This window comes from Panthera onca, chromosome D3 (assembly GCF_046562875.1).
Source record: "Panthera onca isolate mPanOnc1 chromosome D3, mPanOnc1 haplotype 2, whole genome shotgun sequence".
In the NCBI taxonomy this organism is placed as follows: Eukaryota; Metazoa; Chordata; class Mammalia; order Carnivora; family Felidae; genus Panthera; species Panthera onca.
Window position 1 is genome coordinate 88,415,420 of NC_138350.1, and position 72,089 is coordinate 88,487,508.

General features: G+C 44.3%; 1 protein-coding gene across 2 annotated transcripts; it reads right to left on the bottom strand.

The window, feature by feature from the left end:
* Window positions 1-26,208: 26,208 nt before the first annotated feature.
* On the bottom strand, window positions 26,209-52,362 carry LOC144613787 (uncharacterized). Of its 2 annotated transcripts, XM_078435145.1 has the most exons (5): window positions 52,176-52,362; window positions 46,382-46,551; window positions 35,369-35,549; window positions 34,266-34,322; window positions 26,209-31,325 (listed from the first exon to the last, which is right to left on the bottom strand). In XM_078435145.1, exons 1-5 carry the CDS (start codon window positions 52,240-52,242, stop codon window positions 31,273-31,275), a joined length of 528 nt encoding a protein of 175 aa, XP_078291271.1. In that variant the 5' UTR covers window positions 52,243-52,362; the 3' UTR covers window positions 26,209-31,272. The 2 variants fall into 2 exon arrangements, 1 of the variants encoding a protein (XP_078291271.1); XR_013551180.2 differs by lacking the exons at window positions 26,209-31,325; window positions 46,382-46,551 and having other exon boundaries at window positions 33,601-35,549.
* Window positions 52,363-72,089: the final 19,727 nt, after the last annotated feature.

The window sequence follows — 72,089 nt, forward strand, 5'->3', positions numbered from 1 at the left end:
CACACTGTTTTGTAATACTTTTTTAGACCATTATTGCTTCCCACTAAAGTTTTTCTGGAATTTTTTTTTGTATCCTAGGCAAATATTAACAGTAAGTTCAAATCAACCCCTCCCCCTCTCTTTCTCTACACACACGCACACATACACACACACACGTGCACATACATTTTCAAGCTACTCTTCAGCTGTACAGAAGTAACATGACTATTTTTTCAATTTTTTTAATGTTTATGTATTCTTGAGAGAGACAGAGTGTGAGCTGGGGAGGGGCAGAGAGAGAGGGGGACACAGAATCCCAAGCAGTCTCCAGGCTCTGAGCTGTCAGCACAGAGCCTGACGTGGGGCTCGAACTCATGAACCACAAGATCATGACCTGAGCTGAAGTCAGACACTCAACTGACTAAGCCACCCAGGTGCCCCTAACATGATTATTTTTGTTTGCTGCACAAGTAAAGGTAAAACATCCTCACCATTCCTACAAATATTGGTAATATGCTAATGTGCATAAAATCAGAGTTAAGCTCTTTCCCCAGAATCCTACTCTTTAGGGAGGGCAGGGAGAAAGGGGCACAGGAGAGATCAGAATGTGTCTGTCCCTAAGAATATACACACCCCCTTGATGCAGTGGGAGGCACACAGAGTGAGGATGCCCCTTACCAAGCTCTGTGTGCCAGGACCTGTGCACGAACTGAGGATGCCTGTACTGAGCCTAGCTCCAGGAACTGGGCATCTGACACAGCCTGAACAATTAAACTGAGTTTTGGGGTGCTTGGGTGGCTCAGTCGGTTGAGCGCCCGACTCTTGATTTTGGCTCAGGCCATGATCCCAGGGTGGTAGGATTGAGTCCCACGTCAGTCTCCACACTGAGTGTGGAGACTGCTTGAAGTTCTCTCTCTCTGTCCCTCTGCCCCTTTCCCCCATTCACATTCTCTCTCTCTAAAAGAAATAATAATAAAAACTTAAAATAAACTGAGTTTCATGACCCTGCACATGACCAGGTCTCTACTCTTTGCTCTTTATTAAGGGAAAAATGATATGCAATGATCATTTGATCATGTCAACTTCAGTATTTGAAGTACTTATGTAGACAAAGTTTGTCTTACATATTCACATTCTAAATGTATGCTATTTGTGGATTCAAAAATATAATCACATTATTGCAGTTTTTGCCAAGTTTTTGCAGACTGGTGACCTGTTGGTCTTTCTCTGTTTTTTGTACATGTTTGTTTAGCCAGAACCTCAGGTGGTTGTTTTTAAATTAATTTAATTTGCATGCTCTTAGGCAAATTATGCATTTGGTAGTCTCTGGCTGTCCTCACTGGGCCCTGTGGCCTGATAGGGAATGTTGATGGCCAAGAATTTAGGTTCCAATTTATGTCCTTACCAAACCCCTACAGACACAGGAAACTGTGGCCCCATCTAGTTATAAGAACATCTTTTCAACAAATCATAGATCCTGAGGAATGTTTCATTTATGCCATTGTAATCCATTTTTCACCATTTACACCTTCAAAACTCTACTGCAATTTCTAAGTCTATAAACCTTACTTAGCAAAAATTATAGTTTTAAGGATCCTAGGATTTAATTCCAGGACTTAAATTTAAAAACCGGTAGAAGTAGATTATTATTTAGAAACGTATAATGAAGCTTAATGTTCATATTAAAATCTTCTTTAATAGAAATGAGGCATTAGGTATTAGGTACGTTCTTTTAGGAATTATAACAAAAAAATACATTAACCAATTTAGAATTTTCTTCATTGTTTTGCCCATTTTGGATGTTTAGACTTATAACTGTTCTATTTTCTTTGCCTCTGTTTAAAGTCACCAATTCAACCAATGTTCATCTACAGAGAATGTGAATTATAAGAGAATATTAAACACTTATTAATAAGATCGTGACACTCCTGAAATTATACCATTTTATATTATAGTTATTTAAAGTAGGCAGGCTTTGCTTCTCTTTTCACCTAGGAGTGAAAAATGTCTGCCTCCCATATGTATTTTGATCTCAAAAGGGAAGGTTGGGTCCCCAACAGCAAGACTGAACGTCCATCTGGATTCTGGCTGAGCACTCTGGTTTACATCAAATTAACTAATTAACGTCAACAAAATCGAATTCGGTTGTGAGCACCCAGAAGAAGGTGGCAGTAGATTGCAGCCACTGAAGCCAGAGTCAGAAAAGTAAGACAGGCCAGGGGATGGAGAAGAGAAGAAACACCGGTAGGAGGGGTGTTGGGCAGAGATTAGTAAAAACCAGAGCCTGGAGTGCTTAACAGGCCGAGCCACGTGCAAGGGAAGGGAGGCCACAATCAACCTGGCCAGTAACAAGCACTTCCGGAACAATACCATGCGCCTTTTAGGTGCCAGAGACTCAGCAGTGCTTTTAAGCCTTTTCTAGTTAAAACCAATCAGCTCTTAAATAAAAGGGGGACACGTGATCCGGCAGCAGTGAAAAGGCAGCCCTCCAGAGATGAGGTGTCACAAGATCTAAAGGTAAAGCACAGTGAGTGACCAAATTCCTGCCCAACAACCCAAGCGCAAGTTAGGCTCAAGACCCAGGAAGATGTGATTTAATCAGAACACGTGCCCACACGAAATCAGGGGTCACTTATCCCGGAAAGGGGCAGAGAGGGTTGATAAAGCATCTTCTCTGGGGTCCAGGGACTTCACGGGGCCACGTTGCTGCTGGCTGGGGGAGGCATCTCCACCCACAAGGTCTAGTTGACCTCAGAACAAGGCTAGCGTGGGGCAGGAAGACCTTGGTAGCAGCTCTCACAAAGTAGGGGTAAGAAGAAAAGAGAAGAAAAGAAAGACAAAACCAAACTATATACACAGGAAATTTGTCAACAGGGTAAAGGGAAAGGTGTCCCATTTACCTGAAAGGTCAAGACTTATTGTTAGAAGTGATCCATGGTGCCAAAGCTTTCCTCTGAGGACAGCTGTCTTGGAAAGCATCCCAAACAACCAAGCTTGAACTGTGAGCCAGTGAGGCCCAGGGGTTTAAATAAGGTTGAGTCTTTACTTATTCTGCAATCAAGAAGTCAAGGAAGCCTCGTGGGAAAGGATGCTAAACAGAGTTTAGAAGAACAAATGACTCCTCACCTATGTCAGAAGGTATTAGCACTCATGCTGGCTCTCCCTGTTTCATTTCCTGGCGTAGAATGTTCCAGAGAGATGCTTGGAGCCCAGACACAGAGTGAGGCTTCCCTGCAGCGCGGTTCACATGGTGCACCTGTACACGTTGGTGGCGGGGCAGCCAAAGACCCGCCAACCTCAGGAACTCAGGACACAGTTCATGTTTGCAGGTGGAGAAACCCCAAGATCTGCTTAGCCTGTAAGGATCATACCACCATTTACAATCTGCCGGGCAGGGGAAATGCAGCCCCTGAAGGGCACACTTGGGGCTCACTTAGAAAAGGGACTCACTGGGGCACCTGGGTGGCTCGGTCGGTTAAGCATCCGACTTCGGCTCAGGTCATGATCTCGCGGTCCGTGGGTTCGAGCCCCGCGTCGGGCTCTGTGCTGACAGCTCAGAGCCTGGAGCCTGTTTCAGATTCTGTGTCTCCCTCTCTCTAACCCTCCCCCATTCATGCTCTGTCTCTCTCTGTCTTGAAAATAAATAGACGTTAAAAAAAAAATTAAAAAAAAAAAAAAGAAAAGGGACTCACTAAGTGAATTGTCTCACAAACACCTAAACATTGTTCCCATGGCTTTTAAGGGACTAAAACTCTGAAGGACCTGCGACCTGCATGATTTAGATACCACAGACCTCCTCTATTTTGTTGGAACTGTGGATAAAATAGAATCCGGGGCGCAGACATTTCTAGCATCTTCAAAAATTCAAGTTAATACGGAAAACGCACTTGTGGGGACAACCAGCGGCATTCATCTGACAACGGCACACGTTTTTCTACATAAAGATCTTTATCAAAAAAATTTTCCAAGAAACGTTTTTCCCCTTTCCTTTCTCATAAGTTTTGATGCCCAGCCTGTCTTTTCATGTTTTCATCCGAAACGAAACAAAACAAAACAAAACAAAACACTGCGGTGTATGAAAGATGTGTGCATACGCACTGTCTGCTTTTGACAATGTGACACGGCCAGCAAATCAGACTTGCTCCGACTCATCATTTCACAGTGTTGGTCTCCCGGCACCACGCCTGCAACATGACACAGCAGTGGCTGTGCCTTAACCGACTGGAGCCATTCTCGAAAGACGCCTCGGATGCCTTCCCTGATTTCAACCTCACCGTGCTTTTTTGATGATACGCTCACTGCCGTATGGCGTAAACTAGTCAGTGTTTTCCAACAAATGAACAATAATATTCCACTGGGCTGGGTCTTAGAAGGGACTTGAGTTTTTACTTTTTCAAACTGCACCCCAAATCTTCAAAGGAACAGTATATTTCATTCATCGAACGCATATTTACCGATCACCTGCTCTAAGCAGCGATGATACAGCTCTGAAGAAACAGAGGTCTGTGGGTTATTGAACCTAAATCCTGTGGGGGGAGAAGCATACCGTAAACATGTAAACAAGAAGACAGGTGTTCCGAAACAGTACATGACAGCGTGTACCATTGATGGGGATGGGAGGATTCAGCGAGGATACCAGGAATGCCTCTCTCTGTGGGCAGCATTGGAGCCAAGACCAGAACTAAAGGAAACAACCGTGGGAAATCATGCAGAGCATGACTGTGAACAGAGCAGCCAGGAGGAAAGGGGAAGTGTGAAAAAGTTTGGAAAAGTCAGGGAACAGGGTGAAGAAGGTGTGGCTTGAACACACTGAGCACAGGGAATCATAAAATGAGATGAAACTAGAGACCAAAGGTTGTAAAACCATAAAGACTTTGGATTATTTTTGCTCTTTCAATTATCTTTGAAAAAGAGAGATTTCCTTATTACAATATCAAATGCTCACATAGATGCTGTTCTAAGGACCTTCATATGGTTTTATCTTTCTTCAGAATAATTATCACTCTTTGGAATTACAGCAGATCTTTATTCATTTCCTTGACCATTTCCTGCATCAGTAAGCAAACGCCATTAAAGCCAATGTTTTGTCTATCTAGACCACGGCTTCATCAACAATGTCCGTATCAGTGCTTGCCACATAGTAGACGTTCAGTAAACATTTCAGGAAAACAATAAGTAAAGGGATAAAGACCTGAGAAGGGACAGTTAGGAGATGAAACTCCTGTCTGTTGTGAGTCCATCGAGCATGAGATATTTTCTCAAAGAGGTACATGAGATGTCAGGTGAACAGCTTGCTGTACAAGGTCCTGAGAAATCGGGACCAGAGAAATAAATTTGGAATGATTCACATACAGACAGCCATAGGACTTACTGAGATAGTTCAAACAATTGAAAAAAAATAATTCTGGTAATACTAACAATAATAGTATTATTTATCAAGTGCTTGTGACATGTCAGACACTTGGCTAGCAAGGCAAAACTCTTCTCTTGGCTTGGACTGGAGCTCACTTCTCATTTTGCTTTTTATTCCTTAAACCACACCTTGCAAGCACTAAAGGATCAACCTTTTAAAAATAATTGGAATGGAAAACTTCCAAAATAATTAGCTCCCTCCTAAAGGAAATGAAAGCTTTGACTCCTTCAGAGCATAGAAAGAACTGTACCTTTTAATGTCATAGTAAGTAAAATAATGAGCCTGAGTGTGCCTTCGAGCAAAAATGGACACCAGCAGAATGCATTCAACACTGTCCCATTCTGGTTCGGAGGCCACCATGATGCATTACATGAAAATTTGGCTTCACGAAGACTTTTAATGCCCTTTGTCCCCCCTCAACGCTCTTCCATTCATATATGAAGATCTGGGTGAAAGTCTTCTCCTGTGAGTTATATATTTTTGTCTTTCCCTTCTGAGTACAAAACAATTTTACTGCTATTTCCCACAATTCTGAGAAGGAGGAACACGGACACAATTCTGATAAACTTGGGGAAGTACTTGATCAATGCCCAAGGCTGTTCAATAAATGAAGGGAATTAAGAAATTAAAAACTCTCTCTATATGCTCTTTACAATTGTACTGCTGGTTTTTACAAGAATCCAGTAAGCTATATAAACTTTATACTCATTTATTACTACTCAATACTGTTTCACAGACACCCACACTCAAGTGAGTCATCTACAGAAAGAGAAATCACCAGAGAGGGAACCAGAAATGTTGCATCCTGTTTATGTAATTGCTTCTCCTTCGGTTAGTTGTACAGTAGACCAAAGAGTATCCCTATGCCCATCCCTGGTTCTGGAAGGCTCTGGTATCTGGGACTCATCTGGACAGAATCCCGGTATTTAAGAGTTAATGGCATTTTGCCCAGTATTAGCCACACTGCGTTTCTTTCTTTTTTTTCTTTAAATTTTTTTTTCAGTGTTTATTTATTTTTGAGAGAGTCGGAGTGTGTGTGGGGGAGGGACAGAGAGAGAGGGAGACACAGAATCCAAAGCAGGCTCCAGGCTCTGAGCTGTCAGCACAGAGCCGGACGTGGGGCTCACACTCAAAGCTGTGAGATCATGACCAGAGATGAAGTCAGACACTTAACCAACTAAACCACCCAAGTGCCCCTAGATTTCTTTTTTAACATATAGAGCCCCTCTGGTTTGCCTGCACTGTCCCAGTTTATAACATCTGTCCCAGAACAAGTATGATTAGTGTCCTTTATGCTCAAAAATGACCCTAAGTAGGCAATAAATTACATGACTGTGTAACCGTGTGGGGTTCATTCATGGTCCTTCCAGATGGAGCACATTTTATCCCCATGCTCACTAAGCAGACCTCCTCAGTCCCTGCAAGGGAACTCCCTTCCCTCACAGACTCCAAACACTTGAATCTCTGTCATGGGCTTTTCTTTAGGGATGGAAACGATTTTATTTCTCTAATAATGTGAAAAGTACATATTTCCCTTGGTTCAAAAGAACGTTTCATTTAACTGCATTTCTTGAAAGGTCACATTCCCCGCATATCCCCTTGAACATCTCTGTTAGGAGCAACTCGTTTACGTAATCTTAGCGGATTTGTAGCTTATAGATGGGATCTCTGTTGCCCTTCATTGCTTCTTCCTTCAATAAACGCACACATACCCGGTTCATCATAAGGTGGGTTTTGTTTTCCAGACCAGTGGTTAGAATCCACAGCCTAAGAATTGAATTGAAACATATCTGGATGCTTATTAGGTCTCAACCAGAGGGTCAAGACAATATCAAGCTAGCATTATGTCCTTCCTTGGAGGATGCTGTTGACAATCAGCTGTGACATGCCTGTTTTTAATGAGGTTCTCTGTCTGCAAGACCACAGAAAGAAGGAAACTTCTCTCCACACTACGCTCAGGATGTGCTGTCCCACTTAGCAGTGGTTAGAATGACAACTGAGTTTTTATTTATAATGCCTTTAATTTTTCTTTAAGTTATTCATCATAGCTCTCTTAGATATAGTAGAAAAGCAATAGCAATAACTAGTATTTATATAATGTTCCTATGTGCCAGGCACTGCTCTGGGCGCTATAAACATTCTAGCATGCATACTCACTCACTCCCTGGGTGGTTGGTACCATTATTAACACCAGCTTAGAGACCAGATAGCAGAAGCTGAGGCTGTCACATGAGTTGTGTGCACCCACACAGCGAATCGGTGGCAGAACTGGGACACAAACCCAGGTCACCTACTCCAGAGTGCCATTCAGCCTCCCGGATTCTAGTCCTTGCTTACTTTACTTTGATCTCCTTCCATGATTATACTTTTATTTTACACAATAACAATAATAATGACAAGAACAAGAACAACAAAACGTGAAAAGGAGTGCCTTACTTATGCCATTGTCCTCTGGCACAAGACAACATCAGGACTCCAGGCTGTCACCATCCAGTGGGTTATAGAAGCCTCTTGTCAGTGTTCAGCATGGGAGCTCTTTTCTTTCAGCTTGAAATTATATGTCTATGAAACTTGCAAACAATCCATGAGCAGTATTTGAGCATCTGCTAGAAAATACCATTATATTGGCTGTAAAAGCTGAAAAAACTGCATCCTTCTGATATCGTTGTGTACTTATCTGACTTTAGAAGAGAGAATCAATGAAACGAAAGGCAGGAAATGGAGTAGGTAAGATCCTCTTGTGACATTTTCCAAAGACTCTGAAGGGCAAATACTATAAAGGGAGAGGAGAAGTGATATTATTGGATATATCCAATAATAATTGGATATAATTAAATTTTGGAAGTGCTTCGGGTTAGGTCTTCAAGATCTATGGAGGAAAATGGTTTTAATGAAGTTGCTATGAGAAGACCTTGTTATATAAAGTTTTAGACTAAATATTGGTTAATTGATTCAAAATCCTTTCATTTAATTATGCTGAAAGTAGTATCATGTATAGTGTAAATACATAGATATGTATGAATATAATATATATGAGTATGCATTATATATGGTATATTATATATTCATATATATGAGTATATATTATAGTATTATATATTACATATAATTATATGCAAATATGTTTATGGTATACATATATATACTTATACTGCATACTTATTAAAAGGTGTCTGATCACCAATTTCTAATGTAGGGAGGGGGGTCCTCCACAACGATAATTCTTTGTGACACCAGCTGGATGTCCTACAATTTAACTCAATTCTGACACTATCTACCCCAAGATAGCATCTAATCCCACAGGTTAAGGTCTCAGACCTACAAGACTGCCCTCCCAACCCGAATCCGATGCCAGTTGTAAGTCCAGCTATAAAACTAGCTATAAAATTAGAGGTTCCCATGGTCCCCTCCTCTGGTTTGATTAATTTGCTAGAGTCGCTCATGGAACTCAGAGAAATATTTTGCTTACTAAATTACCAGTTTATTATAAAAAGATACAACTCAGTGACAGCCAGATGGAGGACATGGGAGCTTTCATGCCCTCTTCGGGTGCACCTCTCTTCAGCACCTTCATGGGCTCACCAAACCAGGATCTCTCCAAACCGGATTCTGGGAGGCTTCATTAAATGGGCATGATTGATTAAATAATTGGCCTTTGGTGATCAATTCAACTTGCAGTCCCTCTCCCCTCCTTGGAGATCAAGGAGTAGAATTGAAATTTCCAACCCTCCATTCATGGTTGGTTCCCTTGATAACCAGCCCCCATCCTTACACGCTTTCCAGAACTCACCTCATTAACATAAACCCAGCTGTGGAGGAGAGGAGCTTGTTATAAATAACAAGACACCCATTCACCTTTATGATTCTGGAGAAATTTCTGGAACTGAGGACAAGAGACCAAATACTGTGTCAAAAGATGTTCCCATTGCTCTTGGTCTTTTGGCTTATTTTGGTCATCTGAATGTCCAAACATATATCTTATAAGTCACAATATTACACACACTAATAAAAGTGTATATATTATATATATGTATATATGTGTTTGTGTGTATACTTTTTTTTAAATTTTTTAATGTTTTGATTTATTTTTGAGACAGAGAGAGAGCATGAGCAGGGGAGGGGCAGAGAGAGAGGGAAACACAGAATCCAAAGCAGGCTCCAGGCTCTGAGCTGTCAGCACAGAGCCCAACACAGGGCTCGAACTCACAAACCATGAGATCATGACGTGAGCCGAAGTCGGTCGCTCAACCGACTGAGCCACCCAGGTACCCCATTTGTATGTATACTTTTATAAATATTAGTGTAAGTGTATAGTTTGTAAGTAGTATATAAGGCTTTTCTCAAACTTAAAAGATTCATGTCTGTAGAAATGTACAAACCTTTGAAAGGAAGAAAAACAAACTTCCCTAAAATATATCTCTGGCATATTGATTATTTTAGGCTGATTATTTTTGAAAGGCTATAGACACAATAGAAGTTGCCTGTTTGTGAGGAAAACTTACATTTATAAGGGAAATCTCTATTTGTAAGGGGGTCTCCTTTTTGTTCCAAGAAGAGGAGGATGACTAAATCTCTAGAAACTTTTATCAGTGGGAAGGCAAGGACTTGAATCTCCATAACACCTTACCCTCTTTACTGTGTTTTTCTTCCATCACTGGCTGCCCCCCCCCCCCCACCACCACCTCCCTGCATCCCTCCACATCTTTCCTTTGTCTTCAGCTGGAGATGGTATTTAAATTGGTGGCTTGGAGCATTGGGGAAGTTACTCAGTTTTCCTGGGGCTCTCCCATGTATGCAGGAGGCATGCATGTTATTAAACTTCTGCCTGTTTTTCTCTTTTTAATCTATCTTTTATTATAGGGGAGGGAGGGTCTCAGCCAAGAAAACTAGAAAAGTAGAGAAAAACTTATTTTTCCTCCTCTACAAATATGAGTGTGTGACTTGGCTTGGTGGAGTGCCTCACTCTGTATCTTTGTCATGCTGTTGTTGGGGGAAAAAATTTCCTCTGCCTTTTAACATCCTTCTAGCTAGACTAAGAATCAAATTGACATGACACAGATTAGCAGGAGAAAATCAAATTTAATGTTCTCCCTACTGGGAATCCACACAGACAAGAAATTCCAAAGGCAACATAAGGCTTGTATGGCATCCTGAGCTAAGGAGAGGCTTAGGGGATACAAAGGGGAGGAAGACCACTAGGAGGAAAGTGAGAGATGTTTGGAAAACTAAGGTTGCCTTGTTATGCAGATAAGTTTCTTAGGTCAAGAGGAATCTCTGTTAATAACTCTATTCCAGGTCCTACTGGCAGTTGAGGGGTAGGTAAAGAACTTTTCCTGAATGTGCTGAATTTTGATTGCCTTTAACTCAAAATAATCTTCATACCAAAATGGCCCATCTTGGGGATGGACTGTCCTTGGACCTTAGGCTGCAAGTACAGCATGGTTCTACCTTCCTTTCACTACTACATGGTACCACCTCATGACTTCAATAAAACACATTTGTTACAGATGTAACACCACACAGATTCATTCTCGTATTGAAATGAAGATGCCTTTTTCACCCTGATGGTGAATAGAAAGTTCCACCAGAAACAACAGAAAATTCATAGGACTGTATACAAACTTTCAGAGTGAACAGCTCCTTATTTTCATCTTGATCATGGATGTACTATATAATGACAATGATTTGGAAACAGCCATTTAAGACATGGCAAATTCAATTTGCAGTAACGTGGATGAAACTAGAGTGTATTATGCTAAGTGAAATAAGTCATTCAGAGAAAGACAAATATCATATGATTTCACTGATATGTGGCATTTAAGATACAAAACAGATGAACATAAGGGAAGGGAAGCAAAAATAATATAAAAACAGGGAGGGAGACAAGCCATAAGAGACTCTTAAATACAGAGAACAAACTGAGGGTTGCCGGTGGGGTGGTAGGTGGGGGAAGGGCTAAAGGGGTGATGGGCATTAAGGACGACACTTGGGATGAGCCCTGGGTGTTATATGTAAGTGATGAATCACTAAATTCTATTCCTGAAATTATTATTACGCCCTATGTTAATTAAATTGGGCTGAATTTTTTTAAAAATGTAATAAGAAAAAGATTAAAAATGTCAAATTATTAATGCATAAATTTATACTCCTGGTGCTATAAAAACAGTGTATATGATATATATATGTAAATATATGTATGTATATATATACATATGTATGTATATATATACATATATGTGTGTGTATATACATATAGATGTGTGTATATATGTATACGTATGTATATGTACGCATATATATGTGTATATATACACATATATATGCGTACATATATGTACGTGTATATATATGTGTGTGTATGTATACATATATAGTATCACAATAATGACATTAAGGTTGCACTAGTGGAGGCTATATTGAAAATCCACATCATAAGCCTTGGGTTTTAATTTACTCAACAGATAGAGGTGTCTTTTTAAAGGATTAATGACAGAATTGCTTGTGCTTCAAAAATATGACATTTTAGGTACTCAATCTTATTAGTAAATAAAAGTCAATATTTTTCCTCACTTAAGCATACATGCAAATTCCTTAGGCATATACCCTATAAATGTGCTCAAACCCCACCACTATTACCTGAAAACTAGATCCCGTTCATCCTCAAAGCGGTTGGGACCCCCTTGGGAGCAGAACATAACTGAAGGTGCTATTCCATTGAGCCTCCTGAATCACAGGTCACAGGCAGAGACTAGCCAAGGAATACTGTGCCCTAAAGATAGCCTTGCATTTTCTTTTTTCTTTTAATGTTTACTATTTATTTTTAAGAGATAGAGAATGCGAGGGGGGGAGGGGCAGAGACAGAAGGAGACACAGAATCCAAAGCAGGCTCCAGGCACTGAGCTGTCAGCACATAGCCTGATGCAGGGCTTGAACTCACAAACCACGAGATCATGACCTGAGCTGAAGTTGAACGCTTACCCCACTGAGCCACTCAGGCGCCCCTACCCTTGGCATTTTCATGTTTAAAACTGGGATATGGGACATTCACTCGTTATTGGTAAACTGATGTCACGCACGCTGCACTTTGGGAGCCCATTTTTTTCATCACATGAAAAAGGGCTAAAAATTTAGTAATTTAGTACTTATCTGTTTCAGGCTTTTCGTAAGATTGAGATAGAATAATATAGGTACCCAAAGTGGTCTTTAAATTCATAAAATGACAAATGCTAATAATTTCTATTAGAAGAAACACCAACTGGGAAAAAAATGTGGATCTTTAATCTTTCCACCCCTTTTAGTGAATGTTTTTAATGAGGTTAATTTTAGAACAGGATTCTATAATAAACTAAAAACAATGATAATGGAAACATTAAACATGTAGACTTGACAAGTACTTCTGTAAGCAGAAAGAGTTAGGGGTTCCCTAAAAAAAAAAAAAAAAAATGATGAGATACAGCTTTGTTGACTTAAGAGAAGTTGTTTTAGGCCCACAGCTATTTTCACAATCTATAGCAACTGGCTCTATTTGCCAAAAGCACTTCCTGCAGAACTTTCTAGGAGGTGTTGGAATTACAAAGGAAGACCAAAACCTCAGGAGTTAAGAATTTTAAGGGACCAAAGGAATGCCAAAACTAACAGTCTCTACCAGGCCAGGAAATAACCTAGCCATATCAGAGACAATAAATCAGTGGTAAAACTCCCAGTGCTGTTTAAGAACTAAAAGTTGACCCAACACACATTCTTGAGTCATTTTTGCAGGACTTAAACCCCTTTGAGCACTCAAACGCCGGCCTAACTGAAGCCAGAGAATTAATGATGCTGACCCCTTGCTGGCCCTCCTGATTTCAGTCATCCTTGACCTAGTCTGTCAAGTAGGATGAATTTTGCCCCAATTCTATAACGAACTCTCCTTTGCAGCCCCTTCGTGAATATGCACGCACCCCAGTTTTGTCGTTCTGGGAGACACTGCTTTGGGAAATATCCCTGGTGTTCTCCTTACTTGTTCCAAGTCAAATACTTCCTTTTCTGACCTTTGGTTGTGTCTTTTGGCTTGACGCCCACCAAGAGGGGAACCCAGATTCGGATCACGCTTTCATATACATTTATTTTATTTTATTTCATCCTTCCCATAACCAGAACCCATGGAGAAGTCAGGCATCATCATGATCAGCATTTGGTTTTACAGTTGAGAGTATTGAGATGCAATTAGGTTTTCAAAATTGCCTATGAAGGCTCACCAAGAAATGGGGCCAAATCATGCCATTCATCACACTGCCCAAATTTGATAGTGCCGTATACAGTTATAGTTCATGGGTGCAGTGCGTAGGAAAGAGACCCTTGCTTAGCCATATTTGGAAGTGTCTGAACGCACTGAACACAGTAGCAGAGAGGATCATCGATCCTGATCATTTGTGATGCTCAGCCATACGAGGGGCAGGGCTGCCTGGCACACGGTAAGCTGCCCTGATGCCCCCTGGGGCGTCACCTCGCCCTCTTGCACCACGATCCCTCTGAGGTGGTATACAAGTTGTCTCCACTCAGAACAGAGGATTTCAACAAATGTTTGTTGAATAAATCTAGCATTTGGAGGATAGGGGTAATTTCAAGTATTTTTCTCTATGATTTTGTTATACTTGAGAAGAAAGAGAAATCACTTAAAGGAAAACTGATGTATGAGGCTCATTTGTGCCTTTGAGACTAATTTTTTCATCAACAAAGTAGGGATGATAACACCTGCCAGCAGGAGGGTGAGGGAGGAGCCACACATTATCTCTATTGTTTTCCTCTGTCTTTTGTCTTATTATTTCAGAGTCCTTAGGTGGGTTTTTCCTTAGGAAAAAAAAAAAAAAAACAAGGAAGAAGTCTAAAAATTGCCAAGGCAGAATCCATTCCTTTAAGCCTTGTGATTACAGAGTGTAATTTTGATTCACGTTATTGGGAGCAAACAGCACAAACTGAAAAGGTTTTCTTTAATCACTCAATTCTTCACAATGTTCCCTCAAAGGAAAAAATAAAACAGTCAATAATAATGTTCAAATGTAGCAACTGCACAGAAGTAAAATACAAAAGTTCTTTTGCTCCTTGTTCATTTAAGTATTCAGCTTTTCTTCTGAAAAACAACCTTTCTTTCAAAGCTTCACTTTGACAAGCATCCTCAAGATTGATGGAAAGAAGTAATCAGCTAGAACCCTGTTTTCAAATCTCTTCACACCTTTATTTTAAGGCTGTGGCTCGAACATGGAAATAGAAGACAGAGCATTTAAATGCATTCAAAGGTTTAAGGATGAAGAAATTTTATTAGAGACATATGGAAAAGAGAAGGGGGTGATTTTTTTTAACAGAACAGAAAACACCAAGAGAAAATCTGTCAAAGGTCCCCGAGTCAGAGTGGTCAGATGTACACGGTTAACATGAAAATATATGAAACTACAGCCTTAAAGTGAGTGCCAACTCTTTTTAGAGAAGTTAAGCAAAAGTACTTGTGTTCAGTTTTATTTAGTGTAAATCACCAGTAGGAATTATATATAGTTAAGGTATACAACTTGATGTTTTGAAATACCTACATGGTGAAATGATTACTGCACTCGCGAGCTAATGAACAAACCCATTGCCTCGCAGTTCCCATTCTCCTTCCTTTTCGCTTTTGTGTTTTGTGTGTGTGTGTGGTGAAAACACTTATTACCCTCAGCAGATTTCAAGTTTCTCAACTATCGTCATCATGCAGTATAGTCTATCTCCAGAACTTACTCATCCTGCAAAACTGAAACCTTGTACCCTTTGACTGACGTCTCCACATCGTCCCCGTCCCCACCCCCACCCCCAGTGTCCGGCATTCCACCATTCCACGATTCCACGCTCTGCTTCTGTGCCTTTGACGTTTTCCGATTCCGCATATAAGTGACCTTATGCGGTATTCGTCTTTCTATGCCTGGCTCATGTCAATCAGCACAATGTCCTTCAGGCTCATCCATGTTGTCACACATGGCAGGATTTCCTTTTTAAAGGCTGAATAATATTTCCTTGTGCTATCCCTTCATCCATCCATCCAGACTTGTCTTTGTTCACCTTTGTTGACCTCCATCCCTGCCTGTGCTACATAGACATTCAACTTCTAAAAGGCAAAAAAAAAAAAAAAAAGTCTATTCACAATATAAAACCTGGGTCCCAATTTTACTTTTACCAATTACTGTGTCAACTTGGCCATAAGTGACTCTACCATGAAAATGAGGTCAGGACCTTCCTAAGAAGTTATAGGAAAAATGCAAATAAAGTTCTTAGCACAGGACCCTGCGCTTAGTAAGTGCTGAACGGGGTGGGAACTAGGGTGAGGCAAGTGAATATTCTTTATCTTGGTTGCTGAAATTTGGGCACCCCCTCAAGCTTTGCACCTGAGGCGACTACCTCCTGCCTTCCCTCTAACACCAGCCACGGTGCTTAGAAATGTTAGATTAATGGGGTGCCTGGGTGGCTCAGTCGGTTAAGCGTCCGACTTCGGCTCAGATCGTGATGTCACAGTTCGTGACTTCGAGCCCCGCTTCGGGCTCTGTGCTGACAGCTCAGAGCCTGGAGCCTGCTTCGGTTTCTGTGTCTCCCTCTCTCTCTGCCCCTCCCCTGCTTGTGCTCTGTCTCTCTCTCTCTCAAAAATAAATAAAAATTAAAAAAATTTTTTAAAAAGGAAATGTTAGATTACTATTATTACCTTGCGCCTTTCTGTGTCCTAGCACCTAAGACAGGCCTTACAGCAGGTGCTCAAGACATGCCTAGTAGTTTGAGAAGGATGATGAGGATAGTAGCACCCAGCATTTCTACTTTAAAAGATTAATACAAATATATGATACTTACTTATTTGTTTTAACATTTGTTGATTTTTGGGAGAGTGCCAGCAGTGGGGGCAGGGGGACACAGAAAGGGGGCAGAGGATCCGAAGTGGGCTCTGCATTGACAGGCTGACAGCAGAGAGCCCATTGTGGGCTCAGACTCACAAACCATGAGATCGTGACCTGAGCCAAAGTCAGATGCTCAAATGACTGAGCCACCCAAGGGCCCCAGGTATATGATATTTAAAGACCGGTTTAACTATGCCCAATTCTGTCTGATAAGTGATCTCGAGAGAATAACATTTTATGTCATTCATACATTCACTTCTATATTTTATAGGCTTTAAGATAAAGGTGCGTTTTTAAATTTCAAATTATATAACAACTAAATAATATTCAGATTTGGAATTCCTATGGTTTTGTCATATATGAAACAGTAGATTATTCTCAGAAGATTATGTAAACTCTATTTTATTTGTGAATATAGGTTCAGAATGGCAGATGGTAAAAAGAAAACATTCTACAAACAATATTTTATTAATACTATAATTTGTGTGTTAATGTTAAAGCTCACATTTCTTGTCATTATTTCTCAAATGCATTATGAACATCAGAATAGTAGCAAAAAGAGTAAGTTTTTGATATTTGTAAATTTTAGGAATGTAAATTTTTCCAAAAGATTACATTATGTATTTTTTTTTAGCATTTCACGTTTTGCAAAGAAAGTAATTTGGACATAGAAGGAGCACAGAGAACAATCCGCCTAGCAGTTTCTGTGAGTAACCGAGTTACTGCAGACATAAACTATTTAAGAGAAAAAGTGTGTTTTTTGTGCCTATTTTGGTCCCTTTGCCATATGAACTGACTTTCTTCAACAAAGACTCTTGATGCCTATTTAAATTTTAAATAAAATGAAGTTTCCTTTTGCTATTCATTTCACTTCTCCTGTGCCAGTAAACACCCCAAGTAATAATCAAAACTATCTCCTAATTGGAAGGATCTAATTTGTAATAAAATTTGTGGGAAAGTCTGTGCAAAGACAGTACAAAAAAAAAAAAAAACCTAATAAACCTTCGCAGAGAGATAATAAATCTAAAGATTTAAACAAACTTCATACAAAATGGGCCACAAAAATGCCATTAAACTTGCACTCTGACTGGTAAATTGGCATATGTCTAGTGAAAATGAGGACAGCAATTCTCATTACAAGTACAAATAAGACAAATATGGGCCAGCACTTCCTGTTGTAACACTGGATGGTTTTTATTGTTTATTATTTATTCACAGTAAGCAAGGGATGGAGAGTAAACTTACCTCACCTTAGACCTCAGATGGCTTAAAGTGTCAGGGAAGTGTTACGGTTCTCATTACAGGGAATAAAGAATTACAGATTATTTCCACTCCTAACACAGAGAAAGCTGAAGATCAGTAGTGAAGTGTATAAGGATAAAATTAAAAGTAGTTAAAACCCCATAATTTCTTTTGATGATGTTTAAGGTCAAGCCATTTAAATTTAAAAAAAAAAAAAAAACACCCCCACCTCTTGATTATTTCCAATCTATTTCACAGAAATCATTTTCCCTCCATGTCCCCTCTGAGTGTTTTAGGTGGGCTCCTGGTGCTGGACCTTACTTACAAGAAATGACCCTAGGCCAAAAACAGAGGACTTTCTCAAAATAAATACACCCATATCTTTTGCCAGGGCACCAATCATTCTGTCTCTTTCTCAGTCTGGTCATGTTTATAGAACTTTATAGAACATTTGATTTCAGACATGAGAAAATTTTACCAATCCATTTCTTAAATATCACAATTTTTTGATAGACCGTTATATTTAACAGAACTTTCTAAAGATTTTAAAATTGAAAAACTTACAATCAAATCACTTCCTTAATTGTTAAAACTATATTTAGGCAAGGCTGATGCCTCATCCGAAATGTGTTCCAATTTTGCCATCATTAACTGTGAAGGGCAATGCACTATGGAGGATAGTACACGTACTCCTCACCTGTAGCATTTGCAACCCAGGACCAGAGATGACATAACAGAAAACACTAAGATCCATCAAAGGTACAGAGATTTTCCCATACACCCTCCGCTCCCACATGATCAACAGCCCCCACTGGAAGGGTACACTTCTCGCAGCTGGTGAACTTGGGCTGATACATCACGATCACCCAAAGCTTATGGTCTACAGTCTACCTTAGGGTTCACTCTTGATGGTGTACATTCTACGGGTCTGGACAAACGTACAATGACGTGTGCCCATCATGGTGGTGTCAAGACAGAGCAGTTTCACGTCACTAGAAATCCCCCCATGCTCCACCTATTCATCCTAGCAACCTTCATTTTTTTATTGTCTCCATAGTTTGGCTTTTCCCATAATGTCCCACAGTTGGACCATACCGTACGCAGCCGTCTCAGGTTGGCTTCCTTCACTAAGTGACATGCACTTAAGTTTCCTCCATGACTTTTCCTGGGTTGATAGTTCATTTCTTTTTAGTGCTAAATAATATCCCAATATCTGTAGGTACAGTTTATTTGTCCAGTCACCTACTGAAGGATATCTCGGCTGCTTCCAAGTTTTGGCAATTATAAATAAAGCTGCCGTAAACATCCATATGCAGGCTTTTATCTGGACATAACTGTCTTCAACTCCTTTGGAAAAATACCAAGGGGTGCCATTGCTGGATGGTATGTCAAGAGTAGGCTTAGTTTTATAATAATCATCAAACTGTCTTCCATTTTGCATTCCCATTAGCAATAAATGAGAGTTCCTGCTTCTCCACAACCTCAGCAGAATGTAATGTTGCCACTGCTCTGGATTTGGCGCCTTCTGATTGGTGTGTTGTGATAGCTCATTGTTGTTGTAATTTTCATTTCCCTGACGACAATTGTTGTGAAGCATCTTTTCATATGTTTATTCGCCATTTGTGTATCTTCTTTGGTGAGGTGTTTGCTACGGTCTCTGGTGGGTTTTTTAATCAGATTGTTTGTTTTCTTATTGTTGAGTTTTAAGAGTCCTTTCTATACTTTGGGTAGCAGCCCTTCATCAGACACGCTCACTCTAATAAATTGCCTTCATTGCTGATCCAGTAGTTCTGTGGACGAAACTTGGCAGGCCGATGTGTTGGCCTCCAACAAGGATAAAACTTCAGACCTCAGGGTTCTTGACAACAGTTATGTAAAATTTGCAGTACCTCTAACCGGCCAAATCTTTAGATATAAATATAGATAGATATAGATAGATATAGATACAGATATAGATATAGATATAGATATAGATATAGATATAGATATAGATAATGTAGATATAGATATACATTACACATAGATAAATATATAGATATATGTAGATATAGACATAGATTATATATAAAGAGATAGAGATAGAGATAGAGAGTTTATACTCATCAACATAAACACTACTGTGCACCAAAAGACATACACAAAAATGTTGATGGTGGCTATATTCTAAATATTCCAAACTGTAAACAATCAAAATATCCACCAACATAGAATAAATAAGTTGTGGTATATTCATACAATGAAATACCACACAACAAGGAAAATAAATAAACTGATACCTATAAGAATATGGATGTATCTAGGGGCACCCGGGTGGCTCGGTCAGTTAAGCATCAAACATCGGCTCAGGTCATGATCTCACGGTTCATGAGTTCAAACCCTGCATCGAGCCCCGCATCGGGCTCCACACTGGCAGTGCGGAACCTGCTTGGGATTCTCTCCCTCTCCCCCTTTCTCTGCACCTCCCCTGCTCTCTCTCTCTCTCTCTCTCAAAATAAATAAACTTTTAAAACAATAATAAGGATGCATCTCACAAACATAAGGTGAGGAAAAGACATCTTACACAGAAGAGAATATACTCTATGATTCCAATGACATAAAATTCAAAATAAGGGGAAATTAATGTGACAGTACCAATCTGAATAGTGATTGCTATCGGTAGGGTGCAATGACTGGGACAGAGTAAAAGAACCTTCTAGAGAAGTGGAAAATATCTGCATTTTACCTGAGTGGAGGGTGCATGAGTAAAATGTAAAATGTCATATAACTGTAGAGTTTAGATTCGTGTACTTAATGTTCATTATAACTTGAGGTTTAAAAAATCTAAAATGGACAATGAAAGGAGGAAAATGTCAAGAATCTCCTTGATTCCCTTTCTTGTCTGTCAACAGTTTACAAGTCTGACGACCTCCTGTTGACGAGCTGTGAGGAAAGAGATGCCGTCACGTATTCTGCCAGCAGACAGAGGAACCCAGTGGCTACGAAGGCTGATTGGCGACGTCTATCACAATTACAGATGCACGTGCGGACACCCTTTCACCCAGACACCCCACTTCAGGGAATTTACCACATGTGAAAGGATGTGTGTATAATGTCATCCACTGCTGCTCAGTCGGCAATAACTAGAAAAGGCCTGGGGATGTCCCAATGTCTATCCATAGGTCACTGGTGAAGCACACTCTGAGAGCTCCACACAACAGAACCCTACTCAGATAGAAGAGAGATAAAACCCTCCCTGCTCACTCACACGGAAGGGTCTCTAGGAAAAATGGCTAACTGAGAAAAGCGAGGTTTAAGCCTGATATGGAAACATGTCATTCGTATTTAAGAAAGGGAAAATAAGAATATCTTTTCCTATTTGTTTTATTTGCATGGAGAAACCCAGAACAATGCAGGATGGGAAGGAGAGGGTGCGTGGGGTAAAGTTAGGAACAAAATCACTCAGTGTGTGTTTTGTAACATTATTCTGGTCTTCAAACCAAAAGAATGCGTTACCTATTCAGAAAACTAAGTTAAATTATTTAAATGGTGCTGGCTCACATGGCTACATGTGTTAAAAATCAAAAGAAATTATGGGGCACCTGGGTGGCTCAGTTGGTTAAGCGTCTGACTTTGGCTCAGGTCATGATCTCATGGTTCATGAGTTCAAGCCCCGCGTCAGGCTCTGTGCTAACAGCTCAGAGCCTGGACCCTGCTTTGGATTCTGTGTCTCCCTCTCTCTCTCTGCCCCTTCCCCGCTCTCTCTCTCTCTCAAAAATAAACATTTTTAAAAAACATTTAAAAAAATAATAAAAACAAAAATAAATTAGATCCCTATCTCATACCATACTGAAAAGATAAGAAAAGAAAGCAAACTTGAGAGTTTAGAAGAAAATATAGGAGAATATTTTTATAATGTAAGAGCTAGGAAGGATTTCTTTAAAATATATAGAGACAAGTCAAACATGAAGGACAATACTGCATTAAATTTGAGACACACACAGAAAAAAAGACACTATAAATAAATTGAAAAGAAACCCACAGATTGTGAGATGATATTTGCAATGCGAATGAACCACCAAGTATTTTTATAGAGCATTCATAAACAGCCCCTTCAAACCAATAAGGGACAAACAACCCAAGAGCAAAACAGGCACAAATAGGAACGAGGAACCTAGAAGGGAAGAAACTTGAACGACCAATAAGCATATGGGGAGGAGAAAGACACAAGTGTAATAATGTGGGAAATGCAAGATGAAAATGAGGTACATAAGACACCTGTCAGATATGTAAAATTTTTAAATATGATAACTAGAAATGTTGATTAGGACGTGGGAAATGGAATTATACTTTATAAAATGATACCAACACTTTTGGCCACTTGATAGATCCAGCAATGCTGCAGTTGTCCTTAACCTCTGGTCCAATGGTTCTACTTCTACGGGTCTTATCTAGAGGACTCTCACACATGCGCATTAGAGACCCATCCCTCCAAAATAAACACAACTTAACTATAACTCAGTAGGGGGATGGATAAATAAACCATTTATTCATTCAGTGGAACACTACACAACAGTTATGTACTAAACCTACAAGGGTCAACATGGATTAATCCTAAAGACATTTTGGGATCAGAAAAGTCAGGTTGCAAAGCAATATGTACAATATGATGTCATTTGTGTGAAAATTTTGCACTCAGGTTTACATGAAATCTACACGGTACATAAATATGTGATAAATATAGCAATGTGGAAGTAGGCTTAAAACAAATCAACTTAAAAATAGTGGCCACTTTTGGAGGAAAGCAAGCTAATGAGATCTGGTCACCCATTCAATAAGTGCGTAGTAAGGATTTACTAAGTGCCAGACACATAGGTATGAGGGATGCTGTGAAGAACAAGACAAACTTACGAAGTTTATATTCCGAGTCCAGGGATGTGAGAGAGACAAACCAACGAATATGTAATGATCTCAGTTGTCTATAAACACAATGGGAAACATGGGGCAGAAGGAGAGGATGCAGCGTACTGATGCAGGGAATCTGTGTGGGAATATCTCCCAGAGGACATGCCCTTGAGTGGGGATCTGAGGGAAGGCAGGGAAGGAGCCAGTGAAGATCTGGGGAACAAGCTCTCCAGAAGGAGGAGCCCAGAGCAGGAATGAGCTTGACGCGCTCAAGGAGCAGCAGACAGGCCAGAGCTGGAGGGAGGCAAGAGGCCAGACAGACCAATAGCCCAGATGGCGTTGGGCCCTGGTAGCCTCCATGACAAATGTGGATCATTTCTGAATACGATATGAGGAGTGTCTCAGTCCGTTCAGGCTACTATAATAGAATACCACAGACTCGGCGTCTTATAAACAACAGACATTTATTTCTCACAGTTCTGGAGGCCGGAAGTCCAAGATCAAGGTGCCAGCAGATTCAGTGCCTGGTGAGAACCCACTTTCCAGATGGCCATCTTCTTGATGTGTCCTCACCTGGGGGAAGGAGCTAGGGAGCTCCGTGGGTTCTCTCATTAGGGCCCTAATCCCACTCGTGAAGGCTCTGCCCTCGTGCCTTCGAGCCTGGGCTCGAAGCCTGGCCTCGAGCCTGGCCTCTGCCCAGGCCTTTTCCAAAGGCCCCTCCTCCTACTACCTCGCTCTGGGGATTAGGTTTTAACAGGAATTTTAGGGACACAAATGTTCAGTCCACAGCTGGCAGTGACTGGATATAATTTGCTCTTTAGGAATCACTGGGTTGTGGTGTGACAGACCGACTGTAGAAGATGGAGGGAAACAGGGGGACCATCTGGGAGACGATCACCAAAGCCTGGGAGGGAGATGATGATACAGGGAGATTGTGTATTTGGGAGAAATCGTGGATCAACTGATGCACTGCAGGGGTGCGGCATAAAGGAAAGACGGGAGTCAGGGAAAGATCCTTCATGCTAAGCAGGTGGGGGAATGTGAACACCTTTTACTGACAGGGAGGAGTCTGAGGCATGAACATATTTGGTGGGAAATCAGGAGTTTTGTTTTGTGAAGTTGATCTGGGGTGGATGGTATACTCTCAACCTAACCTGAAACATCTCATTTCTTAATTTAAAAGTTGTAGGGCAAATACTGCAGAATATTCGCGTGTGTTAAAAATCTCAGCACTGGGTACATGGGCATCAATAACCCAGAGTATGTTCAAAATGTTTCATTTGTAACAAAAGGAACAGTCGGGCTCACAGTGGAGCAGTGCTTTCTGGGTAGGGCCAAGGTGCATGAACCATAATGCCGTTTCCATCCAAAAACGAAGAAGAGGAGAAGGAAGCGGGAAGGGCAGAGAGGAGAGGAAGTGGAGAATGTGGCTGCTTTATCTGGTTCAGTTAGAAGTTACAAGGAAAGCGCGTGAAAGCTGGCAGGCAAGGCTTCATCACGGAGTCTCCCTCAGCCGAGGGTCTGAAATCACACCATCCAGCCCCACGCTCATGATCCCTGAAGACAGACCCGTCTGTAAAACCACATTTCATACTCACAGAAGGCTGCGTAACGCACGTGGTGTTTCATGTGCCTCACATGCCTGGGTTTCCAGCTCAGTCCTTGGGCAAGATGCCTGACCCTCTGCGTGGCTCTGTCTTCTCATCTGGAGACAGACCCAAGGGGCTACCATGAGCATGTGTGTGGCCAAAGTCCCTCACAGAGGAAGCAGTCAGAGAATGTTGGCTGTAGGAACTGTTACCATGGGTGCTGCTGCACTCCCCGTGTCCCTCCTGAAGCCAACGTCAGATCAACAAAATAGGACAACTATGAGACGATCGGACCTAAGCGTGCCACAGAGGACCCTTGAGAAAACAGGTCATGTGGGATCACATCATGACATTTTTTACACAGACAGGGTCCTGAACTTGATTCTTGCTCTGTCTCTGTCTACTCTGTGACCTTGAACGATCACTAAAATAGTCCCAGTACCAGCTGCTCAATCCAAACATGAAGATAGGATCTGCCGTATCTCTTCTCGGGGCTTTGGGGACCAGGAGGTAAGGGATATTAAAGCATTTAAAGAGCAAGCCAGAAAGCATGACTGCCCACCCGATCGGAGTGCGCGTTTTTGCAAAGGAACGTGGACAGGTGTGCCCAGAAGTGCCCCGAGCACATTGACAGCCAGGTCCAATTCCTGCCTTTCCCACACAAAGCCCAACATGGCTTCGAAATGCCCTGAACTTCTCCTCTCTCCACAGGCAGCATTTTATTCTCTCTCTGCGATAGAAACAGGCAATTCCCCATATCAGTGCCAATGTGAGAAGGAACCTGCAGTCATCTGCATGATATGCCGTGAGCCAAACCTTCATAAATATGAGATTTGGGGTAAATTATTAAATATTTCCAAAGTCTGTTTTTTTAATCCATAAAGGGGGAAAAGTGAGGCTTCATGTATGGAACAGTTGGAAGCAGTAAGTGTAATCATTTGGGAGGAATGTCTCATGTTGTGTTTAACACGTAGCAAGTTCACAAAAAATGTGTCCTCCTGTCTCCTGGAAGCCCACGATGCTACAGTCTCTCAACATATCCTGTAACGAGGGATTACTCTTTTCTTTGGGTCAGGGAACACACCTCTGAGAATGCCTTCTTAAAACCAAAATGAAATACCAACACACACCTACCGGAATTGCTGAAACTGAGGAGAATGGTAACGCCAAGTACTGACAAGGACACAAAGCAATTGTAACGTTGGTAAGGGTAAATGGAATGGAACTGTGGAGAGATGATGCTCGAGAGATGTAGAGGCCAATCAGCCTCGCCGTCTTAGCTTTCAACCTGTTCGTCACATTACTATCTAGCACTTTCAGTGGCCGGGAGCCAAACCTGAAAGGAATGAGGTTTGATGCTTTTGCAGGAGGGGAAACATGTTCCTTTAGATTGAGCAAGAAAGGTTCAGATGAGCGAAGGATAGAAAACCTTCAAGGTGTTCTGGGTACCAAAGACAAGATCCAGCAGGTGGGAGAAATATGAAGACAGGCACAGGCATCAAAAGGGAGGGGATGAAAGTCAAGCAGGAAGGTATCCCACACGAACCTGACAGCCCACGATGATCTATGAAGCATCCCTCAATCATGAGGATAAGAAAATCACGAAGTACACATTCTTACGTTAAAAGCATTTTTTGTGCACAACATAGAAAATAAATGGCAACCTGAGGAGTTTAACTTCCATATGCACAGTGCCTTACAGCTTAAAAAGTGAATGTGTTGTGTACACGAATTTCTGAATGCTCTGAATAGTGGTTATTATTTCAGTTTTATAGATGAGGAAACTGGAGCCTCCATGGCCTCGGTTACCCAGGATCAGGGAGCTAGTGAGTGGCAGAAATAAACTTAAGAAGCCCTCCCGTTCTCAGCCAGAGTTTCTTTCTTCTGTGCCAGTGGTTCTCAACCAGAGGATGACATTGCATGGCAGGGGCCACTGGCAATGTCTGAAGACATCTGTGATTGTCAACTCGGAGGGGGTAGTGAGTGATGCTACCGTCATCTGGTGGGTAGAGACCAGGGATGCTGTTAAACACTGACGGTGCATAACAACAGCCTCTGTAACAAAGAATTACCCATCTCAAATATCAACAAAGCCAAGTTTGAGAAACCTGGATTTATACCACATCTAGCTTCCCGAGTCTATATTGCAAAACTAGCTTTTTCTCCAACTTAAAGATGAAATAACATAACGTAAGCATAACAAAAATATATGAATTTTGCCTCTTCTTTCCTTTCTTATTGGTTTTACCACCACTCAGGACAAATGCTAATCTCTGTTTTCTTCTACTTTCAAGTCACAGCTAGTAGCTGCAGTGCGGTTGGACACGCTACCATGAACTGTGAGTCTGTCCATTGATCAAGATGACATTAGGTCATTCCGTGGAAACAAAACAAATAAACCAAGACTAAAGAGGAAAACAAAGATTAATTTCTCATTACCATTACGTGTCCGAAAAGTGTGGGTGGGGTCACTGCTCCACAAATACTCAGGGACACCGGACACCAGTGGCTTCACCATCTGGGAACTACGCCATCTCTAGGACCCCTCAACTGCACGACAGGAGAGAGCTTGAAGGCTGCATGCCAGTAATTAAAGACTTCACTGCCCACCATCTAGAACGAAGCACATACCAAGAGAGTATGGGGAGGCTGGAAGTAAATGTAGGAGGTGCTCTGAATAAAAGGTGCCCCTCTCTTCCATGGAGGATACCCTGCACTCACTCTGTAGAAAGGGATGGGCTTAACTGAGAGCCAAGAGTGACACAACGAAAGCAAGTTCTCTCTGGGCAGGGGTGAGATAACTCGGTTCTCGGAGACATAGAATGAACTGTTGTCCCTTGTATGATTATGGCTTGGCCATATGACCATTTAGCAATGCCTTGCACTTCACAAAAGTTGAGTCAATAGTTATGCAGTCAATTCAATGTCATTGCACGCCCTATCTGTACAACGTAGTATATGCTTCATAGGATTGTACAAGGAATAGGGGGTTTCCAGAAAGTACACGAAGGAACTGGAAGTTTGCAACTGCACACAAGTGTGATGATGTGGTTTTAGAATATGTGAATAATTGCAACGGGTAATTTAATAGGAGGTGGGCATTTCTAGAAGGACTTTAAGCACAGGAATGCTAGAAAAGGACAAGGACTGCAAACAGACTTCTCAAATGCAATTCAAATGATGTAATGGCTGCCCAGAGCCTTGTGTTAAGCAGGACTCTGAGGCTGTGAGACCAGCACGTACCTGGAATGAAAGTCCAGGTTAAGAGCATTGTGCTCCAGGCTGCCAGGTCTGTTCAAGACTTCTGGCACCAGCCACCGGTACTCAGATGTCCATGGACACCCTCCCTTCAGATCACCTAGCTACAAATTCATGGATGCCCATGGACTCTCTCAGATTTGAAAATTTGCTAGAACGACTCACAGAACTCAGGAAAAACACCATGCTACAATCACAGGGGCTTTCTATAGCAAAGGGATAACAATCAGTGCCTGCCAAAGGAAGAGACACTACTATAGACTGAATGTCTGTGTCTCCCAAATTCGTGTAACACTTAACCCCTAGTGAGACGATATTAGGAGGAGGGCTTTGGGGAGGTGATAAGATCATGAGGGTGGCACTCTCATGAATGGGATTAGTGCTCTTATAAAGAGGCCCCAGAGAGTTCCCTCACCCTTTCCACCACGTAAGGACATGTGGAACATCCATGGTCCGGAAGCTCTCCCTACATACCGTATCTGCCAGTGTCATGATCTTGGATTTCCCAGCCTCCAGAACTGTGAGAAATGAATTTATGTTGTTACGAGCCACCCAGTTTGTGGTAGTTTTGTCACAGCAGCCCAAATGGACTAAGACACATAGGGTGGAATCAGGGAATAGGAAGGTTCCATGCCCTCCGGGACACCTTCTCAGTGTCTATCTACGGAAATACGCAGACAGAGCATTAACACCTCGGGGCCCCTGAGCTCGGTGTCCATAATCTGTGTTGGGGTTTCATTACACAGGCATGACTGATTGAACCATGTCCCATGTGGCTGTCCAAAGTGCCACCCCTCACATCACATGGTTGATCTTTCTGGTTTGGCCAGCTCCTCACCCTGAGTCATCTTAGCATGAGCTATCAGATCTGGTCAAGCAGCCCACCACAAATCACGAAGAGGTGCCAATCCCTGGGATAATTCCACGGATTTAGAGGTTACCTCCCAGGAGCCAGGGACAAAGGCCAGACATCTCTTTGGGTAAAGCCAATTCTTCACTCAGCAGCAGGAAATACGAAGAATGTTAGTAATGATTTTATTATTAATGACTTCACACATAATTTCATAAATATTTCATTGTCAGCGATTCTGTTTATTAAGAACAAATAATGGGCCAGGTCCTGTGCTAAATATTTTATACAATTATTTCATTCACTCTTCCTAAAAACTTTTGAGATGGGTAATATTTGCAGATGAGGACTCTTCGTTTTATGAGGTAACTTACCCATGTATTGTTAGAGGAGAAGCTGTTGAAGACACAGGCCTAACTCCAGAACACGTGCCCTTACCTACTCTGCTGTGCTGCTGTGACCAATGACCACTGTCCACCTCGGGCAGAGGAGCGGCACAAAGGGTGCACAGCTACTGTTACTAGGGCAGGTTTCTAGAAGGCAAGAAGTGGATGTGTGAAGCTCAGCTCCTGGGTCCACACCAGCTCCTCTACAGGTCATGTTTACCATCAACTCTGCACAGTCTCTCCCCGACCCCACAGCATCTCGGGGGACAGCACAGCCCCTGTACCCACCAGCCAGCAGACTTTGGACCTGACCACAGCTGAGAACAATGGCTCTGCATCCCTGAACTGTGTCGTACATGGAAGTCACTTGGGGGCCCCTTTGTCCTCCATGCACATGGTCTGTTTATGTGTCTCTGAAACCCTAGTCAGTAGGCTGGAGTCTGATTTTCGGACTCATTCCCACGTCCTCATCTTGTGAGTTCCATTTATTCTTTTCCCTTAATTCAAGGAATGCCCTGACTGGACCCACTGTAACAAGGGACTTCCACACTTCAGGAAGATTTTCCTCTACCCCAGAAGCATTGCTCTGACCCTACTGCCAGGCTCAGCCACCACACTGCTCACTGCCTCCCACTAAGCCGAATCTCCTCTGATGCCACTTGGACTTGATTTCTGTCCCTCCCCATGGCTACAGTCTGCAGCCCTGTTGGCTGTGCACTCCTGACTGGCTTTCTCCTGCAGCTTCCCCTTCCCTTACTTGGTCTCTGCCCCATATCTGCAGCCCTAGCCTTCAGCTTGCTCTTAGTCTCTGACCATGCCAGCATTTTTACCCCTTTGGAACAGGAGGTGGGCAAGAAGAAATTAAAAGATGGAAATGTTTCACAATTAGCTCCCAGTTTGTGCAAGATGCTGGAAAATTACTCCAACTATAATTTGATTGATGCTGGCCAAAGAACAAAAAGGTTTCCTTAGACTTTCTAACATGCCTGAGGTCTCCTAGGTTTGTGGGAGATTATGCACATCAGGTGGGCCCCCACCCTGTACAACTCCTCCTTCCTCACCTACTTACCTACCTTTGAACATGTGAGAGCCTACTAGGAGAGCAGGCTTTCCAAAGACACACTCAGAACTGAAGGTTTAATTCAGCAAAGAGATAAAAGATCGTATCACAGAACATGGGAAAGAAAAAGAATGTTACTATTCTGGCATTTTGCTCTAATGAAATAATCTCCATCTGTACAGGGAGGCATGTTGGAGCAGGGAAGCCAAGGGTGGGCTCTATAAGGCCAAGGATTTCTTCTGTGTTCCCACACTTGTTCCAGATGGCTACCCACGTAGTCAGGGAAGAGTTTGAGAAACGAGCTCAGGCCATATTTGCCATCAGCTTTGGCCCTCAGAATTTTCTAGGGGTTGTCATTAAACACTCTAAGCATTCTGCCTAAAGGTTGAAGCACTTCTAAGAATCCCTCCTGGTTCAAGCAGCTATTTCAAATCTCCTAAAAGCAGCAAATTTGGCAACACTGGAAAGCAGCTTCAGGTTAATTTTTTACTTTGGACAGATGAATCAAAAATTAATCCAGAATGGCACTTATCTGTTGTTCCTTGGACACTAGTGGTCAAATGTGCCTAAGTTGGGGTTGGGACCCCACCAAAGGGAAGAGGTCCCAATGACCACCAGCCACAGTGATCCTTGAAAGAAAGCTATTTGTAGTCCAGAATCAAAAGCCTATCTTTCCCATCCTATTTTCAAATTATGAGAAGTGTTTTGAAAGTTGTACTTTCCTCAAACTCAGGCACAGCCACTTAGCAAATTGTGTTTTTGCTGCATCCTGTCCATGGGCTTCCACATTCCTCAGGATTCCTGATTATGCAAAACTCTGACTCAGTCATTCTTTCTCAGGATGTTGTCAGAGTTTCTTGGAAACAGTCATTTCCTGACTAACTAATGTAAGAATAAAACTTGGCGAAGGTAAAACATGGCAGGGAAGCCACTGGAAATGTGTCTGCAATAAATTCACAGCCCTGTTCCGATCTGGGCAAGACCTATTCCAGTGAGGGTTCTCAGCATTTTCTGTATCCAAGATAATGTATATAATGAGATTGCTTTACCTTTGTAGCTATTGGAAGAGTGACAGATGTCATGATAGGGGTCTGGTCTGCAATGTCCCCTTGGGTTAGAGGAAAGATTTCCATGAATGCCACTTTTAGTAGAACGCTGCAAAGAACAGTAAAGGGAGCTTTGGATTCAAAACTAGGGTTCTGAGCACCAGAATTAGGCCTCTGAACTAGAGGGGGAGGGTGGCCTGGCAAAGACAGTGGGGAAGGGCGAGACAGAAGACACAGCCCCACTTGTGGACGGCAGTTCCTCGTTAGGAAGGCATGGGTCTGAGTCTGTCTCACACACACACCCCTTGCACACCTCACACACCTGCTTTGCACACAGCTCTGGGGAACTCGCCCCAGGCTCCCAGTCGGGGCAGGGGATGCCGTATACCTGACGGTGCCAGGCTCCTTTGTAGGAACAGGAAAAGTAACTCAGTGAGCAGCTGGGGGGAACTGGAAGGAAGAGCTGGGCCATTCAAAACCTGCCCCTTTATTCACAGTAGATCCTGGGGAGAAGCAATTGCCTGCATGTCAGCCTCAGAGATTGGCGGGTTGGAAGTCAGACAAGAGCTGGAACAGTCACGGTGCCAGATGCGTAGTTCAAGCCCTTCCAGGGACAAGCTGGAGGCACAGGGTTTTTCCCTGGAGTGAGCCGGAGGAGGAGGAGCCATGTGGAGTGTTGACATCATCGGGGGTATCTGAGGTCCTTCTTCTTGCGGGAAGATTTCTCTCCAATGGCTGAGGCAGCAGCAATGGTAAGAAGAGGACAAACTAAATGGGCACACAGCATGGCCACGAAGGAAGAGCGCGGCCACGAAGGAAGAGCACCACCATGGTGGTGGGAAAGCCTCCGGGACCGAAGCAGAACTCACCTCCTGGGACACACGTGCTGGGAGAAGAGGGGACAGGAGGGTCCAGGAATCCCACTGAATGACTGCCACTGTCCTTGCAAGGTACTTCATTTCCCCATCACAGGCCTTACCTTGGGGGTAGGGGTCATCAAGGACACAGAGAGCAAAACTAGGATCCGACAGACTCCACACAGGAGCTTTCTTTTGGTAGGACTCATGGTACCTCTTTTGTGTCTTTTTCCATGGGAGGAAAAACTGCTATTTTGGGGTGCCTGGGTGGCTCAGTCAGTTAGGCGTCTGACTTTGGTTCAGGTCATGATCTCATGGTTCGTGGGTTCAAGCCCCACTTTGGGCTCTGTGCCAACAGTTCAGAGCCTGGATCATTCTTCAGATTCTGTGTCTTCCCCTCTCTCTCTGCCCCTGCTCTGTTGGCACTCTGTCTCTCTCCCTCTCTCTAAAATATAAATTAAAAAAAAAAAACATTTTAAAATATTTAAAAACTGCTATTTTAATTTATTATTTTATTTCCAATTAACATTTTTCTTCATAAGCATCTATGGTGGATTGAATTCTGCCTCCAAAAATGATATGTCCAATTTCAAACCCAGGGAACCTGTGAATGTGATTTTGTTTGAAAAAGGATCTTCATAGATATGATCAAGTTGCAATGCAGTCCTAGTAGGTGAGGGTGGGCCCCAATGCAATGACTGTTTCCTCCTTCAGGGATCGGCTCAGCACAGAGACACAGAGAGAGAAGGCCATGTGAAGACAGAGACAGATTGGGTGGAGGGTCTACGAGACAGAGAAGGCCAAGGGTGGCCGGCAACCCCAGAAGCTAAGAGAGGCCTGAAACAGGTTCTCCAGAAGGAAGCAAACCGGCTGGCACTTTAATTTCCGTCCGCAGCCCCCAGAGCTGTGAGAGAACACATTTCTGTTGTCTTAAGCCACTCAGTTTGTGATCATTTGTCACGGCAGCCCCAGCAAACTAATAAACAGCTTTTAAATTTTTCTCAAAACTCATAAATGAAGTCAATCAGGTGAATTTAGTGCACACACTTGTTACCCACCATTTTATCAATTATTTTACTTCTGTCCTCCGTAATTCCTGTCTCTGACCCAGCTGTCACTACAGCCTTGGACATGGTGCTTCTGGGGACAAGGGCAGCTGAGCCCCAGAGCAGCAAGGACGAGGACAGATGAGGCAGGAGGAGGAACAGGGATGGTTTCATGCAGACCTCCTACATGCTGCTCCCAGCAATGGTGTCCTTTCCTGCCCTTCCCTTCTCTTTCTCTTCTCTTCTTTTGTCCTCTTTTCTCTTCTCTTCTTTCTCCCTCCCTGTCTCCTTGTCTCTCTCTCTCTGTCTCTCTGTTTCTCTATCTCTCCCTCCCTTATCTCTCTCTCTCCCCCCTTTCTGTGTCTGTCTCTATCTCTCTGCCCCCCTCTGTCCCTCTGTCTCTGTCTGTCTCTCCTGGCACCATGCTGCAGGGGCATGAACATAGTAGGATCAACCCCAGCCCTGAAGCAGCTTATCCTAAGCGATACTTTTGTCTGCCAGACTGGAAGTGGAGCATTAAAAAAGAGTCATTCTGGGGTTCCTGGGTGACTCAGTCAGTTAAGAGTCTGACTCTTGGTTTCAGCTCAGGTCATAATCTCATGGTTCCATGAGTTCAAGCCCCATGTTGGGCTCTGTATTGACAGAGTGGAGCCTGCTTGGGATTCTCTCTCTCTCTCTCTCTCTCTCTCTCTCTCTCTCTCTCTCTCTGTCCCTCCCTTTCTCATGCTGTCTCTGTCTCTCTCAAAATAAATAAATAAACTTAAAAAAGAATAAAAGTCATTCTGTCTTTGTTTCCAAAACAGAAGAGAAAGCAGCTACAGTCAAGTCCTTTTATCAACATGAAATAGATGCCAATTGCTTTTTTATTTAAAAACATTTTGGGGCGCTTGGGTGGCTCAGTCGGTTAAGTGTCCGAATTCGGCTCAGGTCACGATCTCGCGGTCCGTGAGTTCGAGCCCTGCGTCAGGCTCTGGGCTGATGGCTCAGAGCCTGGAGCCTGTTTCCGATTCTGTGTCTCCCTCTCTCTCTGCCCCTCCCCCGTTCATGCTCTGTCTCTCTCTGTCTCAAAAATAAATAAACGTTAAAAAAAATTTTTTTAAATAAAAACATTTATTTATTTTTGAGAGACAGAGAGAGACAGAGTGCAAGTGGGAGAGGGACAGAGAGAGAGGAAGGCACAGAATCCGAAGCAGGCTCCAGGCTCTGAGCTGTCAGCACAAAGCCCGGCACAGGGCTTGAACCCATGAACTGTGAGATCATGACCCGAGCCAAAGTCTGAAGCTCAACCAACTGAGCCACCCGGGTGCCCCATGCTGTCTTTTTCTTAAGATACCTTCTTTTTAAAAGAAGGCAGGTTAGGAAATATGCAGATCAGTAATAGGAGAAACACGGATCAATAAACAAGTTCTTGAAGGCAGTGGTCAGCGTGGCTGCTGTGGCACTGTGGGCCACCGGTGCCTATCCAGTGTTTACTTGGAGTAGTTTACTGGGCACAGGGCCCAGAGGGAGGAGAGATTCCAGAGATCAGGAAATAGTTGACGCTTACAAGAAAGTCATCACTAACAGAGAAGGAATATTTCCATCAAATTAAGCTTTTCTGAACTTGAGATGTCCTTGGGGACACAATAGACAAACGAAAAAGGTAACACGTGCGAATACTCACAGGAGAAACCCAAAAATAAGTGCAAATCAATATGTACGAACCCTTGCTGATTTGGGTTAACTGAAAGGCCAATATTAATTAGTGAAAGGTCTGAAATATAGAACCTTACCTAAAAATATCTGTTCATTACTTGAAAGTTCCCTTGGAAGCACACACCAGCCTGCACCTGCCAATAACAGAGATTGGAAACCAGTCTACGGAGTGATTCGCACGATCTAGAAGTTTCGCCGAATCTGGGTTCTAGAACAGTCAAACAGTGCATGGACAGAGTGTGGTGTATCCACAGCAAGAACTCAGAGCCCAGAACTGGAGCTGGAGAATTCCACCAGCAGGGCTCGGGGACCACACACACCTCACAGAGCGAACCAACACCAGAAGGCAGTCGAGAGTCCCGGCCGGGAGGCCGATGCTGGATTCCAATCCAATCTCTCCAGGTGTGTCAATAAACATGGGCAAGTTACCTAACGACTCTGCGCCCCCACATCCTCCTCAATAAATGGGCATAACAGGAGCACTGATCCCACGGGCGGTTGGGAGGCACACAGAGTGCTGAGTAAAGTGAGTCACTTCTGCCACCACGTCTGCTACCACCACCGCCTGTCAGGTCTTTGTAGCAGAGGCTGGACAAAGAGATCCAGTCGGAGCAGTGACTCCCATGGGCCTACTGTCCATAGCCCCCCTTGACCCAACTGCAATCCTAAAGGCTCTGCCACAGAACTGGACTTTCCCCTGCCTCCGGGACACCCTTCCATTCTCCTGGCAGGGTAAGCGTGATTATCCCACCTGGGGCAAAGCTGGTCCACTGAGCAGCACCTGCCCCCAAGTGGCTGGCCCCCACACAAGCCACCATGTCACTTCGCTGATGACAAGTTGGGCAGCAATGGTGGTGTTATCTAAATCTGCCATGGCGTGGGAGACATGCCGACAGCTTGTACTTGGCCTTCACGCCCAACACCTTAACCAACTCTCTTCACGGCCCGTCCTAAGGCACTGGAGCTAAGGACAGAGGCTGGCTGACACCCACGGAGCAGTCACCTTTGTGGCCGGTGCCATTACTTAGCATTTCACAAGGTGCTCGCGTATGTTCCCGCTGCCATGAGCCCACTGACGCCCTCTTCCTAAATTTACGTGCATCCTGTCATCTTCCTTTGGGTCCCTGAGCAACAGCCAAGCCATCTGACACAGGCCAGAAGTCTGCAAACATACCAGTACCTGGAACGTGTCCACTCCATCCAAAGTGGCTGATCGAGCTCCCATGCTGCCCCTGAGTGAGGCCACAGTGTGGCTGAGCTCCATTCTCTTCTAGCACCACGATATGGAGCCCACTGTCCAGGAACCAGGCCCGGGTCTTTCTTCTCCTGTCAGTGGTCACGGCAAACCTCCAAGGCCACAGCTGTAAGCCGAGGTGTTAGTGTGACACAGGTGCACAGGTGCACAGGCCTGGTCATGTAGCTGAGAGGACCTCTAGACCTGCTCGAGAGTGATCTCCAAAGAAACAGTTTCAGTGTAAGATTTGATGCTACGCCTGCCTGGCCCACTGGCCGGGTGAGTCGGATAAGACCCAGCCCCCCACAGACACCTCCAGCCATGCCTTCAGGCCAGCAACACAGTGCCTTTCAAGTGGGGAGTAGCTCCTTGCTGCAGAAGGTATGTTCTTGCTCCGGATCTCAAGGGGTCTATGCTGACTCTATACTACACCTCTAACGAGCACCGCTGTCCACCGCGGATACCTCTCTACCCATCCGACTTGCTGAGTCACACACTCTGATCCACAGAGCTGTTTGCTCTGCAGCTAGACCTGCTGCAAAGCTCAATTTTGTCCTGGGAATCTTTCAAAACTGAAAGCGTTTGAGTCACCTGATAAGTGGGTTGAACTACACTCTGCTTCCAAACGCCAGAGAGTCTTACCCAGCAATATGCCTCCTTCTTACGGGTAGGGAAGGCGAATGCAATCACTTGCCATTTATCTGAAAGAGGATAAGACAGTGTGCTCCAAACAACTGGCACCTGAAACCTCACCGAGGTGGCTGGGCCACTGACTCTGCATGGAACCCATCTCCCACCGCAGGGCGTTGGTGTCTCCTTGTGGTAGTCCAGGATTCATTTTCTTTTTTAAGTTTACTTATTTATTTTGAGAGAGAGAGAGAGAGAAGGCAAGTGGGGAGGGGCAGAGAGGGAGAAAAGAGAGAGAGAGAATCCCAAGCAGACTCTGCACCATCAGTGCAGAGCCTGATGCAGGACCCGAGCTCATGAACCATGAGATCATGCCCTGGGCCAAAGTCAGACGCTTAACCAACTGAGCCACCCAGGTGTGCCAATGGTATTCCAGGATTCTTAATGGCACTGGTGTTTGTCCCTCTCACCAGGGTTCCCGTACTGCTTTATTAAAGGGTGTGTCCTCTGAGCCTCTCCAAGGAACATAATTCTGGTGACAGGTTTTCTGCTCTCACATAATAAATATATCCCCACATCTCTTCCACCTTGAGCCTTCCTTCTGATCCCTTCTCGATACCATGCCAAGGCATTCGGGGATCTCTAGCTCATTTCTGTAGTGCATTATGTGTCTCAGCTTCAAGGGTGCACTCCAGCAGCACCATGGGACCTGCCCTCACATCCCTGGAAGGATGCTGAATCACAAGCAAGAAAGCTCTCATGACCATAATTCTCTCTCTTAGCTGAAACTTATCCCAAATCACTGCTGGTGCAGCGTGAATCGCTAGGACACATCTACACACCCAGTGCTCTCACACCCCGGTTACTCAGTCCCCCCAGGGCATGGTCCAGTTCTAGAACACCATCCCCCAAACTACCATCCCCCCGTCTTTTCCTGAAAGCAGAGCCAGAGACATACCCCAGTACAGGTACTGTTTGGAGCCACGTGATCTCAGAAACAGAAGTGGGGGCTGAGAAAAACGAAACAGGGAAAGAAAACTAACACACAGGTGTGTTTTTCAGCTGTTCACCATTGTGGACATGAGCTCGATTCTGCTGGGCCCCCCGGAGGAATGATGTATAAAGTGCCTCAGTGTATAAAGAACTGTTCAGAAAAGAGGAAGGTTTATCCATCAGAGCTCCTTTGTCAATTGTGACCCAATAGGTGTGAACCCCTTATCCTGTTGGGCTTGCACCCGAGTCCAGGTGTGAACCCCTCACACTGCCAGCTTTACACCTGAGCCCCACACTTCAGCCTCAGAGAAGCTCTGGAACAGAAAGAGGAGGTCACGAAACCATGGGAAATTTCGTGAGGTCACATCGTGCGAAGTGGCTCCCAGCAATACGAATGGAGTAGAAGATAAACAGAGAGGAGGTGAGACACAAGCCGCGTCTGATCTAGAAGTATGGAGGCTTAGAAATAAGAGAGCCACAAAGAAAAAAAGTGAGTAATCGATTCTCAGTACCAGTTCTGGCACTCCAGTTCTCATAGCGGAAGGCATCTATTTGCGGACCTGGACGCGGCAGCAGACGACCCTCACGTGCCACGAATACTTGAGTCACGTGACAGGCTCTCCTTCCTCTCCGTTCCATGCTCCCCACGCTCACTGTCCGAATATAATCTGGCCTCCACATGACTCAGCTTCAGCAGGAGAATGCGCTAGAGAGAATGTGATTTTCTTGTCCTTACGGCAATTACAGTCTTCGTTATAAATTAATTAGGGCAATAGGATTTGATACATCAGGCTCTTGTGTACTATGAGACTGAGTCAGCAGTCCCAGGGCCAATAACCACACATAAGATTGACTTTGGAGACTGAAATGCTTTTGCTGTGAGCAGGGAGAGAAAAATTTTCAGGGGTCCAAGTTACCTTGGTTCAAGTGAGCCTGGAGGAGAGGGGCCAGTACAATTATTAGTTGGCATTATTTGACTTTACGTGTATCAACAGACTGTCAAATCTTAGGAAAACCTCAAATTGTAACATCCATATATGGCGACTCGGTTTGTCATTAGCTAAAAGGCTCCTTTTGCACTCTGGAGGTAAGGTCCAAGAGGAGGTGATTTACAGTATAAAATTGAATCGCTGGGTTCTACTCCTGAAGCCAAGAATACACTGGATGTTAACTAACTTGAATTTAAATTTTTAAAAAAGGAAGAAGATCGGGAGCTTAAAAAAAAAAAAGACTCGAGGTAAGAAGTCTGTGTGTGTGTGTGTGTGAGAGAGAGAGAGAGAGAGAGAGAGAGAGAGACACTTAACGTAAGACCCACTCTCTTGACAAATTCAGTGCACTCTCCAGCCCTGTTAACCCTGGGTGGTATCGAACGACAGACCTGTAGAGCTCATTCACCTTGTGTGACGGAAACCCCGTACCCACCGGATGGCAGTTCCCTCGTCTCCTGTCCCCTCGCCCCTGGTAACCACCAGCCTCCCCTCTGTTTCTGGGAGTTCGACTATTTTAGACAGCTCACGTAAGTGGAATTGGGCAGTGCCTGTCCTTCTGCGACTGGCTTACGTCACTCGGCATAATGTCCTCAAGATCCAGCCACGTTGTTGCAGATGGCAGGATTCCCTTGTTTAACGCTGAGTAATATCCCTTTGTAGGCATGTACCACATTCTATCTGCTCCTCTGTCCACGGATATTCAGGCTGTTTCCACGTCTTAGCGATGGCGAACGTTGCTACAATGGACAGGGGAGCGCTAATACCTCTTGGAGACCCTGATTTCCATTCTTTTGAACGCCTGCATGTGGGACTCTGAACGGTAGGGTAGTGCTAGCATAATTTTTTGAGAACCTCCACATTGTGTTCCTTAGCGACTTCACTATTTTTCAACACTAGCTTACACTGCTCAAAACCCAACAGTGTACGAGGGTTTAAACTTTACATTCTAACACTTGTTATCTTTTGCTGTTTTTTAAGACAGTCGTCCTCCTTTGTGTGAGATCATCGCTCCTTGTGATGCTGATTTGCATTTCCTCACAATTCTGATGATTCCTGCCCATATGGGACCATCCTTTCGTACACGTGCCGGCCACTTGTGTGTCTTCTTTGAAGAAATGTCTATTCAAGTCCCTTGCCCATTTTTAAATCAGGTTATTTGGGGGTTCTTTCTACTACTGAATTGTTGGATCTTCACCTATTATCAGATACATACGGCTTGTAAAACAAAAATCTCCCTTTCTATTCATCGCTTTTTACTCTGCTCTTCCCTTTTCCAAGTAGCAACTTTTTAGTTTGATGTAGCCCCACTGGCCTATTTAAACCTAGTTTTTTTGCTTTTGTTGCCTGTGGTTTTGGTGATAGATTCAAGAACCTTAGTCATTGCCCAGACCAATGTCGTGAAGCTTTGCCCCTATGTTTACCTTAGGAGTTTTATAGATTCAGGTCTTACATTTAAATATTTAACCCATAGTGAGTTGAGTTTTGTGAACAGTGTACGAAAAGGGGGAGAAGAATTTCATTCTTTTGCATAGGGACATCCAGTTTTCCCAATACCATTTGTCAAAGACTGATGAGAATTCTTGACGGCTAATTAGCTGGCCTCTCCCGGCCTTCAAGAGAGTCTTTTAATTAGTGTTTTTACCACCTGAGAATATGCAAAAAAAAAAAAAAAAAGCCAGGAAGTGCTCAGAACTTACTATATGCAAAACACCACACAGAAAAGAAGGGAAACTCAAGAGCAAAGGGGAAGAAAAACAAAACACAAACCACACCCTATTGAGTGGAAAAGTGAGTATAAGCAGCATAATATTGGGGTGTCGGACGTTCCATTTTTATGTTCGGAGTCCCAGGCCCACAGTGGCTCTGCCTTCAGAGTATGATTTGCAATTCATACAAAAGCCATGGTAGCTTCAGGCCCCACCCACCACCCTCCCTTGTTTTCATGTTTCCTCCTGTTTCCACTACAAAAGAGTAGCCACCTCGGGCGTTGGGAGGAATCTTACTTCCCAAGTCCTGATGAGAGGATTGAGGTTCTTTGGTAAATACAGATGTTCTGTCACTATTCCAGAAAAGGTTCCATTTGCCGGGAAAATAACCATGCCCCTTTGCCATCTACAAGCATCCTACACTTCTGAGTGTTTTGGCATAAAGGGCTATTTAAGCAAGCACTTCTATTCCTTTTAGAATGCGAAGCAATAAACAACAGCTGTGATTATTTAAATGCTGGAGCCATTTAATTCATCACAAAAGACATTCACTGCAAATGAGCTGCAGAGGCAAAGAGATGCCTGTTATTATACCAAATCGGGCAACCTGAGAACGTTGCTCTTAACTTCGATAGCGGTTTCAAAACACAAATGCACCCGCCCTTCTCGTTTGCTCTAATAATTTAGGGTACATATTTCAGGGATACATTTAATGCCGTCACCAACGTCAACTGGGTAGGAATGTGTGCAAATCACAAGAATTTCCACAAGGTAGAGGGTTTCTTCCTCTATAATTCAAAATGAAGAGTAGAGATGAGCCTTCTTGGGGATGTTCTTGACGCAGAGAGAAAAGGGCATCCTCACTGTCCAGGTATTCTTAGAGAAGAATTCTCAGACAGAGTGTGTTTGGGTAGTAGCTGTAGAGGTAGGATTGCCAGATAAACTTAAATTTCAAGGGGAAAATCATGCTATTTGTTGTTCACCTGAAATTCAAATTTAACTGCATGTTCTGTCATTTTCGATGCGACACCCAACTTAGAGGTCACTGGGTTTAACTGAATGACTCTCCCAATGCAAAGTAACATCTACTGAAAGAGTTGGCACAGAGTTTAGGTATTTCAGCCAGTTCTAAAAGTAACACGTATCACAAATCAATAAGAGGGGAAATATCCCATATCCAGGGTAAAGGAAGTGCATCCCGTGGAACAGTAAATGAAGGGACCCGGTGGAGTCACCTAATGTCCTCGTGTCTCTCTTAGCAGGAGGATCTTCTAGTCAGGGGGAGAGGGTCACCCCTGATGGAGGCAGCAAGGAAGGTGTTTACCTCTGGTTCCCGTTCTCCATACTCGAACTCCGTAAAACACAACCTAATTGCAAAAAGTTAGACTCAGACATCCTGCCCACGTGCCCCTATGGGAGACAAGCAGAGAAACGGTGGAAGAGAACTTAAGGTCACTCAGCATCAGCCGAGAAAGAGAAAGGAAGCTGAGTCCAACAAGGACATTAGATCACCCCCCATGACATTTCAAGAAAAGAACAGGACCGACAGAGCGGATGAGAAAATGCCCTCCGCTGAGGCAAAATGAGAAGCTTGCAGAAGAATGTGCAGAGAACATCAAGGCCCCTCTTCCTCTGGTCTCCTGAGAAACGGGAACCTGAGGATTGTGATTGGTCTCTTGATGCCCTCACAGCTTTACAAGGAAGCCCCGGGAATCTCCATCTGAAGGTTACAATCCTAGAGCTGCAGGGATAAGGAGACAAACTGATGTGACGTTAGGAGAAGTCAGGTGAGGAAAAGCAGTGGCCCCCACCCAAGCCCTCGCTCCCTCTGTGATCAGGAACACAGTAGAGCTATCTGGAGACAGGCAGCCAGCGAAGCCAGTGAAAGCCAGTGAAGGCTGATGTTTCGGTTTGTTTCATTCAAGCAACTTCTACTTCAGGAAATTGCTAAACAAACATTTGAAATAGTCAGCCGCCTCACCATAAAATCCCAGAGTTGTTAAGGAATGCTGCAGTTACTGAACTCCAACTAGTCCCGCCCTGACACTCTACAAGCAATACAGTCTCCCTCTGGCACATTCTCCACAGCTCATTTAATCCCAATACTGTCAAACGTCGAGGACACCGTGGAGATTGGCCTGGCCCAGCCCCCCTGCGGCCCTGTACCCCTTCCTCACCCCCTGGGAGAGCCGGGTGCCAGCCCTTGTAGGTTGGCTAAAACAGCTAGTCTTAATAGAGTCACAGCAGGGTGGGGGGAAAGTGAAAATACATTACCTAAAGATAGGTAGCTTGGCTTTATTTATTTAATGAAGGAAAAACAAAGAAATGTGCCTCCAAGAGAAAGTATGCTGAATGGCCGATCCTATGCATCTCACGTGGAAAGAGACAGTCAAGGTCGTAGCGGACTCGTTAGCCTTGACGTGTAATTCGTTAAAAGGACCAATCCTTGACAAGGCTGGGATCTTTGGTTCTGTCCACTCCATAAAAAGGCATCACTGTAGCCCCGGCTGTTAAGTGACACTCGGTCCCCACTCCCCCACGGATCTGGTGAACCGCCCTCTCGGGAAGGGCAGGATCCTGTACGACACCAACCAGAAGCTAGCCCGCGACAGCCTGGGCCGGTCAAGGCGACGGACCGGCCGACCTGGCCCACCGGAGCGGCACCAGCTCGAACCTGCTCGCTGCAAATTGCTCACATGGCCAGCAGCACCTCTGACAGGCACCGCATCCGTGCTGCAGGTCTGAAAAAAATGAGGGCAGCAGTAATTCGAAAAAATGCTTGCAGCAATTGCTGTAGAGTTAGAACGCTGTGTGGGTTCCACCCCCTCCCTTCTTTCTTAATGCGGTCATTATGGAGCTAATGGTCTAATTAGAACATTCGTGTCGCCCAGCGCTGTGCCCTCCTGGCATTAAGAGCTCCGGGCTTGCAAAGCCATAACTTTCCAGAGTCTAACTCAGCGTTAAATGTAAAGAAGGAAGAGCACAAACTTGAGGCGTAAAGTCGGAAGGCGGCTCAGAGCATCACATGCCTTTCAGTGACAATCCCCGTAACCTTGGAAGAGTCAGCAAATCCCCGCGTCCCTCACACCATATTGCAGCAGGGCCTTGAGTCAATAAGCAATGAAGTTAGCGATGCGTCCTCCCGGGGAGGTGGCGGTCGAGGCATCCATCATGTCGCTCTCTCAGCCTGTTCCAAGAAGCGAGCCTCAGAGAGCTGGAAAGCTACTTCCCGGGCCCATTAGGCTTCTGTCCTGTGGCGACCTAGCAGCTGTCACCCTGCACGGAGGCCAAGCGGGGGCAGAGGGAAAGGCGGGTGCACGAGCCCTAACCTGGAGGCGAAGCGGGACCTCGGCCCCAGAGCACAGAGAGCCAAGGCCTCCCCCTCGGTGTTAGCCGGTTCAGAGTCCACCCTGAGGCCCCAGCCAGGTCCGGGGACGCAGGGGTCACCAACACCCCAGAACCACCCGAGGATGCCCCAGATGCTGATGCTTCATCTAGGGAGTGAACCCACTTTGTTTCACATAATGTACTTTGCACGATACACACAGAAGACAAACAATATAGAGAAACAACATGCCCCCCCTTCCCCTCGGCTCCCTTTCCTGACGATAACAGCTGTCACTTTCTTGCTCATTTTTCCGGATTTTTCTATGCCATCTAAGCATCCACACAAACCTGTAGCTACATAATTAATGGCTCCTTACTTTTTAAATTTTTTTTAACACTGATTTATTTTTGAGAGACAGCAGAGATATAGCACAAGTGGGGGAGGTGCAGAGAGAGAGGGAGACACAGAATCCAAAGCAGCCTCCCCCTCCACGCTGTGAGCACAGAGCCCGATGCAGGGCTCGAACCCACAAACCGTGAGATCGTGACCTGGGCCACAGTCGGATGCTTAACTGACTGAGCCACCCAGGTGTCCCTATGGTTCCTTACTTTTTATACAAATGGTAACATGTCACAAATGCCATTCTGCATTTTTTTCACTTAATTGTTCCCGGATGTTGTTTGAAGAGATGTCAACATATGGGTGACATTTCAGTAAGTCAGTGTAATTAATCTGTCCGAATAACTACACTGCATTCCCTTGTATGGACATGCCCTCATTCATTCAATCCCTTAGTGGTAGATGTTTAGGTTGTTTCCAGACTTTTGTTCTTACGAACAAGGCTGCAATAAAAAAATCTTCACACGTGCCTTTGACTTTTGGTGCAAGCATGCAGGTCGGTTGTATCCCAAGCCCTGGAACGGCCGGGTCAAAGGATACGTGCCCTTTAAATGCCACTGTATGCTCTGCATTACTCTCCAGAGAGGTCCTAACTATTCACATCTACCCATAATAGTGGCTGAGCTCACTAGGGAAGGAGCGCCTCTCCTCTGGCTAATAAAAGAGTCTGCATCAGTAAAATGTAAAATCAAAGTTCACCAACATATTCTAATACCAATAGCAATTGGCTAAATACCTGAATCAAAGCTTAGATTGGATAAGCTCTAAGCAGAACTCATCCCAAACAAAATGAAACATTTTTGTAGGTAAGAGTGGGGAATGAGAGCAGGGCACACGGAGAGGGGTCCATGGTTTAATCTCAGGGTGTGTTTGTTCTACGTGGCTCCAGAGAGCCCGTGTGTCGTCTTTCAATAAAGATGTTTGTTAAATGGGAGGACAATGCTATGCATTGAATATGTATTGAGCCTCACATATGCCCAAGCTGTTCATCGCTTCCATTACCAGGGAGGTAATATCTTGCCTGAGAAGGCTTAAAGCCAAACAGGATAGAGACCTCACGGGGAAGGCTGCATTCATACATACAAATGAAGACAACAGAGGATTATTCTTTCATTTTCTTTCCCCTGTTTTTTGCCTTCAGAAAAGTAGGAACTGCTGTAAATAAAAAATCAATAAAATGAGGTAAAACAAATGAAATAAAATAAGATGCATGCCTAAATTTGAATCAAAAGTCTATTTTCTCTTAATGTGCTTAAATAGAAACGTAATTAATTTTGTGCTGGATATGATAAGAAGCTGTCAGGCTGGTATTTTATTCCAGAGATCTCTACCACCGTTGTCAAAAAAGGCAAACAGTCATCGCTTTATCCACAGACCCATCAAGAGTCTCATTATTTATTTCTTCCGTCATTTCAAACGCTGAATGCAAATACTTTCTCCAGCGGCTCCACCTAGCGGATCACATAGGCTATTGCAGCTCTGGTTGCTCCCTTGAGGCAAAGCCCCAATACCGCCAGAGAGAAATCTTTATCCATGTAAGAATGGCATCATTTGTTTAATTTTGATAGGTATTTCCTAACAAAAGTTAGAAAACTCAGGTGGAAATAATACCCACCATGAAGATGCGCTCATACTTTCCTTGGAGAGAAGAGAAATGTTGTTGTCAAGATAGCAAGAAGAAAGACAGCCTTAAGCTCGTGTGGTACCCAGAGTTCCCTAAAGAATCAATCAAGAATGTCATCAGAAAGTGAATAGAAGATAGTTGGCATGGTAACTGGGACACTGAGGCTGTTCTTTGTTGTCTGTGCTCACATTCACTTAGAACTCATGAATCGTCATCCCAGGCAAGCAGGGGAAAATGCTAATTAATAAAATGCCATCCAAGTATTATGTATTCCCTAACCACCAGGGCTCGTGCTACCTCTACAAAGCGTGATGACTGGACAATTGTCCTGGTTTCTAATCTAATGACATGACTACCACTGCTGTGATTCCACAGCCAACGTGTTCACCATTGTCTCCGAGCAAAACAAAATGGGGCAGTTCAAGAAACTCAAGCTGCATGGAAGAAGCAACAGGCTGCGTTCCACTCAAAACTCCTGACACAGTGAATCACAAATGAGATGCGGGCTTTAAGCACACGAGCAATCAAGCGTGCACAGCAGGAAACTAATGATTCCGTAAATGGCAGTTTAATCAAATGCTTTATTCCTGCCTGGAGTGAACTTGTCCACAAGCCACAAATCAAATTTCACTCAGTTGCATTTTCTATCTGGTGCAGCAAGATCGTCACTCTCTTGCCCACTCGAGGCAGGGTCCCTGCCATCCACCTGGGCGCACGCCCTAGGGAGCTGTTGTAAACAGGTGTCTGGAATCGGCCCCAAAACCGACACACTGAGGATGAACCAAAAGTAAATTCCAGGTGAAATCACATGTAAAATATCTTCCATAGCTCAGTTCCTAACACGGAAGAATCGTGGCATCAACAACACACTCAAACTCGGAATAGATTTCCTGTCTCAAAAGCACACAGACTACAAGCAAAAGGGCACTAAGAAAATAACCTGTTTCAGTAGTCTCTGGTATTATCATGAGAGGCACCCGTGGGCCCACTACGGGACAGGATGGAGGGAGAGCTTTCCTCGGCTGCTAAAACATTTGTGTACCCGCCTTGATTAAACAGAAGAGAGGGCGTCGGGAGACTTTTTCGATCAATACGTGTAGGAAATGACCGCATTGATGTTTTTTGTGTTATTACAGCCGAAGTTTCTGAGGCCTCCTGTGACTCCCTGTCCATGTCGGGAAAACAGTAAGATGACCAGGGGACACATGCGGAAAGGCTCCTGGGTCATAGTATCAGTTTGCTAGCACTGCGGTAACAAAATGCCACAGACCGAGCAGCTTAAACCACACCCACTTGTTTTGCCACAATTCTGGAGACTGGAAGCCCAGCATCAAGGCATCTGTCTTCTTGTGAGGCCTCTCTTGTGGGCTCACAGATGGTTCGTGTTCTTTCTGTGTCTTCACGGGACCTTCCCCTGGTGTGTGTCCTCCCCTGACAAGGACACCGGTCACATTGGATTAGGGCTGAAGGGGTTCAGAAGGTGCCACTTTGAGTTAAAGTGATGGGAAACCAGCAGACACAGAAAAAGGTCTTTACCTCCCCCCTAACCGCTTAAAATACGTATCTCCCCTTTTGTAAAGGAAAGTTCCATTAGTCAAAGTATAGTTCCAGAAAGAGGACTACTCCCAGAGATAATTTTGTTACCTGAGAGACTGTCATCTGCACAACAAACTAAACTCTACCATAATCTCCTCCCTCCCTTTCCCATAATTTGTCTCCTGCCACCCGCTCCCCACTGAAACTCCAAACCTCTGTCCTTTCTGTAGCTCAGGGTGGCCTAGATCTCAATCATCTGGCTGCCCGCCTCACTGAGTCTCATATTTTGGTGAAATTCCCATGCATACGTATGTAATTAAACTGATTGGTTTTTTCCTCCTGCTTATCAATTTTAGGTCAGCTTCGTTCTTAGACCGGCCGCATATCCAAGAAGGGTAGAAGGAAGACTTTTTCCTCCCCTGCACGACCTCATTTTACTTCAGTTACCACTTTAAAGACCTCTCTCCAAACAGGCACATTCTCAGGTCCTCGGGGTTAGGATTTCAACGTAGGAATTTGAGGGGGGACAATTCACTTGATAGCCATTCACTCACAGGCCCTTGGAGCTTGGAAAATGCGGGAGATAGCTGAAGAAAGCATAGGGAGAGGATTCCTCCCCAGGAAATGTGGGGTGTAGGCACGGGCCATCTGTCTCAGAGAGGGTCCCAGAAAGAAGGTTCAGGGGGTGAGTGGAGGGTGATTGCACTTTGTCCCCCGATGACTCAGGGTGATAAGGCAGAAGGGTGAAGCGTGGTGCACTGACCCTGTACCAGATATGGGCAGGGAAGAGAGGTGTCCACAGACCCCTTTTAAGACTCCACAGGAGTCCGGCTTCTCTCTGCCAGTAAGACAAGGACTCTCCCAGATGCTCCCTATCCCTTGTTGGGGGAAATGTAAATAAAAGCAAAATCTCCTCCCAACCCAGAAGCCCTCTCCGCAAAGGTAGAAAGGAAAGAAAACACTTTTAGTACTGAGTAAGCTCTAAACCAGAATGTGGCATGCATCGCAGTCAGTCTGCTAAGAGATTGGAAAGACAGAAGGAAATCTCACCCCGAACAGAGCCAAGCAGATACAAGACGTCACATACACGTTATCAAGGTGAAGCGATAACTAGTCCTCCAGGAGAGGCCTTGATGGCACCATTTGTCAATGTAGAGTTCATCCTAGAGTCCCCTGGTCCTGGGGTGCCCATCTGTGTGAACTGCATAGCTCTATTCAGAGGAAAAACAAACTTCTCATACCTTTAGGACACGAGGTAGCTTTGCAGTTTGGAGCAAGCTCCCACAGGAGTCAGACTTCTAGCCCCCCACGGGAACTGGGAGACGGGGGTGCTTCTTCCCAGATGATTGTGTTGCAGAGGTGGCTTCCTGGCCCTTGACCAAGGCCCTTGGGTCCTAAAGCTCACCAGAGACCCATCTACTCTGCGAAGGGATTTATATACACTTCGGAGAGGGGAAAGAATTTACAATAGCGCGTTTTCTCAGGTAACTGATCTGAAACAAAAAGGAGGGGGACAGAAGTTTTTTCCCTTATTTTCAACTGGGAGATTTAAGCCTCTTCTTTCTAATTTGTATTTGTCCTTTGCCCTCAAAGAAGGCTCTGCCAAGTCCCCCCTGGAGGCAGCAGTGGCCATGGATGGTATGCCCCAGGTGTGGGAGGCAAGTGAGATGTGGGCAGGATCCCAGCGGGGGGTCAGCTGCGCCCCATGGAAAGCTCTCAGTGGGCAGAGGTAGTGACATGTCACTGCCTGCAGAAGCTTGAGTGGGAATGAAAAACGTGAATTGGCCAATGATTATTGTGGTGCTCAGAGAAGTGCCTGGAGTCATTAAAGAACCAAGCCTTATGCTGATCGACTTAGCAATGCTGAATAAATAAAAGGAAACACCGGGTAGAGCCAGGAATGCTGGGAGTCAGCCTCTCTCTGGTCTGCTCTGGGCTCTCCCAGGTGTCTGTGGGGTTCTCCATCCATGCAAGGGTCTATACAGCTTCTTCTTCCCCCAGACAGACAAGAGAGAGAGAGAGGAGACAGTCGATAACCAGGAATCAGCTACAGCTTCCTCAAGGGCATGAGACTGACAAATGGGTTGTGTTGCATCGAAGACACTTGGTGAAAATTACATATTCTTGAAAGATTGAAGAGGGAGCTTCTGAGGATCACAAACATAGCTTTCGATGTAAGTGTGTTGAATATATACATGCACTGGTGCTTAATGTATGCCTTCTTCTCCAAACAAAAGCCCAGACCCCAAACACCTCTTTTAAAATGGTCATTGACACTTCTCGGGGATGTTTTAAATAGGAATCATAACTTCCAATTTATTTTGTGAAACGCGTGAAAAATGTCTTTTTTTAAAAAATCAGATTGTAAGTTTCTAAGACTACAAATAGAAAATATTTGCTTGTTCTTTCCCCAGCAAATCTCCACATATTCATCTTAGGACCCACTTAACATATTAAGGCAAAGTGTTTGCAGAAGACCTCCCACCACAACGGGGAGTGAGCTGGGGTGCGTCCCCACTAGCTGGACATTGGCCCCCGCTCTCTGCTCACGACTGCATCACGTGGCCAAGTCTCGATGGCCCTACCCATTCTCAGTCTCCGGGACCCCAAATGTGAGTCAGGATGACAATTTACAAAGTCCTCAGAAGGACCGAGTTGAAATGGTATCTATTATATATGAATTATAGATAAGAGTTCCTGGCAAATATGTGGTCAATGCCTAACTGGTAAATGGTGGATATTATTGAAATTGTAAATATCCTACCTTGTGATAAAATGTCTAGTGTGGTTACAGTAAACACATGCATGAACATTTTTTGAAAATGTGTTTGTTTATCCAAATCCTACCACATTGTGGTCTGCTCAATTCCTAGAAGAATCCTGACTGAAATACCTTGATGATGGGGTTTGTTTTCGTCTTTTCAGAAAGTGCTTTTTTCCCCTGCATTTCTACACTTATTAATCAAATCTCACGGTTTCCCTCTATCTTTCCCTCTGACCCTCACATGTACCTTCGTGTTCACTCACTCAAATAGCCACCATTTATATGCTTCTTTCTTTGAATAACCTCACAAGTTCATGAATATCGAAATAACCTCATCTTCAAAGCACTGCATGTTAAAATTGAATTTGTATAAACACGGATACCTAAAATATAGGTTAGAAGGAAAAGGGAAATGATAAAAGGAAAATCCCATTTATTCTGAAACCATAACGTGGGTTCTCTGCACCTCATCGGAAGCACTCAGCCCTGGGGACGTATGAGGCTATGGACGAGTCTAAGAAATGTGCGGAAAGGACTCACCCCACCCCTCCCCTGGCCTCCCAGGAACTGGGATGTGAGCAGGAGCCTTAGGAGGGACCACTGGTTAAAACATTTACAGGCTGGGGCGCCTGGGTGGCTCAGTCGGTTAAACAACCGACTTCGGCTCAGGTCATGATCTCACAGTTCATGAGTTCGTGCCCTGTGTTGGGTTCTGTGCTGGCAGCTCAGAGCCTGGAGCCTGCTTCGGATCCCTCTGTGCCCCTCCCCCACTCATACTCTGTCTCAGTCTCTCTCAAAAATAAATAAACACCAAAAAAAAGTTTAAAAAAAAAACCATATTTACAGGCTGAGGCACTCAGAAGGCAGAGAGCCTCTCCCCGTCTCCTGCCGAGACTCCCTTTGTGAGGAAACTGACGTCACAATGAACGGCCAGAGAAACAGCTTCTCTATCTTCTCTGGCACAGACGCCACACAAATACCTTTTCTCATCCCCATTAGCCAAAGGCAAATAAATAGGATGTCCCCTTTCAAGTAACCTACCAGTGGCTTCTGTTCACACAGCCATCAGGATTTAGGCTCCACCTTGTTCCCTTGAAATAAAGGGGTATTAGTTTGCCCCACATTATAGGGCATTTAAATAAAATATTATCACTTTCTAAATGAACTGTACACTTTAACAAAATACACTCGGTATTTTTTAAGGCTGGCATTACGTAGAAGGCGTAATGGGAACAATCAACAGTGACCCCACCCGAAAGCCTATACTCTAGAGGAGAAATAAGACAAAAATACAAAAACTATGTCACAAAGACTTAAACATGGCTAAGGGTTTTGAAACTGAGAGACTGGGGAAATTGGTCTTTCATTAATAACTACAGACAAATCAAAAGCAAAGCCTGTATTTTTGGGTAAGAGAGATGTAACAGATTTGGTGCTGGCGATGTTGAGTAGTTTGGCCCACCAGGGACATTTGCATGTGTCTTGAGTAGAGCTACCTGGGACCCAACAAGAAGGACCAGAGCAGCAACTTGAAGAACACCACATTTTAGGACAAAGATTATGGATGGAGAAAGAGTTGACATAGAGTTAGAAGAATTGGTGAAATCTGGTGGCCAGCAAGTCCGTGGAGGAGACAGCTTTAGAAAGACAGAGTAACCAACTGTGTGGGGGTGGTGACTCTGGAGAAAAAGCCCCGTATTTAGTGATTCGGGCTCACCCTCTGTGTGAGATCCGGTTCATGGCTTCTATCTTCTTAGTGACTTTGGCAGCCAGGTCCCTTGGTAAGTCCTGGTGAGTACTGGACGCTCAACACAACAGAATTCCAGAGAAGGAGTAGGGCAGATACCCGGCCAGAAACAACCAGTTTGACAGTCAACAGACTGGGAGGAAAGCTTGGTTTCTAGCCAGCCAATTTCAGGATGAAAATGCCACACTTAGCACAGAGTTGGGAGAGAATGCAGTGGTAAACCGTTACTCAGCATTTCCACGATCCGGACGTAAGAGGTGTGAATAACCTCGCAAGCACAGGTAAAAGTAAGAGGTATTAAATAAATGAGTGTAGAGTTTGGGGTATTTATCACTTGTGCTTGTTTTAAATACAAGTTTCCATTATTTAATGTGTGATAATTGCTATGTTTAAAAACCAGCTCACAAAATTCCCGAGAAGGTAACGATCAGTTGGTGTAAGCTGCTCCCGGTACTCCACTGGGTATGATGGAATTGATTGTCAAATACCACCGTTTCAGGGGGGCCCAGGTGGGTAATCTAACTCTTGATTTTGGCTCAGGTCATGATCTCATGGTTGGTGAGTTCGAGCCCTGCATCAGGATCTGTGCCGACAGTACAGAGCCTGCTTAGGATTCTCCCTCTCTGCCCCTCCCCCGCTTGTTCTCTCTCTCTCTCTCTCTCTCTCTCTCTCTCTCTCAAAATAAATAAATACACTTAAAATAAAAAAGTTTCCTTTTTCATTAGTAAATAGCCACCGCCCCCACCCCTGGGTGGTCCAGCCCCTCTTTAGAACCTGCTGGACCTTCCCATGATTCCCAGACTAAAGAAACAATTCCTGGGTGAGGAAGGCTACGGAGAGCTCCAGGCCCCCTCTCCAAGAGCACCGCCTGTAACGGTCCACTCTGAGTGCCCAGTGCCTCTGTCACACTCATCACTACCTATCCTGAATGTCACCTTACATGGGCACACGTGGGGAGTCTCTATGTTTGTGGTGAGAGAAACTCCGAGCACCAGCTGCATGCATAAAAACATCATATATTTTCATCTCCCATCACTCACCTCCCACTGTTTCCTTTAAGGTCAGGTGCAGAAGACCCTTGGAAGCACCTGTCATCATCCAGAGCATTCCTTTCCAAAGGCTACTGAGTTGTCAATGGAGTCTGTCACCTTACTGCTGAGACCAGCTCTTGAAAGCCACAAAGGGAGGAAATCATTTTCAATGGTTTGCTCAGAAATTCTAAAATTGCTACAAGAAAACCATCTTAAGCTACAACATCCGTGGGCCACCATCAGCTCTGGCTGAGAAGAGTGTGAACGGCAGAGCTTGCCTCCTCCTTCTCAAGGTTCCAGTTTCATGGCCAACCACCCAAGAAAACAGAACAAATCAGGCCAAAGAACGGTTGAAGAGCCAGTGACGAAAATCATTAAAGTTCTTGGTATAGAAGAACTCAGTTATCAAGAGACATGAGTCAGGGGTAAGCTGAAGCCAAAAAGGAAGAAAAAAAAAAAAAAAAAAGTCTGCCTTGGGGCATTACTGGAATTCTTGCTTACTTCAGGAAAGTTCTCTTTTCAAAGAACATCTTGAATCTGTAAAAATCTCGAGCAACGAGGAAATGCAGTGAAGAGATGGTGTTGCAAGGATTTCTACTTTGGAAGCATCAGCAAGTACAGCTCAAGAAGGAAGCCGGTAGGGGAGGAAGAAGGGGTCAGTGGAGGAATATAAGACAGGGCTCTTTGTTCTGGCTAAAATTCTTAGCTAGCTGAGTAACCTCCTGACAATCACTTCTCAACTCCGGGCCTCGTTTTCTCAACTATCAAGAAGAAACGGTGAGGATCCATAACACAGAGAAGAGTTTATCCTCAATAGAAAACAGTTCCAGTATCTTTAGGATCTGTCCCCTACCGGCTGAAATAAATGGCAGCTCCCCTGAGATCAAACAGGTGGATGAAACAGGGCGAATCCAGCAGGTGAACATCTGTATGTGTTTTTCCTCTGATAACCAGTTCCAGCTTAGCCACTTGAGATCCACCAATCTTTGGATTACTCTACTGTGAGGTATTTTATAAATAAACTTGCGATATAGGATATGAACGGGAAGGGAGGGGAAGCAAAGATCCAGTTGTGAAATCAGAAGCTGCTCTTCATCATTTCCGGAGCCCGGAACCCCAGAACCAGTGCAGACCCTCGTGGAGTCCGGGGGCCTTGCTCGGAAAGGCCTTCACCATAATACGTCCCAGACTCGTACAACCCACGTTGTTTTCCCATGATGCAAACTGTGTCAACCCGGCCATGCTTTTGAATATCATGATTTGAAGGCATTTTTCCCCGCTTTGCAAAGATTAAATATGGCACAAAAGACTTAGTCCTCCTTGGTTTTTGTTTTTGCTGTTTCTAATCTGGTCAGGGGTGATTCTAATCTGGTCAGGCCTGGGTGGCTCAGTTGGTTAAGCGTCCGACTTCAGCTCAGGTCATGATCTCACAGTCTGTGAGTTCGAGCCCCGCGTCGGGCTCTGTGCTGACAGCTCAGAGCCTGGAGCCTGCTTCGGATTCTGTGTCTCCCTCTCTCTTTGTCCCTTCCCCGCTCATGCTTTGTCTCTCTCTGCCTCAAAGATAAATAAAAACATTAAAAAAAAAATTAATTGAAAAAATAATCTGGTCATAATCTCAGTGAGTCAGCATCTTGAGGCCATGGAATGATGATCCTGTTAAGATTCTTCTACAGTTTAGGGCAAGCCAAGTTTCACCAAATAAACTTTTAAGAGTCCCTTTAGGTCAACTGAAATGTTTAAAATAGGAATTAAATTAGAACAAATGGTCTGTGTATCTGAAACCCCTTCCGCACGCCCGGTCCTGACAGTAGGTCCAAGGGCGTGAACCGGAATGCCAGTTACCATGTCTTGGGAGCTGTCTCCTTCAATGCCCCCGCCACACTGGCTCAAGGCCGGGCAGTACCCTGCTGTCCCCTCCCTGGCCCTGTGCTCTGTGTTCCTGTAAAGACTTGCTCCCACCTTGGGCGAATCCGGGAGAACTGGTTGCAGCTGCACAAGAGTCAGGCACGTGACCTTGACAACATACTGGCTGGGAAAGAAGTGTTCCTGAAATAGTGCTGGGGAAGAGCTTTGGGGAAAGTTGTCTTCATAAAGTGACCCTGAAACAGGTCATGCAGAAAATCCCTCCTTGCAACAATTTCTTCAAAGAGGCAGGATGGAGGTAAAGGGAGGAAAATTAGTCTCTGTGCGCGAGAGCCAACTGAACAGAGGTTTAAAGGTCTTCTATTTTGCAGCATACAGCTTCTGATGTGAAATCCGTGCCGATAACTCATCGAGAATCATTACAGGCCGAGAGGCTGTGCAAATTAGTTGTTTTCAAAGGAAATTTTTTTTGAAGTTTGAGTGACTGCAAACTGATTAATATGATCCCTTACACGCCTTTTTTTTTTTTTTTACCATTAATTCTCCTTAGATCTTCCCTCTGAAACTAAGTTTTGAAAGGCGAAGTCTGCAGATCACAGGCATCCTCCTCTCTGAACAGATGGTCAGCCAGAAACCGTGTGTTAGAACACGCGGCTTTCTCCCGCATGTTGATTAGAGGTCACACGCCTCAACCTTAGGAAATGCTTCCAGCTTTCCAGAGCTTCAAGCAAGCAAATGACACTGGTTGTCTAATAGCACATAAAGGGGAGGGTCATGAGCACTACCAGGCTTTCGATTGGCTGACATCAGTGCACCAGACCAAGTGCAGAAATGGACACAGCATGCTTGCACGCAGCACCTGGGGCTCTTCAAGAGTGCACGGATCCAGGTCGTATAGTAAGTTCTTGAGCATGAACTTCCCAGGTATCTTTTAAAATGAAAAAAAAAAAAAAAAAAAAGCCACTTTTAAGAAAAGCATATTGGGCTTTAAAAGTTTCAGAGAGGGTAATATTAATCAGAAATTAAGTGCCAGCAGAGGTCTCCTGGGGAAATTTGGAGGCAACTCAAGCAGGTTGACATTTAATTTCATATACAAAGGCCTCATCCAAAATGTCTCAAAGCTCATCACAATGTCAGTGCATGGTGGGTGTAGGGAAGATGCCAAAAGATGCTGAAGAAGAAAGGGAAAAATCTCCAAGAGGCTCGCGGGGGAATGTCTATAACAACCCAGGTACTTACACGGCAAGTCACTGATGCTAGTACAAAGTTTTAGTACAAACTTTCCGCTGGTACTGCTTTCTTAAAATGTATACTTTTAGAGGAGATTAGTAGCATGTCTGACAAATCGTAGGAAACTGAGGTTCATAAAGACTGAAGAGCTAGCTACCCCAAAACATGGAACCAGGGTGGCACCCATCGGCGTGCAGGTTCCTCCCTCCGTCCTGGGCCATCACAACACTTGTCAGTGTCTCAGCACTAAGCCATCTCTTACATGTGGACGACTGGGGGTGGCGCAATGGGTAGGATATTGGATCTGGAATTCTAGCACCAGGATTTGGACCCCAGGGCTGCTGCAAACCAGCTCTAACATTCCCCAAAGCACTAGCCCTCTGTGAGCTGAGATTTTCCCATTTAGAGAGTAGGGATGTCAAACGATAGGTGTAAGATATGAAGAAGAAACATAATCTGGCACAAGGTAGACACACCCAATGTGCTTAAGGTTAATAGAATACCCACATTCTTCTAGGAAGGCAGCTTTGGGCACGAGGCATAGGAATGGGTGAGATGTCATTGACAAAGACCCTTTCTCGAAAGTATCTCCCAAGCATATATCATCGGAGAAGTCCACAGATGAGGAAATTGAGACAGAGAGAAGATAAATAACTTGTCGAATGTCTCACAAGTAGTAAGTGCAAAACCCAGGTTTCAAATCTGGGCAGCCTGACCCCTCTTGAGTGCATTCTCTTGACCATAATATATAGCAAATATTATCAAGAAAATTAAGACCATTCACACCCTAGTATGTATGACTAATTCTTGCTGTAATAGTTTATTTTTAGATCAACTAAATTATAAATGGGAATTTGGGGGGAACTGGGAATTCTGACTGGAAGCAAATGTGACAAGCAAGGTATGGTGCATTTTTTGAGTCTTTGTATAACTAAATAGTCTTAAGACTGCTATTGGGGTCAGAGGGGGAGGGACAGTTGTGGACAACGGGCCAGAAAAGTTGACTTGTCATCAGCAGAGCACCCCTCTACTACGGTGTGATGTTAATTTGGGGTCAACTGACTGGATCATAGTGTGCCAGATATTTGGTTAAACATGACTTCTGGATGTGTCTGTGAGGGTGTTTCCAGATGAGATTAACATTTGAATTCATAATCCAAGTAGAGAAGATTGCCCTCCACAGTGAAGGTGGGTATCCTCCAATATGCAGAGGGCCTGAATAGAACAAGAACAGAGGAAGGAAGAATTTGCTCTCTCTGCCTGACTTCTGTCTGAGCTGGACATTGTTCTTCTCCTGTCCTTAGTCTAGGACTTATAGCACCAGCTTCCCCGGGTCTCTGGCTTGCAGATGACATATTGTGGAACTTCTCAGCCTCCATAATCACACGAGCCGTTCCTTATAATAAATCAGTGGAAGCCTCCCCTGAGAGCTGGAAGCAGGCTTCCCAGGCGACCCTCCATCAGCCAACAATCCCCCAGGAGTCTGCTACTTCTCAACACACCCCAGACCCCGTATGACTCTCTCTCAAAAACCCAGTCCTGCCTGGTAACTATTTCATAGCCAGGAGCAGAGCTCACCAATGCCAGACTGAAAGAAAAAGCTAATTTCTGTCCACATGCCTAAAAACAAAAAAAATTATTCATTTCATTTTGAGTGTTGTTATCTCAAACCTCTGTTGAAAAAATCCAAAGCCATTTATATGGAAGAACTTTGCAGAAATGTCAGGTGGAAATGTGATTTGGTAAAAATGTAACCCTTGATTCCTGCACATTCCTCTTCCCTCAATCCCCAGTTCATCTTGCACTGCACCCAGAGCCTTTTCCTCAAAGCAGCCTTGGGGACAGCCCCACTAACGCTCATTGGACAAGACACCCAGAGTCTAATCACCTCTCCCGAGTTGGCTTGCTGCCTCTAGCTATTTTAGCTTCTCCCTCTTCATGGGTTAGGGTTTCAGACTGAAAATCTACAAGTGAAAAAAATCCGTGCATAAAGAATCCCTTCTCATGGGTGCGATCTTAGTATTTTCTCTTTTGACAGAGACATCAGCCCGGCACCCTAAAGATGCTGTCTAGGGAAGCATTCGGCCCTCCGGCCTCCCATGTAAGACATGTGCTAACAACTCTAGCAGCAGACAGAATGCCCTGCCCCATCTGCCTTGCCAGGGAATAATCCCCAGGCCTAAATATGAAATTGGTATTGATCTGATACCACTGAACTTACATCTGCCATTTATGAGAGAACACTTGTTCCACAAGGCAGTGATCTGTTTCACTCTAATGAGAGAGAAAAACCTAGCAGGTATAGCGAAAGATCTTATTTTCTATTTCAAAATAAAAATAGCATGGGGCTCTGCATTCTTTCCAGAACCATCTCTACCAAAGGGGCGGGGGAGGGGGGGCAAGAGGGATGGATCTTCTAGATATGCCTACTGGTAACTAACTGGGGTGAAGCCCAGGTGGTCATCTGGATGGGGATCAGTATTACAGGCTGATTTGAATAACAGAAGCCCAAGGAAGAGGCCACATCAGCCGAAAGCTGTCACAGACTGTGGTAAGACCCCACCCCATATCCCAAGTTAGGTCTGTTTTGTTTACCCTATGAATAGAGGTGAGGATAATGTTATTGAACCTTTTATCAATCTTCTTTAGTCTTTCCCTATCTTGTCAATTTTGGGGGGGGGGGCGGATTTACCAATGACATACTTAATATTCATTGCCAGGACTCACAAAATTATAGAAAACAAAATAAAAATGACAAGAAAACATGATGCTTGTTATAGGTTGAATTGCTCCCCAACCGGAAAAAGGTATATTGGATCTTAACCCCCAGTACCTCATCATGTGACCTTATTTGGCTATAGGATCTTTGCAGATGTAATCAAGTTAAAAGGAAAATCATCAGGGTAGGTTCTACTCCAATACAACTGATGTCCTCATAAGTAGGGGAATCTGAAAAAAAAAGAGGAAAAAAGAATGGGAATCTGGACATAGACACACATAGAGGGAGAAATCTCCCATGAAGATGAAGGCAGAGAAGATACGAGTGATGCTTCTAACGGAAAGGAATGGCAGTAAACCACCAGAAAGAAGTTAGGAGAGAGGCATGGAACGTGTTCTTCTTCACAGCTTTAGAAGGAATCATCCCTACTGACACCTTAATCTTGGACTTCTCACCTCCAGAACTGAGACAATAAATTTCAGTTGTCTGAGCCACTGGTTTGTGGAACTTTGTTATGGTAACCCTAGCAAATTAATAGAGTGTAGCGTGTCTATCATAAAATAAAAGGGTAATCTCTAGGCAAGCACATTCTCAATAGAAGGGATAGAGCAAAGGGTAATGTAGCTCATTCATTCATTCATTCATTCATTCATCAAGGATTGATTTTGTGTGCTAGGTTGTGGAAGACAGCGACGAACAGGACATCACAGGTGTACCTTCATGGAGCTTTCTGTCAATCGTGGACATACGTACATACAACCCCCGCCTATGTCTGTAAGAGTTGGCTTCAAGTCATCCCAGGAAACACTGCGAGTTTATGACTCATGGTGCCAAATTCCCTGCGTCCATCTTGAATATGAAAAACCAGAGATGATTATCGCGGGGTTTGGAGTATGATTTTCCTCAGAAACATGTGCCAGTAACTCTATAGCCCTATAATTTCAAGCAATCAAAAGTTATAATTAAGTGTCTGCACTTCCAATTCCAAGGGAGGAAAGTACACAGAGTTCTTGATTTAGTGGTGGAAGCCACTTAAATGAGCCTTTGGTTTGCATTAAGAAGCTGAAGGGTGTAGCAGTGAGAGCGCAGGCCTAGGAGACCTTCTGTGTCTATTTGCACAGCTCCTGGGCCATGAGCAGGGCAGCTCACCTTCCTCTTAGTTTTCTTATGAATAAAAAAGGATTCTTTTGAGGACTAAAATAAAAAAGGGCTGGTAATTTTTTTTTTTTTTTTTGTAAAAATGTGAGCACTTTAATACAGGCTTTATTTTTATATGATAATGTAACACTTTACAAAGTATTTTCCAAGACGTTAACTCATCCAGTCTTATCAGCAGCTGTATGAGAACTGCCCCATTAACTATATTTTACACAAGGAAACTAAAGCCCCAGTAAATCTCATCATCCACCCAAAGCCACATAGCAAATGGAAGAGGAGAAATCAAACCTAAATGCGTCTACTTTACTTTTCCAGTGTTTCACCCCCACCATGCCGCTTCTCATCCAATCAGGTTTCATTCATTCGTTCATTCATTCGTGCATGCATGCATGCGTTTATTATGTTTTTGTTCGGATTGCTAACCTACAGGGGCTAATCTCTGGTGCACTAGGAGCTGCTGGCCACAAACAGCGTCTGTCCCCAAAGTGAGACAACATGAGCTTGCCATCATTCTTATGATAACCCGCTGGAAAAAAAAACAAAATCTGGGTATATTGCTAATGACTGGAGCCTGACAGCTCATTGGGAAAATGCCAATCTAACAAGAGATGGGTGTGAGATAAGCACTAATCTTGGGAACAGAGCACAGTGATGCAATAATGGCACAGGCCCTGGAGGCAGGAATTATCCAGAAAGGAGGCTGCTGTCAACAGCTGGAAGGGTTTTGCCTGACTGCATCAGTTCTTTGGACAGAACATCCCACGACTGACAACAGAGCCACAAACCCTCCAGCCAGCCTCCTTGGTTGGGGACGTTTCTTCACATCATCTTCTCCTTTGCTCTAATTTTCTACTCATCAAGCAATCTTCAGATCTGTAATTTGGTCTCTTGAGTGAATTCTGGAAGGGGGCCTTGCAAATGTCTGATTATTTTATCCCTGATTAAAACCCTTCAACGTATCCGCATCACCCTACAAAATAACACTCTTGTCTCACTTTCAAAAGCCGCGATAAGATCCTTCCTCTCTCTCCGGGCCTGTACCTCACCAACCCCCACCATGTGAAATCTATGCTCAGACAAACACACGGAATGCTAACAATTCAGCCTGATTCAGGATGCTCTCTTCCTCCCCCCGCCCGCCACCCCAGGCTGGCAAACACACCATTTGCTCTGTCAGGGCTCCCTCCCCACTCTCCTCTCCCCTGAGGTTCTCATACCCAACTAACCTCAGCCCCAAATCTCCTCTGAGGACCCAGTCCCCATTAGGCTGGCAAAGGACCCACAGCACCTGAACTTAACTCCACCATCGCTTTTGATTTATCTGTCCCTCTGGCTCACCAGAACGTAAGCACCTTGAGGGAAGGAAGAAGCTCTTATTTATTATCGTATCCCTCATAGAGTTTGTCACCCAATGTGTAACAGACAAGGCCCAAGTATTGGATGAGCGGACAATGAAGTCTCAGGCCTTGAACCAGATCCCTCTCCCACTGTGATTCAACAACCAATCCCAGTCCCCCAGCCTGCTACTTCCAATACAATCAGGCTTCTGACATTGCGTAGCTTGAGAGCACTTTGGTAGCCTGTCAAAGATACTGACACACAAAATGTGAAGCCTGTTCCCAAACACCCATGGCTGAGCTTCAGAATTAAACTATTGCAACAAGAGAAAATCACAAAAGCTGAACACACAGCAGTCTCAAGCCTCTGAGACCGCAGCAGCAGGATCGTATGCGATGTGCAAATACCCCCCCAATGTGGCCCTGGTGCGGAGCCACATTACTAGAGTGAGCAATGAGGGTTCCCTCGGGTCTGCAGCGGGCACTGGCCGCTATTTCGTGCTGGCTGGAATTAAGGCTCTTTGACAGCATTTCATCTCCATGGGAGACACAAGGGGCCTCTGCGCAGATGGGTCCAGTAAATGAGTGTCTCCGGGAGAACTCTGGATCCACCTCACAAAGCCCCTTCCCCTTCAGAATACAACTGAAGGTGGCACAGGCTACCGACATAACTCAATTTTCTGACTCATGATACACTTGGATTTATTTGCAGGGTTTTCTGCAAAAAGATTTTTAGGGATGTAGCCAGTGGAATGACTGAGTCTTTGCGCTGTAAGTTGCCTTTTTGGACTCATGTGTTGGGTGCAAGTTGCAAGTTAAACATCTCCTACAGGCATGTCTGTGTTCGAGTGGACCAAAAAAGAAAATTGAAAACAAACAGTTGAAGAACTTTCTACATGTTAAAAACATCCCGTGGCCCTGGGAAAGGTCAGAAACAATATTATCGGACATGAGAAAATCTCGGATCGCCATCACTTATTAGCAATAGCTAACATTTTTCCCACATTGAGGTTGTACGTGGCATTTGACAAGGCACTCTTCAGGCACCGTCTCACTGTTTTAGCCTCCTCAAAACACAGCAATGGAAGCACTCTGGTCACTCCATTCTACAGATGAGCAAATGACGTATACAGAAGTTAACTGCTTCCCAAAGTCATGCAGCTGGTAAGTGGTCCTCACATCCACCACTCCATGAACTCCAGAGCTCCAGAGCTCCAGAGTACTGGCTCTCTCGGCTCTTGGCCGCCATATTGCAGTGGGAACCTGCTGAGTGTTTGGCAGTCTGCACAGGGCATCTCTCAGTCTTGCAGCCACGCTCTAGTGTCCCAATTCTACCAGGGAGGGACATGGCAGTCAGCGGTTAAGTGACTTGTGGGACGTCCCAGGATGAATCTGGGGTTGAGTCTGAACCAGACGCTGCACCTTCTCCTGCAAAACTTTGTCTTTGCTTTGGGCTCCCCTACCCCTCACTGACCCTTTCCAAGTTCCTCCTTCCCCCCTGCCCCTTCCATTCTCCACCTCCCTCACTGCTCACAGTTAGCCAGGGCCACAAGGTTGAGCTCTAAGCAGCACCACATGGCCCAGCAAGGTCAGTAGCTCAGATCAGTAGCTCAGCAGCTTTTCCACTCTCCTTACCCAGAGCAAAATGTCCCAGTCCCCCTTCTCACCAAACCCTGGCCTACTGCCAAATATATGCACATGCACACAAATGCATATCACACACACACACACACACACACACACACACACACATGCATATGTGTAGTGGAATGTGTCTTACTTTAGTCTTGACTCTTACTATTATTTTATATTTATTGTAAGTATCTAATATATTCAATTTAATGCATAATGTTTAATACATAATATGCTAAATATCGGGTATAATTTAATCTAGTAAGTTATAAGTTTAGTTGTATTTATTATTGTGCCTCATATTTTACATCACACTGTCTTTATAAACCACAGGCTAGAGCCATACACCAAGTCTACAGACAAGTGTAAAGTTTAGTTCCTGGAATCAAAATTCATCTGGATGCGGAAGATTTGACTAAAAAGCCACATCTATGCAAAGACTCTGCGGTTCTAGTCATCTTTGTGCTCAAGATGAGTCAACACACAAACTTACATCAGAGCTCCATGGCCAGGATGTAAGGGGGTCCAGTCTGGCCTCAGTTGGCCAGCCGCACCCTGTGCACCACCCGGTTGTGGAAGCCACAGCACCTGAGGCAAGTAAGAGGTACCTACAAACTGGGGCAGGGCTAGCCATCAGGAGTGTGACATGTCTGGAACCGTGACATGTCTAAGAAGTGACTGACAATAAAAATAACTCAATGAAGAGGATAGTAAGTCATTGTAGACCTTGTTAAAATATAGAACTGTGAAGACATAAATGTATGAGTTTGTGGGAATCCAAATGTGTTAATGGAAGTTTACCAAAATACAAAAAAAAAAAAAAAAAACTTAGCCAGCTAAAATAATTTCAGCTGAACTCCCTGTTTTGAAGGCTCCCCTTCCAGGAAGGACTGATGTCAAGCCTTTTAAGAACAGGAACTTGAAAAGACATTCTGTACCCAAAGTTCTTTGAGACTAGGACAGCAAAACCACTGATGTAAACAGCAGACCTACGAAATTATTCACCCTAAAAAAGTGCCACTGCCACATAGAGCATCTCCACACTCGAGGAAGTGTGTGGGCATCCCAGATGGTGTATGGAAAATCCATGAAAAAAATGACTTTTCTCAAGGGCATGTCATTGAAAGTATAACTGAATCTGATTCTTCTCCCTAAGCAAGAGCGTGCGTGCATGTGTGTGCCTTCTCACACACCTGTGCATACACGGGACAGAAGACAGAGGAAACTTATGTTTATATAATTATTCTTTTGGCTCAAAGATAAGAATTATGTTCCAATGGTGATCTTTCATATACTGAATTTCTACTATTTGTTATACAATGCCTTCTGAGACGTCACGCCAGAGAGAGAACGGGAGAGATGGAGAGCAGCCTCTGGTTCTCATCTTCTCCTCAGAGTGCACCTCCTTCACATTTTCCTTCTTTTGATGGGAAGTGTCAACCTTCTTCTCAGATTCCCCAGTGAGAATTCTGATGGTCACTCCAGACGCTCCACCTCCCACGTCTGACTGATTATAGGTCTCTTCCAGTTCACTCTCCTGAATACGCCCTTGGACCCACACTGCTAGCACCTTATCTTAGGCTTCCCACACCTCTCACTGGGGGCGTGCCGTGGCCGTCTAACTGGTCCTCTGGCTTCCAATATGACCCTTTTCAAGCCATCCTCCTCTCTGCCACCAAAGCGATGCTCCTAAAAGGCAAAACCGAACACATCATAGCTGTCATTAGAATCCCTCAATAACTCCTGGTAAGCTTCATAACAAAACCCCAGTTCCTTACAATGGCAACCAGGGCCCTTTCTGAGTTCATGCCTACCTACCTCGACCTGTGCACCCTCCCACGCCCACCCCGTGCTCTAGGCATACCTCTCCACGTGCAGCGTGCCAGTCTGGGGCCTCCAGGTCTTCAGATGTCTGTCCCTCCCACACCTCCTTGCTTTACCAACTCCTTGCCGTACTCCAGATACAACATCTCTGTGCTGAGTACTTTCTCTGGAGTCTTAGGCCCTCAACAAGTACATGTTAATGAGCGATTGAAGATGTGATCAAATCTTAGTATGGAGGTCAGAACTACAAGTGCAGCTCTCTGGAGAGTTATGGAGACATAAAGTTGAAAGAAAAGGTTTTCACAGGGCATCAACCACCAAGGAGAATGAGGAGACATCAGTGGTAGAACACTGGCGGATGCCTGCACTTGATAGGCAGTAACTCCCAACACCTCTCAAGCTGGGCAGAATGTGGACCGAAAAGGGGCTTTGGAATCAGCAGCTAAGAGTTTGTGAGCAGCCTCTCAGAAATGAATTTCAACAGTAGTGGAGGTAGTGGTTTTTAACATTTTACTTCTCTTCCTTTAAATATATCATTATGAATGTCCTTTGTGTCTCTGAGCTGCTCACTATTTCCTAACACTATTGCAACCTACTACCAAAGATGTCCCCAAACAGCCATGCAATTTCTCGTAAACTCATCAGAAATAGAGAATTATCTACTTGGGCTCTGTAAGTCATGATTTGGGATAATTTACTCAAAGATAGTGTTCCTAATCACCAAGATTATATCTGATTCGCTTTTTATTGCAGACAATGCCATTTACTCTCCATCACTGAAATACTTCTTGGTTATCAATCACATTCAGATGACTTCTTGAGCTTTTTTTTTCTCACTATTGCCTATATTAGTTGCAATCTTGTCCTCTAAATAAAATGCTACTGACAGTTGCTAACCACATCTTCCCTTGTCATGATTTAAATTGACATTTCGGTTCCAAAACTCCCAACTTTTCAATTACTTTTGAAGACTGTTGTTTCTTTCCTTTCTGCAATCAGGGCACAGTATCTCCTAGGGTCACCGCTTGCATTCGAAGGTAATGAATAATGCTTAGGTTTGTTGTTGTTGTTGTTGTTGTTGTTGTTGTTGTTCCAACTAGGTGGAATCACCATTGGGTTCTCCTGGCAGGGCTGATCTCTTCTCCAACTAGTTCTTGAGAAGTAAGCTAAAGCATAGCACAAATGTTTTACTTTTGTCAAGTTGAATTGCCAAAAATATGTCTTACGTTTATACCATTGACTTGTTGAGAGTCCCTAGTGCATGTGGTCTTGCTGGACAGCTCCTCGTGTGCCCCAGGATATTGGAAAGGGTCATCCTTTAGTTGAGAGCCTTCACTATTACATCAGTACAAAGTATTTTTTTTTCCTTTTGTTGCCTTCTCTCCTGCCTTGACTCCATCATTCTAGTTCTACTCATGGGCTTCTCTGCACACTCTACATTCCAGGGGCTGTGTCTTGGAGTCCCAGGTACCGCTGCGCCTCCGTGTCTGTCTGGTTTCTGCTTTCCCCTAGGTTCTTCATTGCCTCTTCCCACCCACGCTTTCCAGGCTGCCCCTCATACTCTCCCAGATGTCTGCATTGCGTCTAGGGTCTTTAGACAAGACTGAGTGCCCGTGTCACTGGAGAGATTTCAGTCACGCCACAGGATGGCTATTATTCCATGCTTACATCTCCTCCCTCAAGATCATCTTTCCCCACTGGCTGAATTCAGGAACTTGAAACCCAGTACACTTTTGTAAATTTTAAATTGAACTCTTGGGGGTTCTTCCAAGATGCTGGAAAACTTGCCTGTGGAAAGTAGTCTCTTTAAAACCTGCTTTAAATTCAAAGTTTTCTCCATATTGCTGTTTATTGCCTCGAACTATCTTTAAGCAAAGGCATTTTTCTTACATGAATAAAAATTTCAAACACTTTAATGGGAACATTAAATTCGGCTTCACTTGATTCTCCCAACTGCCGCAGGTCTTTCGTTGAAAGCAATGACAGGACCACAACTCTTTTCCACCTTTTTATAAGCAGCTTGTTTATAGGAATCTACGAAATAAAAGCCCTTCCTGCCCCCGTCACCTGGGTCCTGTGGCCGAGGGTCATCTGTATTTAAGCATTTGGATTCAGCTTGCAAGACTGTGAGATTTGGGAACCATTCAAGTTCCACTGCTGTCAACGTGAACAGTGGCTTTGAACGCTACGATGAACGGGTACAGGGGTGCGTGAGGGGACGAGGTTTGTCAGAATATCATATGGGGTTTGTACTCCTTCTGGTTATGCTGGTAGAAAATAAATACTGTCCTCACTTTATTTGGGAGTAAGTAGTCTGTCATTTTTCTGTTAGAATTTATACTTAATGACCATTAAAATTTCCTATAATTCCAAAATATTCCTAATGTGAGTTCTAATCCAATATTAAGTGGAAAGTCACAGTTGCTGGAAGAAGAAAATCAAATGTCCTGGACTTCTCTTGATGCTAGTGATGGTAGAAGAACTTCCATGAGGAACATTCCGGAAAACGAGTAGACGTCCTTAGCTCCTCACACAGCCCCGGCACTAGAAGACCCCGGAGCCTCCTATGGTATTTCCATATGCCACATGCAGGGATCCACTTCAACCCTTCAGTGGCCCACCAGACAGGGATGCAGCACTTGGCTTTCCTGCCCATACAGTAGCCACATGCTTTTTCTAATAGACGATGACACCAAAGGAGGCCACAAAGTCACAGAGAACCAGTGTTCTGGCCAGGGAAATGTGTTGTCACGTGTCCTTCACTCAAAATCACTCATTGTAGAATGGGTGGAGACCCTAACTCTTCAAGGAAATAACACCTTTAGTACACTTTTTAGGTTCTCCTTCAGCTTCTTCAGAACTTCCGTTTGGATTTGATCCTTTTCTCTTTCTTCTCTATCTACATCTGCCTACCCTTGTATTCTATTCCGTTCCTACTCCCTTTTGCTAAGGCCCTGAGCGTATCCACTCTGGAGTTAAATTCCCTGGTGGGAGAGCCCACTGTGGGGTGAATGACAATCCTGCCAGTGTACAAATACCTTAAGTGCATGTCCCCCAAGGCCTGTAGCTCCTGGAACAATGGTCTCAGGATGCCTCAGCAGTGCCTGCGGGTAAATCTACAGCCACAAGATGAAAAGAGCCTTCATAGAATCACCATGACAACATTAGTATAACTTGAGGCACTGTTTTTTCCACGAACCATGCAAAAAAAAAAGTAAGTGCACACATTTTTTAAGCCATTAACTTTAGAGCTGTAAAAGTAGTGAGCATGTTTTTCTTTTCCCCCCTCTCTTACTTTATCAGCTCAACATGATGCTTGAAGTAAACCTGTCCACTAAATCTTGATGTGAAGCAAGAATAAATGTGTGTGACTTTTACAGCTGTCAGAATTTAATGCTGTTCAGAAAATGTAGTCTGGTTTTTCAGGTGCAGTGGTGATTACAGATAGCCTTGGAAGAATGTTCCTCTTATTTCCTTTAAGAATCGCTACCTCCGTCAGATCTGATCTTTCACTGCAGCCTGTCTTCTTCATGTCAGCTATGCAAATGCCCATAGATAGATGAAACTTTCTATGGTCTCCTATCAAAGATAGCAATGCAGAGGAGCTACCCACCCAAGCATTAGAATAAGGCAGCCTTACTTAGAGGGCATGCTGTAACTGCTAATAACACCAAAGATAAACCAGAATGCACGATAGTGGCTAAACTGTGGTTATGCTGAAAGCAGACAGACAGCAATCACACATTTTAAGGAAGTTCTTGGGGATTCATTAATTGCCTGGAAAAGGACACAGAAAGATCATGTCATAATTGGACTGCAATTTTGTTGGAAACAGAGTTGAGAGTACATCTAAATCAGATCCGTCAATGCCATCGTGTTATGTACGTGGTTGATGTTGGTGAATTCTATTCAGTTGATTCTTTACATGCAGTAGGTCAGCTCAGCAGCTGCCAGTATATTGTTTGAACATCCCTGCTATTTACTGACAGAAGCTAAACACATTATCCCAGGAAAAAAGGCAGTCTTGGTGCTATTTGATGTCAAAATCCACTCCTGAGTCTAAAAGCTGCCCTTTACATTAGGAAAAGCTGGACCATAAACCTTGCTCACCCCAGGGAACATGGCTTCTACTCCCTTTGTAACTCTCCACTGGATAAAGGACAGTCCTCTGTCTGCAGGCTCACTTGACAATGCCCCTGACTCATTCACTGGTTGGCAAATGACAAGGGTTAGTGGTGAAAAAAGAGGGTAGGGAAGAGGAGAATGCACAGGGTGGGGCATGAAGGGTTGAGACGTCAGACTTCCACCCCCGACTCCCTGGAAATGTCACCGTGGCACCACCGGCAGAGGTAGAATGAACCGTCCCACACTGTCCTTGACTTGCTCACTTTTCTAATTTTATTTTAACAGAGCCCTCTCGTCCAACACTGAGGCACATTTGGGTAGCTGAATGGAGAGCTAACCACTTATCACCCAGTGTGACCACTTTGGAACACGATCATTTTTCTACTAGAGGAAAGCATTTGAAGCCCAGACTCTCACTGGTTACGTGACATGGAATGGTAGGTAATTCTTGAGAAACTCATTGGTTTCAACTGATAGGTCTTTCATGACAGGCAACACTAGATTTAGAGCCAGGGGCGCCTAGGTGGCTCAGTTGGTTGAGCCTCTGACTCTTGATTTTGATTCAGGTCATGATCCCAGGGTCGCGGGATCAAGCCCTGAGTTGGGCTCCATGCTGAGCATGGAATCTACTTAATATTCTCTCTCTCTCTCTCTCTCTCTCTCTCTCTCCCTCTGCCCTTTTCCCCAGGTTGCTCTCTCTCTCTCTCTCTCTCTCTCTTTCTTCTCCCTCTCTCTCAAAAATAAAATAAAATAATAGATTTAAGAACAGGAGACATGACTTCTAGCCCCAGCTTTCCCACTTAGAAGCTATGTGGCCTTGGGCAAGTCATAATCTCACTCACTCCACACTCTTTTGTATAAAGGGGTGGTAATTCTCCCAGCCCATAGGACCAACATGTAACATTCTAACTATAAATGCCCTGCAGGTCACAAAGGGCTATGAAACTGTTCATAAGCATACTGTTCAGCTTGCTACACACACACACACACACACACACACACACACACAGGCACACTTACCCTGCAGAGATAGCCATAAGAGCATAGCCTCAACAGATAAGGAAAGTAGCATCTAGTGGCTGAGAGGCAGGATGCAACCACACATCCTGGCCACCAGAGGGCTTCCCCATCCCCAGGGTGTGCCACCCACAGGACAAATCCAACCCTTGGCTGCTACTCTTACTCTAGGAAGCCCAGAAGTGTGGAGAACACTCAGTTGACACTCATGACGATGACCCCTCCACCTGTTCCAGAACTTAAACCTTTCCTTTCTGCAAAGCGTGTGCGTGTGTGTGTATGTGTGTGTGTGTGTGGTGTCACATTTAGCTAATTAGGTGAATTAAGCACCATTCTGTAGTCTACAAGACCTCTGCAAGGTACTCCCTGCTAGGTAACAACTAGGGAGTCTCCTGGGGCTCCTGGGGGGGCTCAGTCAGTTAAGCGTCCAACTTCAGCTCAGGTCAGGATCTCACGGTTTGTGGGTTCGAGCCCCTCATCAGGCTCTGTGCTGACAGCTCAGAGCCTGGAACCTGCTTCAGATTCTGTGTCTCCCTCTCTCTCTCTCTCTGCCCTCCCCTGCTCGCACTCTGTCTGTGTCTCTGTCTCTCAAAAATAAATACACATCGAAGAAAACAACAACAACAACTAGGTGGTCTCCTCACAAGGAACACTCAAACCAAACTTCATAAGACACAAAGTTAGTCAAAGGGGTCCCTTGACAGCCACCACACCCATGTGATCCAGGAACTCACACCCTGACTGGTTCTTCTGAGGTGCACACCATGGGGCAGACCTCTAGAGACCCTCTCCCAAAGGTATATTTCAATAATGAGGAAGGCTCAGCCTCGGGATATCCAACCTCTTGCTCTGAAAACACGTGCTGGGCACTACAGGCAAGTCACTGAGAATGCAGACTTGTAACATATTCCATCTCAAGGTGTTTGCCATCTAGTACATGCACAACAAACACGTTCATGCTGAATCAGATGGGGAAGGTCTGAACAGAGTCCTGGCAGGGTGTCTGGAGGGCCACCAACAGACCTAAGAACAAATACTCCAGGAGTGGCTGATGAAATACCTCTAGGAGATGGGGAAGGAGAGGGGTCCCCTCAGGTTTTGGTCTTTGGGAGCAGGGTTTGGAAAAGAAGAAACACGGCTCAGCTTGGGCGTGTGTAGCTGGAAGTGCCAGCAAGTGGTCCCCAGAGATGTGCAGGAAGTTGGTGGGTAGTCCGGTCGGGAGCTCCGGAGATAACCCTGGGCAGTAGCTAGAAGTCCAGTACGGACAAGTCAAGCTGTGTGAGCAGATGAGCTTGGCCACTGGGGCCACTAAAGCTGCAGGAAGAAACGCATGAAATGCATCCACGGAGGAGGACGAATTACTCTTAGAATTCTAGCTATTTTTGGTACTTGCAAAACAGAGACTGAGAGAAGGAAACACAGGTGGATGAAAGAAGAAAATGTTGGGAGACAGAAGAAACAGACAATGGTCTGCGGTGGGGAAAAAGCAACAGGAAGACAAAGAGATGCGGGAGAAGGAAAAGGGGCAAATGTGAATTCAGAGATCCCAAGAGCAAAGGTTTAGAGGCAGGAATTTGCAGTAGATCACAGCTACGGACGCATCAAGATGGTCTTAAGAGGCCAGCACAGGGATTTCCCAAAGACCGAAGGAAGTAAGCCAAAACTCAGTCCCAAAAGCATTCAAAAGGCACAGAACATGGAAAGTAAAGCAAATGGGAACAAACACTTTTATGTTTGCATTGTTCTTTTCAGATTTCAAAATGATGCCCAATGTCAGGACGCCTGGATGGCTCAGTCGGTGAAGCGTCTGACTCTGGTTTTGGCTCCCATCATGATCTCACTGTTCGTGAGTTAAAGCCATCAGTGTGGAGCTTACTTGAGATTCTCTCTCTCCCTCTCTCTGCCCCACTCCCGCTTGCTCTCTCTGTCTCTCAAAATAAATTTAAAAACTTCAAAAAAAAAGGTTTTTTAATGGTGAGCTATCTCTGGTGGGTAACATTACATATATAACCATCTATTGGATAATATTAGAATAATGTTATTGTATCATTGTCCTGACTTCACAAATTGGGACACCCACAGAGGCTGAGTGACTGACCCAAGGTCACACGTGTGCACACGGCAGTTTCACGTGGTGAGCCCTCATTCCCTGGAGCTGATGGTGCATCGTGCCGCCTGCCAACAGTGCGCGGAAACCAGCCTGAAACAAAAGGAAAACAACACCAGGGAGATAAAATGCTTTCCCTTTATCTTCCCCATTTTTAAAGACACACTTGAGTAAAACTTCTAACACTAAAAGAAAATACATATTAAGTAAAGCTTCTAACACTAAAGGAAAATATATATTCTTTCTGTCACTGAATACAGCTGACCCCAGGAGACCAAACAAATACCAAAGGAAAAGGGAAAGAAAAAGTTAGAAATGTTTTTGTGTTCGAAATCTTTGATCAGAATGTCAACTGTTGGCGAAGCACATTAACTATGCTAAGTACTCGCCTATGCAGAATAGCTCCAAGTGATCTGCCAGGGCTCAAATGAGATGTTGAATAATGATGGCACATCATGCCATGTTCCGTTGCTGAAAATAAATCACCATGCACAGTCCTAATCAGAGGGATGTCATACAAGGCTTTGACAAAACGGGATTAACTCTCATAATTTGGACTCCATAAATAAACTTGCAACATGTCAAAGATAGGTACTCATTGACTACAATGAGTAGGGAAATATTGTGCCCTTCTTAGGGTTCCTGAAATACATCCACCATATGCCCAACTCTGATTGTAAACCCATGTCATGGTGTTTCCATAAAGGACGAGGTCACAGACAGTGTGCCTCAAATAAGTGGCAAGCAATTGTGTGTTGTTTCAAGAGACCAAAACTCGTTACATTAAGTGAAAATCAACAGTCAAATGTGGGCGTGCTGGTTTTGTTTTTGTGTCCGACCTGAAAACTATTCAGGGTTCCTTGATGAGAACCACGGGAACACGAGACTCAGTCGGCATGTCCTAGATCAAG

Coding starts and splice junctions, on each gene's coding strand:
- LOC144613787 (XM_078435145.1), bottom strand. CDS start 52,242: ATGCTCTGGATGATGACAGGTGCTTCCAAGGGTCTTCTGCACCTGACC. Junction 46,552..52,175: donor CTTAAAGGAAACAGTGGGAG/GTGAGTGATGGG, acceptor GAACCCCTTCAG/CCCTAATCCAATGTGACCGG. Junction 34,323..35,368: donor ATGGAGTGGACACGTTCCAG/GTACTGGTATGT, acceptor TGTTATTGGCAG/GTGCAGGCTGGTGTGTGCTT.